This window comes from Ylistrum balloti, unplaced genomic scaffold (genome assembly GCF_031769215.1).
Source record: "Ylistrum balloti isolate Yb309-2 unplaced genomic scaffold, AGI_CSIRO_Ybal_v1 Utg369802, whole genome shotgun sequence".
In the NCBI taxonomy this organism is placed as follows: Eukaryota; Metazoa; Mollusca; class Bivalvia; order Pectinida; family Pectinidae; genus Ylistrum; species Ylistrum balloti.
In genome coordinates, this window is record NW_026781979.1 from 256200 (window position 1) to 310831 (window position 54632).

General features: G+C 34.1%; 1 protein-coding gene across 2 annotated transcripts; it reads left to right on the forward strand.

Annotated features, from left to right (window-relative positions):
- Window positions 1-12898: 12898 nt before the first annotated feature.
- LOC132544536 (ras-GEF domain-containing family member 1B-like) lies at window positions 12899-39057 on the forward strand. Of its 2 annotated transcripts, XM_060208146.1 has the most exons (18): window positions 12899-13189; window positions 14522-14578; window positions 23578-23676; window positions 26322-26411; window positions 30293-30370; window positions 30627-30715; window positions 31340-31481; window positions 32802-32888; window positions 33221-33355; window positions 33766-33861; window positions 34071-34173; window positions 34350-34390; window positions 34609-34647; window positions 34872-34967; window positions 35228-35295; window positions 35489-35640; window positions 35955-36027; window positions 36407-39057. In XM_060208146.1, the coding sequence occupies exons 1-18, from the start codon at window positions 13160-13162 to the stop codon at window positions 36423-36425; spliced, it is 1494 nt and encodes a 497-aa protein (XP_060064129.1). In that variant the 5' UTR covers window positions 12899-13159; the 3' UTR covers window positions 36426-39057. The 2 variants fall into 2 exon arrangements, with proteins under 2 accessions (XP_060064129.1, XP_060064130.1); XM_060208147.1 differs by lacking the exons at window positions 12899-13189; window positions 14522-14578; window positions 23578-23676 and adding an exon at window positions 25609-25684.
- The last annotated feature ends 15575 nt before the right edge of the window (window positions 39058-54632 follow it).

A 54632-nucleotide genomic window follows, 5' to 3' on the forward strand; every position in this document is an offset into this window, starting at 1 on the left:
ACATCGAAACCGAACAGTACTATGTGACCAGGACCCTTGTCAAAGTGGTGATCGTTTGCAATTTTGCGGCTGAAGGATTAAACACTTTGTCAATAACAGTTACATAGGGTCTTTGCTGGCTGAATGGACATCTATGGTATCAATGGACCCGAAAAACCTATGACTAGCCACAAACCTATCATTAAAAAAGGTATGCTTCTGTGGTTGAGGGGGAGGGTATGTTTGTTGAAGCTGAAAAATCCATATCAATTTTTACAGTAGTAAAGGATTGAGATATCTTTTTATATTGTTAGGAAGCCTGTTCTTCCTGTGTCAACAAAACATTAAAACAAGAAAATTCTATTATATTGCTCTAGTCAATAAGAATTAAAAGATGATACTTCCTCCAGTTTATCTCAAAATTACCCTAAACAAGATTGCCCTATCCCTCCAACTGATTGGTGAATGATTAGTGGAAGTACAGGCAAAAACAAGGTACTAACTTGAAATTAACAAAAAAAGGACTCTCTTGCCTCTGAAGAATCTGATTTATAGCAGGATCACAACCCTGTTTGACATGTCTTCTGAATGTCACTTGTTCTTATCCATTAGCTATAAAAATATTAACAATTTTCATCTCTTGAGATTTTAATGAACTTTTTCCTAATCATTAATCTCTCCTTATATCAATTGTGATGATGTTGACATTTACGGACACCAGCATATGATACTGTTGACCTCCAGATGTCATTCCCCATAGGCCAGTAGTAACATTATGTACATGGTTCTGTGATAAACATTGGTGGTTAGATAATACTTAATGAAAAAAATGTTGGTTTTATATATAAACTTTATCCTTGATAAATATACATAACTATTATACAAAGCTTGTGAAATAGACAGTGTTCTTAATGAGTAAACTTCTATGTGCTGTAAATACAAATACTAAATTTTTTATGATTATCGTCGGACATGATGTAATTATAATATGTTCTTTGGTCTGACATAAAGCTATTTAATATTCAGCACTGCTGACAACTTCAGAAATAAAAATTGAAATTGCATGTTGAAAAGTTTATACCCTACAATGGATTCATGCCTTTACTTGATGGAACTGCAAGTAACATGACATTCACAAACAGTAACTAACAATACAAGTGAACCAAGCCTTATTTTAAATTGGATATAGATAAATGCATGTTTGAGTGACATTTCACATTAAAATGCCAATTTTATGTTAATTGTAGGCAAAAATAGGTTTCCTTTTACATGTTTCAGTATAAATATCTTAAAATCTATTTTCATCCATCAGATCGATTGAGAACACACTGTTTTATGCAAAACATGGACACGAGTTGTTGTGGTAAATAGGACTAAAGCAATGCAATCGTTACAGACTTTTTGTACGTGTATTGTTCTTTATCTCGGTCTACAATCCTGAATGAATTACCTATTAGATGACATATTCAGGATGGCTACAGCATATTTGAAAACCATAAGAAACATAAATGGTCCCTGCATCTTGTTTAGATCTGTTCATAGAACTATTGTTGTCCTTTTTGTGCTGTTGGTGGTTCAGCAGTTTTGGCAGCTGCCTGTAAAATTAAATGTGCACTCGATGTACACATGTTTTCTGATCGATTGGACGTATCTGTTACTGTGTTTTGACAATTTGACTGTAAATTTGCAAAAACAGATGATGGAACAATTCTACTCCATAATCTGTAAAGGGTTGCTAAGGACATTTTGTTTTTCTGTCTCCGTTAACACGTCTGTGGCTTTGTATAACAGGTATTCTTTCTATGTAATCAAATTCTGATCTTGTCCCTCTCCTTACCCCTCCTACACCGTCATGCACCCAAATCCACTCACAGCTTCTTCCATCCATTGTCAGCTTTCCTGTTCTATTGGTTGTCATTGTTTTCTAGCTTCTCCCTAGCTTTTTGATTGTCATTGTTTTCTAGCTTCTCCCTAGCTTTATGGTTGATTGGCTGTTCCTCCTCCCCTTCTGCCCTCTGTGTTGTTTATAACAAGCCCTATCGGTGTCTCCTGTCCCCTACACTCCCACCATTCTGTTACGTCAAGGAGAGATGTTTATCTTGTTTACTCCAATTTCATGCAACAAATACACTGCAGTTTTGTAAATTGTGCAATGAAATTGTGTTTTTTATTTGTAGGATTGAATTTAAAAATTCCACTGTTGTCAAATTTAATCCAATGCTTGATTTAAATCATATATTTCAAAATGTCAAGAATAAAGCAGGACTTTGTGCTTGTGCATTATCAGACTTGTGCATATTGTGACAGGGTAATACTCGACAAACAAGTGAGATTCTGATTCCTTTACGTGTCAGAATGGTGTAAGAGAAAGTGTTACGTGTTAGAATGGTGTAAGAGAAAGTGTTACGTGTCTGATGCTATCAATCTTATTAGCACAAAAAGCCTTCTGTGGTAGGTAGAAAAATCTCAAGGTCACTTGATTGCTGTGAGTTTTAATAGTTTTTTTCAATGAATAAATATTTTGTCCTTGATTTTGGTTCAGAAATGTCACCTGTTCTACAGGTACATAATACCTGAGTCACTTAACGAGATGTTGAGTAAACAATACTGACTTTAACTTTACTGACATTACCCACCTACACATTGACGAATCTTCCGATGCACACCATATATTTTCATGATCAGAGTTAAACAAAATACTGTTCAGTTTTATTCATTTGATATTTTCATTCACTTAAACATATTCTTTTTACAATTGCATTGATTTCTTCATGCAGACACGCAGATTTGAAATGTTCTCACAATTAAATCTACATTTAATTTTCTCGTTTCACACCATTGCTATAAATGTGCATCAATAAACGGTTCAGGTTGAATTTTTACAGATATTAGATTTTTGTCTTGTTTTATTAGTCTCTGATACAGTGGTAAATGCTTCACCTCAGTAATTTTATATCTGTCTCTCCCATCAGTCTGGATCTTTAGGTCATGGTACATGAACACTGAAACATCCAACAGTGTGTTTATATGACAAAAATTTTATTTCTATGGGGACAAATTCCTGTGTTGTATAGCGGGTGACTTACCAACGCTGGTCTTTTTCATGTTTAAGATAATGATCTGTGAGGAATCCCATATTCTGGGTACCTGGGGTGTACCTGGGGTATAATGAGGTCACTATTGTGAGTCCCTTTAAGAGTAGGAGGGACATTCTCACAATACCTTACTTAAATATCTAACCACATACCACAGGGTTAACAGTTAGGCTTGCACAAGGATTTTAAAAAGTCCTCCAAAACTCATCTTGAACTTTTTAAAGGTATGTGGTTTTATTACAAATTTTAAAAATTATTACAAGTAAGATTCTCATGGCATCATCATATTTCTATGGGTCACTTTATTACATACCAATCTGAATCGGGTTCTAGTGTAAATCTTGGCAATACAAGATCGATATTTATCCTTGAGAATTAAATGATGTTAATTTTCTATTTCTTAACATAAATGTCCTTGCAATATTGAATTGTATTGAAGTACAGCTTGATTGAAGGTTTTAAGCGATGACAAAATACAAAATAACAGTTTAAAAGTTCAAACTTTCCTAATGCTTAATGATCCACACTCATTGAAGAGTTCCTTATCATAAACTTCATTTCATCTTCCAAAGAACTTTGTTGATCAGTAGCAATAATCCGTTAATCCAAATTTTATTGCTAATTTGTTAAAGTCGTAAATCATGCAAAAATGGAAAGTTCAGGGACAATTTTGAAATAGGCTATACCCCAATGGATGCTTTCATGAATAGATTTTGAATGATACACAGGTAAGGGCCTGTCACAAGAGAGTGAATACCTGGAATGTCTCCATGGTGACGTATCAGTGTGCATGTCTTCTCTAGTTCGTGGAAGTTCCCACACGACAATCTATACACAAAGTTTTGATAAATTCAACTGTGATTTTTTTCTGTCATTATATTGATGGAAGAGGAGATCCACGGAAATGATAATTCATTTTTATCAGTGTTGAAATCCTTTGAGGAAAAAGTGTGAACAGTATGTAACTTTTTATCGATTTCGGGAAATGCTATCTGTGCTTTTCCCAAGGGACATATGACACGTGCAGTACATGTGTATGTATGCAGCATTTGTTGGATACCCGTCAGCAGAAAACCTGTAGTATTAATGTTTAAGCAGATTCTATTTTGAAGTGCTGTTTGCAGGTGTGTACCAATCATTAATTGTTTTGTTGCGTCATGTTGCCTGGCAGTTAGTCATTCACTACAGCCCTAACATTGATTTTCTCCCATATGTCACAAGTCTTTTGTAAAAAAATCATATTTGCATGTAAGAGTACAAGTAAATATCGGTACGAGTACAGGTAAAAATCTTCAAAACTACAGGTACGAGTACAGGTAAAAATCTTCAAAACTACAGGTACGAGTACAGGTAAAAATCTTCAAAACTACAGGTAAAAATCATCAAGGGTGCCTACATCAGGATGGAAGTTACAACTGATCCGAGGTAAAAGGCCAGGATATAATGTATATAATTTATATCTAATGAATGTGAAAATTGTTGTAAGGATTTGAAACATTGAATCTGTAAGTATTGAGAATCTCATGCTGAAAAGCTCTGTTTGAGGAGATATATTGGTGTACTTGGGTGTATTACAGGAAAGGAATAGATTATTGTGCTAGTAACGAAATTTGTTGCCTCAGGCTTTACAATATTGGCTAGAACGTAAATAGATGATAAATTATTGATGATGTTATGTAGAAATAGATTTTTGCAATCTAAGTGATCAATATTGAGACAGGAATAAGTATATATGAATTATAGATATATTTTGTATTTATATAGAAACTGATACTATTTCTGGTCTCAAGACTGTGAGTGGGGTTTTTCCCTGTAAATTGTATTCATATCAAATGAGTTATTACAGCAATTTGCTATTCTTCAGGCGTAACTCCAAAAGAACCTTGATTTGAAAAATCAGGAGAATTTACTTAGTACAGTGATTTTTTTTCTGAATACCTTATCAATGTTATAACCATCTATTAGTGTTTTGTCTTGGGTGTCAATAAATCCTTTTAAAAATATTTAAATGACAAAAGGTGTGTTTTGAAGTATGTGAAAAATTCTGGTGTTTTGGCCTTCAGGCCCTTAATTATGTAAAGATATGCAAATATCTGAGGTCTGTGGTGATATGAAAGAGAGCACACCACCTATTAGTCTGGAGGCGATGTAAAGTTTGCATTTTAACCATTCGTTTAGTGGATCTGCCACCAACGTTAATGTTTAAATAATTTTCACCTAATAATGTTAGAAAAAAATTTTTTTGCTAGGATGTTTTTTCCCCCTGAGAACTTTTTATACCATTAGAAATATGTTAATTGAAAAAAAAAGACATGTTATAGCATATTGATAGTGGGATTTAAAAACTTCATCATAAATTATATATTCAAAGGCAGGGAATTTTAAGCAAATTTACTCTTTAAAGCAAGTATGCAACCATGCAAATTATCTAAATTCACTTCAAAATATTAAATTTCATGGATGTGATTGTCTTTTTTGATATGTTGAAGTAATATAAATGACAACAATTTTTAACATTACAGAAAGATTTAATTCATATTTCCATGGAGATGATGGAAGTAAAATTCGCATAATAAATGTTCTGTAAATGTTGAGATATTCAAGTAGATTTGAACTCCTACAAAACTTCTTCAACAAGGTTTTGACCACCTTGTTATAGAAACTATAAATTCCAAAATTCCTTTGCCCATGTCATTGTTAGGTTGCACAGAATTAGAATTTTCCCATGGAATCTGTCTCTTTGGTTGAAACTGTCCAGGCTGTTGACTCGGTCACTCAGAATTCTGTTTACTTACAATGATACTCTATATTCAAGTGACCTTAGTCACCTCTTTGTTGACCCTCAGGTAGGACAGGTATTGTTGATCTATCGCTGGTAATTGCCACACAAATGCGATATTATTGAGAAGTAGGCACCGTCCGGGTTATGTATGAGTGTAGCGTCAATAAGATCATCAGTCAAAACTGATTGGAATCTAAGCTATCTTTGATCTATGTCTGATTAAATTTGTTTTACAACGATTTATTCAACCTCTCATGATGTAGCTATGTTTACTTTTCTCCAATTATGAATGGCCAAATTGTTTGGCACACTAAACACGCCAAAAGACTTTTACAACACTGTTCACTCACGTTATTGACTTCAAAATTGAAGCTTTATTGCAATGTCGAAAATTGGATGGAAGTCATTTATTTACCTTTGATACTTGTAAAAGGACTACAATTTATCAGGTAGCCATACCATGAGATCATGATCTATTGAAAGTGAAATGACACGGCATGGTTGGTAGTCGTGATACATGTTATCTGATGCAGTTTGAAAATAAATGTACCTTTTCTTTTTAAAGTTACAACTTGAAATAAAATACTGAAGAAAAAAAATCTAGTGCATAACATTTTGGCTAATACATGGCATTAATAGCTGTGTTTTTTTGAGGCAACTTTCAATGTGGAAGATTTTCCCTTAAACTTAATAGTGCTAAGGCTTAGGGGTATGATTTACAGTTCTGAGTAGTGACTGGCTGTAACCCAGGTGTTCAGTAGATCTACATTTCAATTTGCTGTGTTAGCAATGAAAAGCAGGAGATTGGTTTTGGTCTTTGTGAACAGCAGGCATGTCTTACTACAAAGAAAGCTAAGATGAGACTGCCTCTGTTACAAACATGCTACTGATATGAGTATTTGCTTACCTAACATCTATTCTTTTCGGTACCTGTATAGCATTCTTGAAGATCCAATAAATCTTCTGTATGACTGAGTGTTTTGTAAAGTTCCAGGTGGATATCTTTTCAGTATGGAATAAGCCACTTTACAGTAAATTACTTGAATGCCATCCGTCTAAACTACCTATAATTTTATACAATTTGTGAATAGGTTTTCATTGTACTTATTGTCTTGTTACATGTAGCAATGTTATAGTCAAGTAATCTTACATGTTCCTTGGTACATTACCGTATTTTTAAAAAAATCTTTTTGTAGATATTATCATTTGAATTTTTAAAGACCGACCTTTTAGATTTTTTTAAAATGAAAAACTAGAGTATATGTCCAATCAACATTTTTTGCTTAATTAGCTCTTGGTTATCATGAATTTCTAATATCATGCAAAGTCTATCAGTAATAATGTTCTCTTAAAATATTCAGGTTGTCCATACAACAATATAACAGTGAGCTCCATTTCACAACCACTAGTTCCCCCTGTTACCTTTAAATTAAAGATTTTGCTGTCAGGATGAAGCAAGTTAATTGTTTTTATTTCTTTTACAGTCTTCCAGAAGCCAACCAGCCATTGGTCTGAAACAAACCCCAAAGTCGCGGGTAAGTTGATCAACCTGTATATCAGTCATCAAGTTTGTAAGTCTTGACAAGTATCCATGTTATAATAGTCTAAACATTTCTTTGGGTTTTTATTTCTATAATGTAAATTATCATCCCCTGAAATCTGTTTCACAAAAATGATCCTCCTTCAGTGTTTTGTCACATACTCTAAACTTTATCAAATTAGTATGGAATGATGAGTTTTCACAGACAAAAACAGTTTAGTATTGTGCCAATGTTGGACAATTCCTGATGGTTGCTTAGGAAATGTGTTGGGATGTCATGACTACCAATGGTTGTTCTAGATCAATGTTGTCTGGGTGTTTGTTGTGGCTTAGAATGGACAATGTACTTATGGTAGTTTTCTAGGAGGTTTGACACATCATACTAAAAGTTCAGATTTGCATTATTTGTGCTGAGAAAGGCAGAAGGGTAATTTCCATAAAACTGCTGACAGTGTTCACTACTCAAGCTTGTATTTAACCTGAATAATATTAAAGCTTTCCTCGGTGAATAGCAAATTCCTTTCCCAGAGCCACTTTAAACAAACATTCCTGGGCTCTCACACTTCAATATTTAATGTTCTGGATATTTTCTGTTGAATTTAGATTTTAAAAACAAATTTCATTTATGATCTTGTTAAAACATGGGACTGATCAAATATTGTTGGTGTTCAAAGTCACTTGGAAAATTAATGACAACTGAATTTTAAACAAATGTCATTAGAAAATTTGTTTAGAATGTTCATAGAATACTTGTGTTGTTATAGATAGTTGTCTTTGCCTTCTGTACAAATATTGAAATAAAGCATACGGTTGCTTTGCAATGAAGAAATGGGAAGATTTACTGCAATGTTGTTTTAAAATGTGGATGACCAACAGTATAACCTATGTTACCTACTTCACGTAATTACTGAGATATAGAATCTCATATATCTGCATATCATACTGGAATTTCAAGATCGGGAAATTTAGTAGTCAGGTGCATTAGCGCTAGGATGGAAATGAAATGTCACTATTCTTCATGAATTATCTCATAAAAAATGTAGAAATATTTATGAATCTGGAAAAAATATATATATAGTATGACTAATTTATCACAGAATCATTTTCTGTCTTGCTAGCTTCTTTATACAAAATAAATTAGAATAAATTATTAAAATAATGTAGATTTTAAAATCAAAATAAGAAAAAAGTTAGTGACAACATATGTTTGTATTACTACTTGAAACATAATTAATGATCATCTCCTGCCACCTCTTTAACTTAACACTGTTCTGACCTGTATTTGTTTGTTTAGTAATTGTCAACATGCTTGATTTATCTGTATTTACCTGTTCTCACCTGAACTAATAACTTGACACATACAATTTTAATGAACATTTGTAAGAGCTTGTGTGGTACCTGGACACCTACTGTGTGTCTGCTTGGTAGGAGAGATTTGTGTAGGACACATGCTGGTAAGATTCACAGGTAAGAAAATCAACAGAAAGCTTTAACCAACAGGTAGACTGAAGCGTTATCTCAGGTTTTCCTGCTCTGTATACATTGATGGCTGTAGTAGAGAGAAATCTCCAACATACACATAGATTACACGAATGAAGTTGGATTTACTCAATTAGCCAGGTAAGATGTAGGAGAAGCACTTTGACTTGATTATCTGGATGAAGTTGGATTTACTCAGTTAACCAGGTAAGATGTTAGAGAAGTGGTTTGACATTTCCAATTAGCTGGGTTAAATACATATTAGCCAGGTAAACCCATTGCTCTATGTCATCTTGTAAAGATGTGTTTGGTCATTGTGGTACCTGCAGCTATCTTGTCTTACCTGTGCCCTAAATACCTGTATATGTTCCATGCAGAAGGGTCAGCTGCCCTCAGTACATATAACAAGGCTCTAGACTGTTATAAAGTCTGTCATGTCTATTTGAGCAGTGAGACTGCACAGATCATGTCACAAAAAATATGTATGTATCAAGTGTTGAGTGAGACTTTGTAGGCCAAGCATAAACTGGGATTCTTTGTGGATTTATAAATTAGGATGCTGCATCCACACTTCAAAATCAAAAGACTGGTATGTAAACCATCGATATGCTAATTATAGACTCAGCATGTACAAGAATTATGTTGATCACCTGCTCAGTATGGAAATTAAAATGTATTCCAACTTGTTTGTATCATTTATTAGTAAATTGATGCATATTTACAATTGGAAATGGGGGCATAATTACAGGTTAAGGGTTTGATCAAATCCAATTGTATTTCAATTAAATTTGTTAAATGGAATGAAAATTAGAAATTTTTGAATTAGTTTACCTAAACATCTAAGGAATAGATAAATGATTTTAAATGTCTAATGATTGAAATTATATCAAAGGAGTTTGTTGAGATATTTAAATGATACTGATTTTTTTTGTGTGTTCTTTTTTCTTGAAACTATAATGGTAGAGTTCATATTTATGTATCAACATGTAAATTAATTTGTATATGTTTATCAGGTAATATATTATTCATGTGTATATCAAGGAGGTCAAAGCACAACAGGTGTATGTTCTATTTTAAAGTAAATGATGAAAGACATTTATTTTTGGATACAGTTTCCTGTTACTGTGGTTTAATTCATGAAAAAAATGCCTCCATAGGATGTTGTCGGTGGTATCATGAATGAAGTTATAAACCTTTCCACTGACATTCCAGATTATCCGATAAGAAATATAAAAATAAATATTTCTCTACTTCACTGTACTATACTAGTGCTATAAAACAACCTGTTGTATAAACGTGATACGTTTTTCTATAATCTGTTCATTGCTCTCTTAGAGACCTAGATGCTATCTTAAGGTATTTTGTAGTTAATTTTGGCAACCAACAGAACTGATTCTTTCCAGTTTTTATCCACAGTTCCAACAATTAAAAAGAAGTGGGCCTCTTCCTAAACTATCATAAACACCTGATAAATACACAAATTGGAGATACACTATTTAAAGAGGTAGAGATTTTGTATGGGGAAGCTTGGCACCACTTCCAGCGGAGATGTCAAGCCAACTGTTGTGTAGTGTATCTATCAACCTCCTCAGCCCTCTGATTTTCTGATAACCACGCAGTAGTACAGACTTAAACAGGCAAATTTTGTGCAAATTGAATTGCATACCAAAATTCCAGAGAGAAGCTTCTCTTGTATCTGTTTTCAATATTATACTAAATAGCTTGAATTGCATTTTACAAATTTAATTACCAAGATTCCACAGAGAGTGGCACAGCTGAGTTAATTTTAGATCAATTCTCATAAGAGTTGATTTGTCAAGCCTGATTTCTTGTTGCGTTTGAGAACTTTTTCGTGTTGATTACCAAGGTTGAAGTTTTGATCTTATTTTGTTTGTGAGTGGTATTCAATGAATTAAGATGACAGGGTACCACTACAACGAGGGTCAGGCAATGATTGGTCAACACAGTGTAGACTAAAAGAATTAGCCAAGTTGATAAATATAATCGATCAAAGTCATATTTCAGTTCTGTGTAATGTTTGTCATTTTTTTCTATGGTTGCATGGCCCAAAGCAAAATCAAATTTATGATTTCCTATAAAGTAAAAGAAATAGAAATGAAATTAATTTTGATTAAGTCTTTCCTCTGAAATTATGCCTGATTTAAAGAAAAAACGATCAGTGTCTTTAATCCATATACATTTTTACTAAGATGATTAAAATAGGAAATCAATCTGTTTAAACTTGAATTACAAACATGACAAATGATGCATATGGCTCTTTACCAAGCCTATATTTCAATGTCAGCTTCTCCTACACCCAACTCTTCTACTGTTAAAACAATAACCATTGTTAGTGCTGTGCAGAGATACCATGTAGTATTAGTACCATGTGAAGAGCCAAGGCAGAAAAATTGATTTTTTTTCTTCTTTTGTGATTCCTCTGCATTGATATTCACAAACTTATGGTATCGGAAATCATACAGAGACTATCATGTGTTTATAGTGACAGTTGTGTTAGGCCAAGAGAAAGTTTATCATGTGTTTATAGTGACAGTTGTGTTAGGCCAAGAGAAAGTTTATCATGTGTTTATAGTGACAGTTGTGTTAGGCCAAGAGAAAGTTTATCATGTGTTTATAGTGACAGTTGTGTTAGGCCAAGTGAAACTATCACATGTGTTTATAGTGACACAGTTGTGTTAGGCCAAGAGAAAGTTTATCATGTGTTTATAGTGACAGTTGTGTTAGGCCAAGAGAAAGTTTATCATGTGTTTATAGTGACACAGTTGTGTAAGGCCAAGAGAAAGTTTATCATGTGTTTATAGTGACAGTTGTGTTAGGCCAAGAGAAAGTTCATCATGTGTTTATAGTGACAGTTGTGTTAGGCCAAGAGAAAGTTTATCATGTGTTTATAGTGACAGTTGTGTTAGGCCAATAGAAAATTTATCATGTGTTTATAGTGACAGTTTTGCTAGGTCAAGAGAAAGTTCATCATGTGTTTATAGTGACAGTTGTGTTAGGCCAAGTGAAACTATCACATGTGTTATTTATTAGTGAAAGTTGGTTAAGGTTAAGTGAAAATACATGAATTCTGTGTTAGTAGTGATTGTTCAGTTATTGTTTTGTTTCTCGCAAGTTCTATTTAAATCTGTAAGGAATTTAATTGGCATAAGCTGATATTGAACTGATTTCATTCTCCTGAAAATGGAAAACTTTTCTTCAACTTCTGTAATTTAATAGCTATTTTCATTTTCAAAAAGAAAAAAACTAGCATACAAAAAGATAAACAAATGAGGTGAGCAAGTAAAGATTTTTGTGAAAAGGTTGTCTGTAAGTAAACAAGGATGCAGTCATAGTACTAGGTGTTTGTTAGATTTCAGAAGGGTAGGGTTTTGATATTAGGGGTACCTGACCAGGTGTTCTGTGAATGGTGATTCATTACATGGTGAATCATATGTTGAGTTGACAAAAGCTAAAAATAGGCTTTAGTGAAAAGTGCATTGCATAAGGCCACGTCCTGTATATTATCATCACTTTATCTTCTGTAGATATTATGTCCATTTAATCTGATAAATCATTAACGTCTCAGTCTCAGACCTGACAGGTAATAAATTATGGGTATATCATAGTATAGTGTAGACCATCAGACAGTCAAATTGTATAATTCAGCCCTTGTCTGTCTTAAATGATGACCCGTTTATTATACAGAATTTTATTGAGCTGACCAGATGATGACCCGACAGTTTTAATGTGATGGGTCAAATGTTTTGGCTTAAAAGACAAATTATAGGAAAAAAATTCCTATTTGTAAATACAGGACCTGTGTGATATATGGGTCAGAATTTTTTACCCCAGTAGAAGGTTACCATGCCCTGTGACTTACAGTGCAGACCCCTCATCACCAGTCTTCAACAACCAGTTCTTTATCTGCTTGTCCCCCTCCCACAGTCATTGGACTTTCCCTCACCACTGTAAGAGCCAGGAAAACTCCCCCACATCCTGCTACCAGATGGAAGTTCCCAGCAGCAGTGTTGATTTTGAACTTACAGCTACAGCAGAAACTGTTCTAGTAGTATTCAACTATACATGTATATCTCGAACACTTGAGGAAATTTGGAAATGCCTCCATTAGCCATGGATAACTTTGGTTAAGTGTTGAGGATAATTCCTGGATATTAGTTGTCCTTTAATCATACTGTGATGGATGCTATTGCCTAATAGTACTCTGTAGAGTGAAGTGGCTGGTGTATTGATTTGTGTATTGTGTGCTAGCTGTAATCATTACTAATGATAACTCAAGTCTTGTCAGTCTTTAAGGTAAGTGTCCTGTTGATGGGTCACTATAGTAACACTCAATATACTCCTTGTAAACAAAACTGATGTAACCATTGTACACCAGTACCTTGACGATACACAATTTTGTAACCTTTTAATTGTACATTACTAATGGAGTTCTATTATATTTTACAGTTTTTCAGAACTAACCTAGTAGACGATCAGTTGTCATTAAATGCATATTAATTAATGATTGTGATTGATGTCATGATGAAATATACTATATTGCCTGGTTTGGTAAATGAATCACTTAACACTACCTATAAACCTGAACTGAATACATTAAAGTTTACAGTAAACTGTGAACATGTACATTGTTATATATATATATCAATGAGCATTGAACAGGAGATCAGTTATTTAAAGACTGTTGATGAACATACACACTTCACAGTAAAAATATTTTTGAATTGAAAACAACAATTATTTTAACTTCTTTAAGTTTTGTTTTGATTGACTATCAATATTTTGACAAGAGATGAAATGTAGGTTGTCCATTGTGACACTGGTTTGACACAAAACCTGTTTGCTATATAGTATATACCTTTAACATAACTGCCACAACTCCAGACCTCATTACAGATAGCAATCTTATTGTAGAGAATTTATCCTCTGGTCATTATGCCCTGGTCACTTAAAAAATCTTAATCTCTAATCATGTTGACATTTTGAAGATTGTACACTGTACCTTCTATAAAAACAGATTAAAGATAGCCATATTTAACCCTCAGGTTATTTAGATTCATTTTGCAGGGTATCAAAATGGTGTTGACATACTGAAGATTTCTCTCAAAGCCCTATACAAATAATCAGATATACTTGATGATAATAATTGTATTATATATAGAGTTTAGCCAGTGGTCAACTCTAGGCATTATATCTATATACCAACACACAAGTGCTGTTCAGCCTAGTAAGGGCCACTAAAGTCATGGTTTACATATCACAAACCTCTGATTGACAAGTGCACACTTGAGGTGTGTAGCTGGCCTGCAAGTATACACTGGACCTTATCTGGTCAGTATTATTGGCTATTAATTGCAGAATAAAGATAAAATGTGTCAATACAGTCATTGACAGACAGGACAGAATGCTATGTGGATGTTTATTAGGGTCAGTGTAAAGGTTGCCTTTTGTTTGACAGTCTATTGGAGTGTATGGACTGTGAGATTTTAGTGTCTTCATGTGTCACATTGCCAATTTAGTTCACATACTTGTGTGTGTTCAATCATTTCCTTGGATTTACATGTCTAACTACACACCGTGTTATTAAAAAGTCCTGGCAATTTATCTGACATATGTTTGATTTTTCAGCCAACAATATTTGGAACAATTGCGAAAGAGAAAACGGCCCAGGAAGACTCTAGGGTGGTAAGTATTACTGATATCATAAGTCTACCATCAAGTTTCGTAATACGTAGTTGGCTCAAAACATACTTATTGTCTCCACAATGTGATTAAATTTCATTGTTCTTGTCTGTTCGCACATTAACAAAATCATATCTGGTTCTCTCTTTGCACTGTATGATGTACTTATCAGAAAATATGAACAAAATTTTAACACATAAAATGTGTTCCAAATTTCAAACATTCACAGGCTATTAGCTTCGTATATTCTGTGTAGGTGAAAGACAGTTTCACATCATCTTGGAATTTTATCACGAGATTCCAAAGGAAAAATCAGAGGAAGCTAAGGAGAATTTTGATTGATGTCATAATATTCTGACGGAGGTTGAGAGAGGCTGTAGATGTGGTTGGCAGTATCCAATCCCAGTGTTCTATATTCTCACTTGTACTGCATGCCCTGAAATTACTGAAAATTGGCTAGTCACTCTCATTTGCATTGAGCAAAACAGTTAATCTGATCTGATAGGTTGATTACAATACATTAGTGTGGCTCCAGAATTCACATGAAAATAAGAACTTTCAGACTAGAATTTGTTCTTCGATGAATTCCACACTTACAGTGGATTTCAAAGTCATGAAAAAATAAGAACTTTCAGACTGGATTTGGTCCTGGAATGAATTCAGTACATCTAGTGAACTTCAACCTACTTGTAGGTCTGTATATAGGTGAACTAAACACTCTACCTTATCATACTAAATGGATAAGATTAAACATACAATAATTTGTTATTACAATAATGATTTAATGTCTCATGCCAATAGTAATGTCTTATTAGAAATACCATGCATAGTTGCTATGGTAATTGATTGCAATATCAAACACTGAAGTAAGATACACTGGGCCTTATTAGCCGGGTTAAGATTCATTAAACATTCAATAATTAATCACAGTGTCTGCTGCAATCTCTTGTTTTCACTAGAAATGGAAACAAGGTGATGATGGTGATATGCCTTGTAGGGGTTGTAACCATGACAACAAAAGGCATAGTCATGGTGGCTGTTAATATGTCGCTGATCTTCTGAATAAGGGTGCCCAGGAGGGTAATCAAGGGGAGATAATTTGAGATTTAGTCCATTGCAATCAGGTTTTACCAGATGGACAGTGTTGAGAGGTAATTACTAGAGTGGGTGTTTAGGTGCATATCATCATTAGCTCTGGTTGCAGGTTCAGACATTACCACACTAATGATTAGAAGCATTTTACAGCACAAGAGATTTTCATGAAAAGTATGTGTGCATGCATATCTGAAATCTGAGCTGAAGAATTGAATTTTCCAATGTTTTAGTTGAATTTAATGTTAGGATGTGGTTGGAAATTTTTATGACATGCGTTTTAGGTTACAGAAGATTGAGGCCTGTTTGTACTTTACACCTACATTTTGATATTGATTGTTATAGACTCCTGAAAATAATGCTCAAGGCTTGTCTGAGGATTTCTAAGAGAAATCAGATGATGATCTGTGCGACTATATGTTCGGCCCTTTGCTTGTTACTTTGTACAATAATCTGTCTGTGTTAGCTTAAATTTTTTGTCCAAAATAGTGGGTAACACATATCTGGTTCTCTGTTGACTACAACATCACTGTTGTGATCAAACAGTAACAGTTGTATTATCAGCTTTTCAAATTAATGTATCAACAAGTTTTAAATAGTTTTTAATCCAGTGGAATTACGTTCATGATATTATAATTAATGGGACCCAGAAAGAATGCCTGTTTTAAACTCATTTAAAACATTGTTGAGTTCTAGAGTAGAATTTATCTCTACAATTCACATTACTGACATTTCTTGTTTTTATGTAACATTTCTGTACAAATTTCAGAAAATTTCTGTGTGGTTCTTGGATTTTTGTCATACAAGTTAACTCCTTAGGCACTAAAACCAGGGAATTGTCTCACATTGATGTGGCCTAGATTGTGCTGGGGAGTTAGGGGGTAATTATAGGGACTTTGGATCTCATTAGAAACACATATATAACACCAAGGACACATGCAGCTCCCTTAACTGTTGCCATGTGTCCAGGTCTGTTTCCAAAGTCCTGCCTATTGACAGAGCTCCTAATCAAATTACATTTTCTGATAGAATGAAGAACAGCATAGCACTAATTATATCTCCAGTCTTTTAAGATAGATCTCAACAGATATACCCCAAGTAATCTAATTTTTTCCTCATTGATGTAAGTCTCTATCTCCAATTCTGGTAAATTCTTCCAGTTTGGTATTTCATTTGTAAGCATCAGAGAAAGCAGTTAAGGTAATTTGGTTAAAAAACAGTGTACATTTGTTAGGGTTGTGTGGTAAGTTACTGTAATAGAAGATTGAAGTGATAGACTAGTAGTTTCACAATCAATTCTGTTTCTATTTGTTAAATTACACTGCTGCTAAGCAAATTAAGATGGGGGAAGGAACTTTTGGCCTAAAATCCTTTAGAATTATGTTCATGATCAAGATGAAAGTTGAGCGAGAAATTAAGTTGCAAACTGAAAGTTGAGTGGGTAATGTAACATACCAGTGTATGTAGGTTAAACAATTAAGATTAGACAATTAGATAATATACCAGTGTATATAAAGTAAGTATCTGTTTCTTATATATTTATTGGTTGTCAACATTTCCATTTTAATGATGTAACAAGCCACATGCATGGTTTCTCAGATTTTGTAAGGAAGTTTTAAAAACCAGCATTCTAAGCATCCCCTGATTATCCAAACAATGATTTGTATGGATTTAGTGGCAGTTTTTCAGGCTACAGGATCATTTCCATTAATTAATTAAAAATTCCCAAAAAAATTTAATTAAGAAAAAATGTTTAATGTTTGTAAGCAATGGTATGATCGCATTCTGCCAGATACCAGACAGAGGAAATTTTTAATTTTGTGAAATACTGTTCAAAGTTGTGGTGAATGCTTTATATAAACTGGAGATATTCAACATGAAACAACATGAATAAGGCATTCATTGTTCCTTAGGGATGAAGCTTTGACTGTAGATAATGCTTGCCAATCCGTTATTTCCTGAAATGTTCCAGCAGATTTTGAATCATTAGTAGTTTGGCATATTTGCTGTTATGAAGCTTTCAGCAACCCCCTATAATCTTTATCACAACTTCTGCTGTCTTCAAACCATTTTGATCAGTTGGTGAATGGAAGTGAATCTGATGGAATAAGTTTTGAAATATTGCATTAATATAAATGAACTATCATTGATCAATGTTGAATTATTTTTAATCCTGAAGGTTTCTCTCGTCAACTTAAACTGTAAGCATCGCTGACATCAGTTTATTTATGTCCCAGAATTGGGAAATCTCATGGCCCTGTTCAATCTCTACAGCTGTTAACATCATTATGGTAGGTTTGAATTATGAAAGGTGACAGCTGCCTCTTCATTTTGCAAAATTTATGAGATTTAGAAGCTGTCCATCATGCCATTAAAATACATCAAAATATCTGGCAATGTAGTTACACACACAGGATATATCACTTTACTTATTTATTGTTTCATAGTTATAAATATTAAGATTCGTTTTTAGAAAGTGCTTCTGTTAACCTACAGTTTTTCACTTTAGTTATGCATTGTTTTATAGTTTATTGTGATATTCAGAAATCCAACATTTCCTTTTTGAAATATTAAGATTCTGATTAAGGGAATGTTTCCGGTAACTTGCAATTATTTAACCGCAGACCTTATATAGCAACCTTATAACTGTGAAATGTGTCTACTCCTACAAGTCTGTTCATTTCCTCTCCATATATGTTCACTGTTTATTCAAACCTTTATAGGAAATAACCTCTTGTTTTGAAACAGGATATTCTCACTCGACGTTAAATTGTCTTTTGCTTGCACTTGAATAACAGCTAACTATTCACGCCCATGTTCCTGTTATATTTATAAGTACATGTGATATTGTTTGAGCGGTGAATTCTAAGATTTGAATTTTTTCAAATGTGGTTGATCTAGGTAAATAAGTATTATTTAACATTGCATTGGCTTTCTTCCATTCAAAACTAAAGACAAGCAGGGCCTTTTAGTCTGGTAATTGCTGATATTTGATAGAATTAATGTAAAACATTTTGAGGAAAAAAACTGTATTGGAACCCAGATGTGCATTATTTGGTGGAAGGTTTTAGGATTTAGTTGGCATTTTTGGTAGCTGACAGATTGATGATTATTGGTAGGAGGCACAGCCCTCTGATAAAACAGGTAGCTACTGTACACTTGAGGTCTACCTGTTACTGAAGATGTGTATCAGACTGAACAGGTCTGGCTGGTGCCATCTCTCTGTATGCCATATCTCATATATCTCCTGTATCATCCTCTGTCTAGTCTACAACAGAACCCCCCTGCGCTCCTCCCCTCAATCTTTCTGTCTAGTGTCTACAGAGTTTTTCAAAATATATCCCAACTCCCTGGCCCCTCATCCACACCCCTGCCCTCATTCCAGGCCTCTTAAACACACCACTTCGCCTAAAACTATAACAGCACCTCTGACATTTCCCTCCTCCCTGCATATATAGGGTACAAAACATTGTATGAAGCTCAAAAACATGGTTCACCTGTGGAGAGGATAGTGGGATGTTGTTATGATATATATCCAAATATATCTTTGGCCTAAATAGCTGTAGAGAAACGTATCCTGTATGTCTCTCCATCCTTAGATGTTGTTAATTCCTGGTATACCTTCATTCATCAGAACCGATTCCAGTGATTCCTGTGGTGAAACAGGTGGGAGTGGTCCTTACATACCCTCCTCTATCATTGGCCAGAATGTTTCTCAAAGTCTTTACTGGTATGTCAGGATGTGGGAGAGGCAGGTACCGAGTAGGTATATTTGGTCAAAGAGAAAGGCATAACTTTGTGTATGAATGGAAAAATACTATGTGGGTTTTCCCCCAAATCACTTTATTAATTGTTTTTCCCTATTCCACTCATTCACTAATTGACCGTTTAGTGACCCAGTGTACATGTAGGCGTTGGATACTCTGTATATATACCTATCTTGGTCTTCTGTTGGGAAGATGATGATAATTTCCCATCCCTTCCCCATCATACCAAATGTGTCCCCTCCCCCAGTTATCTATAATAAGTAATGATGACTTGGTACAAATATACAGGATTCAGAATGTTGACCTGTGATTTGATTGTAAGGATGGCTTTCTCTAGCAGGGTTGTTAAAGTTCCACTGGTGAGTAATTAAACAACATATTGGTAGCTGTCCCATTTCTTCATAGTTACCTTTCTCTCTGTACAATAACTAAATAAGAACACCTTCAGTGAATTTTTCGGCATTATTTGTCCTTATTTGGCTTAAAAGTTATTGTCCTTGTTTGTCAAAAAGAAAAACTGTCCACATTGATCAAGTAGATGTCCTGATTTGTCAGTAAATTTTTATTGTAAAAGGTATTGATGAATTTTCCTTTCACCTATTTCTTACTGAATGTCCTTGGCCCTGTTACGGATCTGACAACATAAACTAAAGTCTCCACATGGCTCCTCATAAACATATGGCTAGAACACTAATAGATAATCGTGACCATTAGTAAACATGGCTTCCGCTGCTGGAGGTGAATATTTTCCATGTATATATAAAGTGGACAAGATTTTTGCCCCAGAAACACACACTGCTTCTGCGTATCATGATAGTGGCCAAATAATTCCACTTGGTATTTTACATACGCTCTCTATTTCTGGTTATTGGTTCTATAATTATATTGTTGTGAAGGATGAAAGTGATGAGGGTAATGTATTGGTATAAACCAGAGACCTAATTGGTCTTATACAATAACATGATTGATAGTGACATGGGATGCAAGTACTGATAGTGACATGTACTGATAGTGACATGGGATACAAGTACTGATGGTGACATGGGATATAAGTACTGATAGTGACATGTACTGATGGTGACATGGGATACAAGTACTGATGGTGACATGGGATACAAGTACTGATGGTGACATGGGCTACAAGTACTGATGGTGACATGTACTGATAGTAACATGGGCTACAAGTACTGATGGTGACATGTACTGATGGTGACATGGGATACAAGTACTGATGGTGACATGGGATACAAGTACTGATGGTGACATGGGATACAAGTACTGATGGTGACAATTACTAATAGTAATATAGTATCCATGTATCGATAGGGTTAAAATAAAACTGATTAGCTGCTGCTGAGGTAATCTTCAACTCACTCTTTGTTTGACGTCATAATAATGATAAAAACATCTTTAAGAGTAGACATGTATCAGATATAAGCTAGTCTGTTCGGTGGTTATGATGCAGTAGGGTACTTTTGAAATGGGGCTTTAGTGTGGACGTTGTTTGAGGTTCCTAGTTACATCCTGTTATGATGGTATGTACTTGAAATGGATCCTTAATCTCTGTAGAATTCCTGGTAAACAATGTAGTAATAGGAGCCTCATTTGGATATATATGACCTTTAACCTTTTTGTACAAGAGGTTTAAGGTCTTATATATACAGCATATCAGATATCTATTGATGTGGTCTTGCCTTGTGCCAAACATCATTGTGTACATCAAGTACCATTTGACATAATTTCCGTATATTAATTGAACATTTTGTTACTTGTTTCTTATTTGTGTTCAAGCCAGTATAAAGGTCGCTCACATCTGTGACATGAAACATGTCAAATTTGAAAACTTTTCAAAAGTATTTAGCAACATGTCGAATGCAGTCATTTAGGTAAAGAGAGATATAGATTTCTATACAAAGCAAAGAATTTTAGGTGGAAGTATTTTTCTGTTGCCCTCACATGTTGAAAACCAGCAATCCTGATACAGTTTTTATTACTCTCAGTGGAGGTGGCATACAGTATATGGAGTTGGTTTTATGGCCACTCACACAGGCACTCACTTATGGAGATAGTAGTCAGGTAGCTCAGGAACAAAATTTAGCATCAGACAATATATTTGTATCATCAGTTACGATATACTGGTAATGAGTTTTAAGTAACAAAAATTGTTGTACATATCTGATTTCCATGGAGGGTATTATGTTCATGTGTATTTCTGATAAGAGTGTTAATGTACAGACTATTTCTTGATGTGCTTAATTGGGACCACCATTGTAACTGTATATTTTGCAGTATCGAGAAATTCAATATTTCAAGTATGATTAGACAGAAAAGACATGGTAGCAGTCCTTTCCAGCTATATAAAACTGCATTTTTTTAGGGAATTAACTTTATAAATTTTGCAGAGTGTTGGGAAATTCAATATTTAAAGTATAATTAGACTGTAGACACTGTAGCAGGCCTTTCCAGCTGTGTAAGACTATATTTTTTAGGGAATTTTGTGGGTTTACCAGGTAAGTTAGGTATTGTCACAGAGATAATATCTAACACAGTGCACAAATTAAAAAATTTGAAATAAAATAAACAGGAAGAAAATGATGTAATGGAAGAAATTATCGAAGTTTTCAGCTTAAAAGGGGATTTAGATAAAGGGGATTTCTTTTTCCTTGGGAAGTATATTTATTGAAAGAGAAAGAATTTTACCTTTTCTATAGTGTTAGATAATTGTAGTGTATATGAAATCACTTTCCATTGTGTAAAAATTTGTCTGTACTGTAAGTATACCAAATAGATCCTTCTCTTATATAACTACAAGTACTGTATAAGGAAAATGTTACTGAATGAACTGTCCCTGAAGATTTGGCATGGAAGGACTTTTTCAAGTTTGTTGATTTTTCACAGATTTTGCCATAAATCATTTCAGTTGTGATAGTTTATACCAGAAAAATAATAGTAATTCTGATATTAAATGGAAAGCTAACACTAGTAAAAATTTAAAAAGTCAAGGGCTTTTATTTTTAAAGCAGTCAAAAAACTAGTATTTCATTATGAATTACAAGAGTGTACAGTACTTTGTGCAATGAAATTTTCTACATGGTGTTTCTAAACATAGAATTTCCTCACTAAACTATTTATAGTGTATTCATTAAGCTGGGAAATAGTATTATTTTCCAAAAATATAACCAGTGCATGACTGTTGTGTAATTTGGTCAAGGTTAACATTGCTCATCAGGATTTTCCACGGAAATGACACACGTCATCAAACACGTGTTGCTATATTAATAGGTACAAGTACTTTACAGCTATTTAACTTCAGTGACACATCATAAAAAGAGAACTTGTTTCTTTTTCCTGGTAAAATACTTATATTTATTTTTAAATCTTGACGAATTTCACATTGAAGTAGTCTTCCAGTTTTAAAATTTTGAGAATTCTTTATATATACTGCTGTTTTGAGTGTCGTACATGTAAACTGTATCTTTGTCGGTACATCTGTTCACTGTGATCATTTTAGGTATCATACAATATTAGTTATCTTTATTATTCTTATTTTGAATTCATAATTTTAGTTTACATATTAGATTTCTATAGTTAATTTAGATACAGGATATATTGAATAAAAATTCTGTTTAATATTGATTATGTTAATTGTGTCATTGTAGGTACATAACCCTTTTTATGCTATTGGGTAATTTTATACACAACCAAATGAATATGCACTCATAGGGCTATGAATGCAGTTGAATCAGCATCTGCCTCATGTAAAAATTAGATGATGCTAAGCTCTTCCAGAAATGACACTGATATTATTGCTTCTCATGATCGTACAAACAGAAAAGATCATATAGTTCAGTTGGTAGGGTTATACATAGAAGGTTCATTAAGATAAATGTATAACTATGAACTGTTTTAAAAATGTTAACATCTGTTACACTTAATTAAATGTATTGCTATTTAGACTATTTATTTTAAACTGACCACGTGTATTTGTAATTTACCTTTTGGTTTGTTTAATGTTATTTCCTTTTGGATCGCTGTGTGTTTTACCGTTTGATGGCCCAAATGACCTTTGATGTGTTGACGGGCCGTTAAGAATGTAATAATAATAATTATGTATTTGTAAGACCTATTTTTATTTACTTGTAGAAAAGTGTGGGGCCACAGATGATCAGCCTGTCGCAGATGTTTGACCATCACCTGGCTGGCTACAGTGCTAAAGTAGATGGTCACTTTTCTGAGAACGAGGTCAGTGTTGAATGTCATTATCCCCCCTGTCCCCCTTTTCTACTACAACCACCTGTACCAACCTTAAATATACTAAACGCTGAAAGAAAACTTTCTTTGTTATGCTGCACTTGTTACAAGTGTATGTAAACCAGTTGGATAATTTGGCTCAAGCAGTTGGTCATTTCTAGATACATTGTATAGTACATAGAAAATTAGGGTTTTCTATTGGTTACAGTTGTTAAAAACAGCCAATCAAAGTCTTCCAGGTTGAACAAGTAACCAACTTCACTTCAGAAATATTGCACTTTAGGTGATGAATATGCAATTTTCTAGTTTATAAGTGCTGAACAATACTGGTTGTGTATTCTAAAAGTAAGAAAAAAATTTTCGTTAAATATTATTTTTTTTTTGCATTTAACAAAAAATTTACAGCATATTCATAGTCTCTGTATGAATTATACCATTATATGAATAAATTTGAGTATGTTTCCTTCATATTTATTAAAGATAAAATAAATGAATGGTGCCTGTTTGTTCTTAAGTGGTTTTCTTGAATGACAAGAAGAAATCTGTGTACAGACAGTGTAGCATTGTGGCTGGTTAATGAATACAAGTGTTAACCACACACGCGAATGTGGTACGTCATTCCCGAAGATAATATGTAGTGTGAGGTTGATAGCACTATCAACTGTGATAAAACACTAAAATGCCTTCATTGTCAAGACCTGTACATGAAACCTCAGATATTTATTCTCTTTCCTCTTGTCTAGTCGTGAAACCTCAGGTATTCTCTGCTGTCCGAAATTTTTGTCCTTTTCTTTCTGCTTTGGACAAGTTAGATGACTGATAATGTACTTTGTTTGTGGTTATCATATATTTCTAGACACAAATATGCATTTGTATAATTATGGATACAGTTGTTGGCAGAATGTCAAGGTCGTTGTCAGAGAAACTTTTCTGCAACTTTTGCGTACTGGGCAATGAATATGATTGCGTAGATTTTTTATTGATATCAGCATGATGTAAGAAGTATGCCCATAATCCCTCCACTGTCAGTATATCACATGATATTAGGTGTACTTGCGTCACAGACAGAATAGCATCGATAAGAGAGGGAATGTTTTTGAGATAACGTAAAGTGGTTGAGGGTTTCACCATCACACAATGGTTCACTGACACAGGAAAAATTCTCCAAAGTATAATCCAGCATTCTCTGAAATCCCTTGGGTTGTGTTGGAATTTACATTGATGAAGAAGTTGAAGATTTATTATTTTAGATGCCAGTTGTCTAAGTCAAGTTCCTAGGTCATCAACCTTTGACCATGAAAAGGTCATAGGTTTAGATTTATTCCTTAGTAAGCAGTAAATGACTTTGATGACGACATCTGTCTGTTGAGAAGGAAATGCTCTAATCGAATCTCATATATAAACAGATTTATGTATAACTTAGATAAAGATATTACATGAATAACGAAATACCAAACATGACATATATAGTATGACAATGACTAGAATTGAATGTTTGAGGAACAATTGTGGAATTTACGCATATTCATTAAGGAAAATATGGGCATGTTTTTACAATTAAAGATAATGATTTTTTTTTGTAATTAAAGATATTTTGAATAACATGTATTTTACAAGCCATGTGAGAGGTAATGTTACTGAATTCCCCATTAATCGACTGATTATTAATAACAAAGATGGATGAGGTCATGAGTTTGATATTGATTTTGTTTGCTTGGTTGCTAATTATGAAAGCAAAAGCGCTGTGGCCTTGTGGAAACTCCAAGTTGTAGGTCGTGACTCACTACCATCTTGCTGTGCCTGTTGTGTAAGTGCGCAGCCAAGTGAGTGAGCCTACGCATGATTCAACTCTCAACCAGTGTGCAGTTTCTAGTTATTTCCATTCTGATAGTTGTAATGATGAGAAGGAATATGCTTTACTTCTGAAGATATGTTTTTTTTGTGACATATAAAAAACGTATTATACTGATAAGAGATTAATACCATTGTTTACGGAAAGGTATGTTGACTTGTTTTTGTTTTGGTATTTGAGTGAAATTTAATAGACATTGTTCCTTTTTATTCTGTTTGTACATTTTTTTTATTGTGTTAATGGATTGTTTACATGAAAAAGATCTAACTTGTTTATTCCGTTTTGTCTCAAACTTAAAATGCATAGTGTATTTGCATGATGAAAGTCTATTGAAATAATCACTGGTGTTTTTGACATGTGTCAGAGGTTGTTTTTTATGATATTGACCAGACATTTATACAAACTGATTCATTAAATTGTTTTCCTAGTTACTCAATGCAATTGGTAAGTAACAGGATACTATTGTAAATGTGTATTACACTATATAGAATTTCCTGTCACTAATTGGCTGTACAAAAATAAACGAGGACATGAGTCTATATTTATAATTTGTGACTTCCTTGAGTAGCAAAACATACTTGGCCAATCAAAACAAGGCGCTATTTAAATAGAAGTGCTGTTAACGGACATATATTAAAACAGCACTGCTCTATCTGATCGGGTGGTGACAACTGACGTGGTGTTTACCTGGGATACATACAACTAGTGGGATATAAGGTGCATGGCTGTGCTGTTTTAACTCCGTTGATAATCAGTGAAATACTCGTTTTATTCTGGTTTTTAGGCTTTAATATTCCAAGACGGTAATCTAATGGCGGGGTCAATTGAAGCCCTAATCCAGCATCTGGTGCCGACCACAAGCTACCACCCTGATGTGAGTATGAACTCAATTTCTACTTTTCATCTATAATAAATGAGTTATTTTATTACATAATATAAGAATATCGTTGAAAGAAGGAAAGAAAAAGAATGTTGAACTTGTCTGATAATATTTGTACCACTTAGTATTATTTTCTGATTACATGTTTTTTTTAATTAACTCTGGATATTTTGGGGTATTGCTTTATGAAAAATATTTATGCAGTTATTTTCCAATAATACATGTATAGAAGAAATGATACAGAAATAATTTAGAAGGAGAAATATTGAATTATTGAAATATCTGGCAAATGAATAATAGGTTAGAGGCCTGCATGTAAACATGTATCATTGTTTTTATAAGATTCAAAATGTCGAGCTTGATCTTGTTTAGAGGTGATGTATGGCATTCATACCTACCAACTGATAAAACATAGGATGATGGAAAAAGTGTGTAGCAAAATCAACCTAGTAAAACTAGGTTGAATTATTCAGATTCTTTAAAAGATAGCATTCCAAGTGAAAAATATTAAGGAAAAAAGAATTATCCCGATAAAGACAATAGAATTCTGCCTCTGTGTACCCAGCCATCTGTTAATTTGACAGGCATGTCTAGTATGGTATTAGGTTCGGGCTGATGTTGATTTCTGATTTACCAGTTAATTAAGATGTAGACTGCATTTGGCCAAGCCTATGTAATAGTTTGTTGATTTTAAGACATATATACAAGCTGTCAATTAAATATTTCATTATGTATGAGTTCCACATAAAACTGACATTTCTGAGGTAATGATGAATCTAATTTGAAAGACATCCTTTCATAGCAGCCAGCGTAGATGTGTTTATAAATAACATAAAATTGTTTGTGCCCACGCTTCTTTAGATTTATGGTGAATATAATTCTATTACATTTGGTAATGTATTTTTGGTTTTTAGATTTTAAAGGGAAAATACTTTGGTTTACATCATAGATAATTAACTTGTTTACACATTGGCTAGAAAGACCGCGAAATCAAAACATGTCAAGCTGATTAATGGAAGCTAGAGGGTCAGTTTCAATAGGTCTGGTATCCTGTAATGTCTACCTCCCTCAAGTACTGTGACTCCAGCACTAATTATATGTAGCAGAAGTACAGGCTTGGTTGATTGTACTAGTTACACACCTCATTTAAACCAATTAGTTGACCCTATGGAAGTGTAAACATATCAATTTCAACATTTAATTTGTCTGTCCATTTTAATTAAAAATACCTTGGATCTTATAACACGATTCATGTTTCTTAAAGAAAACATCTTGTAAATATAAAGATACCTTTATACCAGAATTCTCTGTACAGCAAGAGGTTTTAAAACAGTTTTATCTTGCAGTTCATCTATTTTACCTGATAGAATCATAAACAGTATCTTATCATTGGTGTATTTATCTTTTTCTGAAAACTCGGGCCTTTTATATCATACAGCTAATATGTGTGGTTCTGTTCATTTGTGTAACCAAACCACATGAAGGTATTTTAGATCTCAGAGATTTGGAGATGCAAGGGGATGTAGTATTGTTGTTCTGATAAAGATAAAATGAGATACAGATGTTTGCTATATATGATCAAAGTTGAATTGTGTGCTGCACCTAAGAATTTGGTAATGATTTCCTGTGCGGTGGTTTCTTGTTCACTACTGTTATATCAGTTTTTAAAATTTACAACAAGATTAATACATCTACTATTACAGTTGCATAGATTTCTAATTCATTTTTAGTCTTTTGACAAATAAAAAGATTTTATATAGACCATTTTAAAGATTTAATAGCATTTAGGATAAGCATTGTAGAAAATCCTGTTACTGGAATTAGTATTGTGCAATAATGGTACAGTCATCCTAACTATCATACCATATAGTAAATATCCCGAAGTGATGGTAGATCATGATACTGGAATCCCTTTGCCTGTAAATTTTCCTCCCCCACAAGTCATTACTGACCAATTCACTGGGATAGGAGTATAAACAGAGCTGGAATCTGGAGCAGAATGTTTATATGTTTTGTAAACAAGTACAACCTGTCAGAACTCTTCTGGAGATATATCAAAAGACTAGACTCGAAATCTTTATTAGGCATGGCAAGCTTAACGAAGCATTCACAGTATGTTTTACATTTACTTTCTGGTTAAAAGATATGTTATACATTTTTGTAACATTAAAGAAACGCTGTTATGTCCAAGACATGTTTAGTTTTTGAAGATCAGTTATGATTTCCCACCTATCCCTTTGACAATGATTTATGTAGCGTATCGTTAAGTTGTTCAGCCATATGAAATAAAGATGGGTACAGCAGCTCAGTATTAGAAACAGGAAACTACCAACCCCCTGGCAGGCAGTCAAAAATCTTTTTTTGTTTTGGGCTGTTTTTCTGATTTTAATGTCATGCTTTATTTCCCCTAATATACAAGGTAAACATGAAGGTCATTATTTGGCACATGAAATGGACAAAGTGGTTCTATAAGCAGCAGCCTGCTAAACAATTGCGAACCAGTAATAACTATTAGCCTGGCAAGTAATACAATAATATATAAGCTCTAAGGTTTTCTTTGTATTCATTTATCTTTTCTCTGAAGACAATTCACAAAAAGCTATAAATAGGTTTTAAGTTGAGATATTTTGGCATTTTTCCAAGAAAAACTGAGATTAAATAACAATACATTCCTGATAGCCATTGTTACCATGGATACTATAATCTATATTGTGTACCACTATAGATTTTCATCTTTACTCTTATAACAAACAATGGTCTGTGTCTTTGATGTTTAATTAATTATGACTCTATTTTCTGATAACATTTTAACTTCAAATATAAGACATTGTCTTACCATCAATTACTGAACATTAAAGGACATAACTTTTAAATATTTATGTTTTTGTATGATTTTTACATGTTTAGCGGTCATTCCTCTATAATTGAACTATTGAAGATTGAAGTATCTTTTAAATCCAACAGTTAATCTCTTGGTGTACATCAATTTTCTGCACCTTGGGAACATGTCGCAACAAAGTTGAATTCACATTGCTCATGGTAAAAGTCAACAATAGTTCAGAAACCTTCAAATGTGCAATCTCTTTGATAACAATAAATTGAATGTCACCTAGAACAATGGTAGGGATGTCTGCTGGGCATACATCACAGGTCACTGTTGGTAGGTTTCCATTTCTGAATTCAATCAAAGGCCTACTGCAAGTCCTTAGTTTTTTTTATGACATGTTCCAAAATTGCAGACAATATAAGCATATAAAGAACAAAACCGTAAAGTTTAAAAGATGCTTTAAAGTATAGAGAGATTAAGCTTGATTAGGATCATTTGTGTGCCTGCCAATACAGAAGAGGCCTCAGGATATGTGAAAAGTAATGTAATAGTCTTCAGTATAAGGGGTATGCACATTATGTATACCAGGTAGTATTAACCTTTTTCTATTTGATGGGGACCGATGATGTTTGCCTTGAAGATGAGGGTTTCCTTGGACATGAGGGATCCTTAGGGATTCTCTAAAAACAAAGACTTTCCAGGAGATATGTATTTGGATGCTATCGAATAGTCTTTGTCTGATCCTTTGATGTATAAGGTCTTTAGTAATGGTATTTCTCCTTGCCTTGTCATGATCAGTACATGTGCATGCTGGACTAAATTATAGAGCTTCTGGTTTCATTGGAACCATAATGTGCCTCAGCAAGCCTCATGCAACCAATTATTTGACAGTATAAAATAATGTATTAATTCAGTTTAATTTTTTTTACAAATCAGGCAGGGTGGAGGCCTGAGTTTGCACAATGTTCCAACACATGCCAGCCTGAAACTGATATGACATCTTGGTATCCTGCTGTTGCCTACAGTTCTGTTTTGTTTCTTTTTCCAGAGAACTTATGTTTTTGCATTCCTGTTGAGTTCCCGCCTGTACATACGTCCACACAGCCTGCTAGGCGAAGTCTGTCAGGTACAAAACTTATCTCTTACATCTCATGTGTTCTGAGTGTTACTGATGGTAAAAACATTTATTGAAAATTCTACAGAAAAGCAAAACATTGAGATAATGACAAAATTTTGTTGTAGCTGTATTTGTGTTGTTGATTTGTTAGCTTGCATGAGTATCGTATGTGTAGTTAGCATAGCATTTATAAAATATACAAAATATCATTTCAAGTTTTTGCATGAAAATGGAGCATACTGTAATGAGTGTGTCTGTCTTCCAGGTATGCAGTCTCCAACAAAACCTCTCCGAGGCAAATACAAACAGAGAACACTTAGGAAAGTTTGGTCCTAACATCGTCCAGTTATTGAGGTAATTACTTACGACATAGAGGGGTTTGAAAATTCTAATTGGCCCTACTTAGGTCTCTTACTGAGAAAATGTCAAAGATAGACATTTCATTGCATTAGTGCTGTTTACAAATAGTCGAAGATGGGTCGAGGCGAAATATTTTGGCACAAAGGCAGTGTTGAAGTGTTGTCATTCCTATCACCTCTGTTAAAAAACTGACATACCGAGGTGATGGTACTAATATTTTGTTGTTGGAGTCTCTAGAAATAAACACAGAAATGCAAGTGATTGGCAAAAACAGTCTTCGTTGATATGTTGGTTGAAGGCTCATTATTAAATGAGGATAACAGACCATCTGTTTCTGCCATCTAAGTGTACCTAGCTGTAAGTCAGGAATTCACCTGTTGATTAAATTACATTTGGCAGGTAGACACAGTAGTTTAATGATCTTCACTGTTGTTCACTGGAAGATAATCACGTTACTGATAGATCTGGGGAAGGACTGAACTCCAGCCAAACTCTACCAAAGCATATAGCATGCCTGGTATTTCTTTTTAGAATTCTATCATTCCCCATTGTACATTAAGATGCAGGTGTAATGCAATTGGCAGGAATATTTCACATTCTTTGCATTTCCTTTAACAGTGAGTGGGCTGAAATGTTTCCATATGATTTCCGAGATGACAGAATGATGAACCAGCTGAAAGAAATCACACAACGAATCGTAGCCATTTACCCAGAGTTGAGCAGTGATGTCACAAACATCAAACACAATCTTATTAATAGGGTATGTATACAATATTTACAATCTCTGGTATGCATACAATATTTCCAGTCTTGGTATGTCTCTTTGGCACAAATGCATGTGGTCATGTACACATTTATCAATAATTTTGAGGTCATTCCCCAGCATTTCAACAAAGTGACCTTTGACCTTGACATTAGGCGATACGTGATTGACCTTCGACATTGACCTGATGATTACTGGATCACCACCCACACTTGAATATTGTCTATCTGAGGCAAATACAGTGTGTCACTACCTCACTAAAGCCATGTGCTGTAGAACTGATAAGACCGGCATTGTAGGTTCAGGATAGAATATGCAACATTTTATTGATGAGAGAGAAATACAGATTACTTATTGAAAAAAATTATTAGAACATCTCAAACAGAGTAGCTGAGTGATAGAACATCTCAAATAGCGTAGCTGAGTGATAAATCTATATAATTTAATAGGGAACTAAGCAATGAACAGCACAATTACATTGAAGAGGAAACATGGCGGGGAGAAGGGGAGAGAGGAAGAAGGGGAATATTTGTAAGAGGGAGTGGTCTTGTACTAAAGTTCAAAGAGGTCATGGAAGGCAGGGCATTGTGGGGGTGGGCTGTCAGATAGCAGAGATAAGTTGGGTATGGACAGTCTCAGGTGACGGAACTGTCACAAATGATCGTGCAAGTCTGTATGATGGGTTCGAGATAAGTATTTTGCACCTTTTATCTATACTCTGAAATAAAGACACATTAATCTTATGAAAAAGGAGTTTCCCATAATTTCCTTACACAATTGAATGTGCAGGATGGGAGGGAGAGACATAAAATGAAAGATAAATTTGTTAGGAACGACTGGGTTGAAATTTGAGTCTAAATACTGACATTATCAAACAAACTTCCTGAACTTTGAAAAAAATCATGTTGCTGCCAGTTATTTTTAAACCATATATATTTTTAGGAACTTGATACTGTCAGTTTAGGTAATATATGTTTATGTTAGTTATAGATTCCTTCAGTGTTCTGATTCTGTACTCTCTAAACTCTGGTCATAGATGGGCAAATGGAAAGGGAATTGGTGCTAAGAAATCTAGTTTCATAATTAAAATGCCAATGATTTGATGGATCTTGTTAAAAGCTAGATATCTCTGTGGTGCCCATGTGTTACTAGTTGTATACGTATCTAGAAATGGTTTCCTATACAGCCAGATGTATCATTACAGATTGTTGGCAGTTAAACTAAACAAATTCTCCATAAGCTGTTTTAACTTCTCATCAGATGATGCTGCGACCTCTTCAGTAGACAATAAATCTCATGCTTCCACTCTCTTTACAGTTGGCAGGATTACAGAAGTACGAGGAAGAACTGTCAAAATGGAGTGATCAAGCTCTGGAAAAATCCAAATCTCAAGAGGTGCCCACGGTAATTAAAACCAATGGATTTTCTCTAGTAGACTGAGTGTTTCGGTGCAGTTTAACAAGTTCACATTTAAAAGAAGAAATTCAGAATTTGTTATTTATATTACAATAATTATATTTTATCACAAGATGTTGATAAAATTTGTTTGTAGTTTCTTAACTTTAAATAATTTAGTTTCATCTTCTATTTGGTGCTAGTATTCTGTAGCACTAATATTGAATGGTTGTGGATTAATGATGGGGATGACTTTATTAAAATCCTTGCCAATAAGAATTACTAAGAAATTTCACAACAGAAAGTACCAAGTTTTCAAACATGTTATATTTTTGTTACAGACGGACATCACAGAGGTGTGTGGCAATCCATTAGAATTTGCTCAACAGCTTACACACATAGAATTAGAGAGATTACGGTACATTGGACCAGAAGAATTTGTTCAAGCGTTTTCCAAAGAATCTCACAGCTCAGAGGTAATTACTAGAAAACTTCTAGCTTATTGTTACATCATAAACAAAATAAATGGCAAAGAATTTTACAGCTCAGTGGTAATTACTAGAAACTTGGGTTTTATCATTATATAGTAATAGAAATAATTGGCAAAGAATCTCACAGCTCAGAGGTAACTACTAGAAACTTGTGTTTTATCAGAGAAGTATGTTAGTGTTCTTTTTACCGTGATTAATTCAGGATTTAAATGTTAACTTTCCAACTAATTTAAAATATAAAGACTTCCATTATCTTCATAATTATTTAAATGTATTGTCTTATGTTTCAAAAATACTCTTTGAAAATATTTTAGAAAAGTTACTGGGTAGCTATCATTTTTAAAAAGGAATTGTTCATGTCATGAGTAATAAATTTCCATTGTTTCTCTTCACAGACAACAATAAGAGATGTGAAACGAACATCTAACCTAGAAGCCTACGTCCAGTGGTTCAACAGACTCAGCTACTTTGTGGCTACAGAAATTTGCTCAGTAAGTATGTTGTTTAAGTAAAGGGAGGTAATTCATGGTTTCTTTGTACTGAAATGCATCTTATTTTGAAACTGGATTCATAATTAACATATAAAAGCAAATATAGAGTTACCTTACCTTTAAATAGGAGTCTTTCTTTGTCCAGCATTAAAAAAAAATCAATTTAGACAGAGACAAATATATAATAATTGGAATTTTTCTTTTTACAGCATTTAAAAAAGAAGAACCGAGTGAAAATGATAGAATATTTCACAGATGTTGCCAAGGAATGTATAAACATAGGCAACTTCAACTCATTAATGGCAATTATTGGTAAGTACTACTGTAGTCCTTTAGATATACTGTAAATTTTAGTTTAATATTTTATCAAGAATGAAGATAATAAAAGATAAAAATGATTAAAATCACTTCTACTTTCTGAGGTCTACAGACAAGATCCTATTTGTTGTTTGTGTTTCATGTACTTATCTATGATTTTCTTGTTACAGCGGGTATGAACATGAGCCCTGTTGCAAGACTGAAGAAAACGGTAAGTTTCTAAAAAAGGCCAAATAATAATGGGCTTTTTATGCTCTTTTAATCCTAAAATAAGAAGTTTTAATACGTTGAAAAGATTTTCTTGAAAGTAACTTCAGTTAAAACATTGTCTTTTCTTTGTAATCATCTATAAGTATATTCCACAGTAATTATGATACAGTATTTAAGTTTCTAATTATAATTAATGATTTTCTCTTATATCTCTTGCAGTGGGCGAAAGTCAACACGACAAAGTTTGAAATTCTAGAGGTGAGTGATCAATGAAATTAAATGATTTTTGAGTATTGAAAGTTCAAAATTAAGCTGTCAGTTTCTAATAAATGTAAAAATATCAAAATCCTGAATATATAATATTGGTTGACCTTCCTGCTGTTTAAAATCCTGAATATGATTTTTAACTTTTTGAACATGATTGTTCAAGCCTTAATTGTCTGCTATAATTGACTAATATTGTTTTGTTTTTCTACCTTCAGCACCAGATGGACCCCTCAAACAACTTTGGTAGTTACAGATCGTGTTTGAAGGCGGCCATGTGGCGGTCAGATAGTGCTGCGACAGACAGAGAAAAGGTAGATCAATTCTTCACATCTCGATCAACCATCCTAATGTATCATTAAATTTAACTTCAGACTTAATTAAAAACATTTCCTTAACAGCTTTAGAAATATAAATCAGATCCATTAGATTGCCTTACTTAATTGATCTTGTGGAATTGTGGCATATAAGTGATCTTAAAAGTACAGTAGTTTAGTCTTCAAAGGAAAATTTCAATGTTTTCAAAGTTATTATATTGCATCTCTTATATAAAGTATTGTTGTCTTTTTTCCAGATTGTCATTCCTTTCTTCAGTTTATTTGTGAAAGACATATATTTCCTCAATGAGGGATGCAATAGCAAGTAAGTAGAAATGCACATTTAGTTCTTAATTACATCAAAATTGATTTACCAAGTATATAAAAATAAATTAACCAATTAATTGACATGACCAATATTCCTAATATTTTCTCAATTTATGGTTTTATCAGGTTTTGAAGTTACAAAATATCCCTCTGATTGGTGTGGTTTCTAACTAGATTTTATTAATCCGTAGGTTAGCAAATGGGAATATCAACTTTGAGAAATTCTGGCAGCTGGCAAAGCATATCTCTGACTTCATTAGCTGGCAACAGGTTGAGTGTCCATTCCAGAGATCTGCTGATGTCCTCAGCTACATTCTGACCACAACAGTTTTCTCAGAATCAAGTAAGTTTTGTTCATCATTCAATATGAAATGTGATCTGTGACTGATCAAATATGACTAGTTGACATACCAAACACTAACTGACAGATTAAAAAAAAAATAATGTTCAGCTTGTGTATTGTCTTAAAACAGTAATATTTACTCTCACAACTGTTTTTGATTAATTTTTATTAATCTTTGGCTTTACAGAATTCTGAATCATTATTTAAAGGTGCAAATATCATGTATATCTTTTGTGCAGTCCTTTAAAAATGATGGATTTCATTTTAGCTCATGATTGTCTCAAAAATTAAAAGAAAGATCTTAATTTTTTCAGCTCTCTCCCTGGCATCCTACGAGTGTGAAGCCCCAGAAACAAGTTTTGACAAGGAACGTCATAAAAAGCTGAAGTATGTATAATTCAACTTTTCAACCTAATATATTTTTACAATTTCACCATTTAAATGTTTCAATGTCACAGATTCATAAATTTTAACAATAAAGTATGCCTCTAAGTAAACTTTATATATATCACTTGTGCATCCATGTATATCTTGGAAGTTATATTCTACAATTATCAGTTTTCTTAACAACTTTATACTGATTCCCATTTCGTTTCACATTCTTTATTAAAATATTTCACACAGTTAGAGGTTTACAATGAACATCTGATATATTTGTAATATTATGTTTTGAAAGTTTTAATTGATATTTAACATTTTGACAACTGAGAAAATGTTGGCATTTAAATTGTGTTTTTTTCTAATCAGATAATATTTGTCCTTACAGAGCACAGGTTGGATTATGACTAGTACAGAACCCTGTCCTTCATAGGAAGTCCAAACGCAGGAAATAAACTAAGGACAGTTGTGAAAAAGTGCAAGGACACAAAAAATGACACACTTCAGTCTTTCGACTAAGAGATAATGTACTAGTTTCCAGAGTTGTGTTCAGAAAACTCATTACTTATATGGAGGATTTGTCTCTGTGAGACAAGCATCTTGCTGGTCAAGATTTGAATGGACATTCCAGGGTGATGCTTCAAATGTGTTGTGCTTTGTCTTCTAGACATGGTCCTGTGTCTCAGTTACAGTTCCTGAAAAACCAAAAGTGCTACTTATCTTGTATATTGTGGAACAAACTGATCAAACTGGTCACTGACCATGAGGATTGACAAGCAGGATTAAAATGTTGAGTGTGTGTATGTGTGTGAATTGTTATATTTATATGAATGGTGGACACAGTGAGACAGGCAAATAAAACTTTATATTTCATTATTTATGATAAAGAAACACATTAATTGACACTAGACATTATAAATATTGAAAGGATTTTCATAATTCAGTCAGATGCCAAGTGATTAGGTGAAAGATATTAAAGCTTATCACTTATGTGCATACAAAATCATTTTAGAGATTATGAAATGCTGTGAAAGTTATCAGTAAAGTCATGTTTCTACAGTCCTTAAATATTTATATGTGAACTTCACACTGTGCAGACCAGTAGTCGGCATTGAACATAATTAACAAATTAACAATTAACAAATGTATTGGCTGAGTCTAAAAAAAATGTAATTTATGAAGTCATTTTGAAAATAAAAAGAATCGAACAATTATTTATATTGTTAAAACTATTTGAATTTTTGCATAATCTGATCTTTATATTTAAACTTGGACCATTTGATAAAACAGCTATTGATGTAAAATTTCATATTTAAATATTTTGATATATAGGGATTAATTAAATACTCAAGGCCATGGTGTGAGGAGAATGAAACTGGTGCTGAAAAGATCATATCTCATGTATTTATCATCCAGATCTCTCATTTTGATTATATTTCCTGTTGTCAGTTGTTGTTCAAGTGTTTGTTACTCTTCCTGTAATGTATAATTGTCTCCCTTTAGGGTAGTTCTCTAACATCTTACCAAGACTACAACCTGCAGTTATTTTGGCAGCATGGTCAATATGTTTTTTGTCTTGTTTGGTTTACCTTTGAAGAAAACACTTGGTATATTGTTTTAGTATGATAAACAATAGTTACCTGAACATTTGTATGTTGATGTAGATATGTACATCAGTAGTGTACCTTTGAAGATATAAGGACACAAACATAATCTTTTGAATACTATCAGATCTGCAAATTTTACTGCTTGATGTGTGATTGATGTTGTAGAGAAATAAATTATATACTTTGCTCTTGAACGACAAAAGAGATTTTTTCTCATAACTTAATATTTCTTTGGCTTTTGTAAAATGCATCCTAACATCCCTGAAAACTTACATAGGAATGCTCCATGAATATGGACTTGTCTAAGTTTTTGGTTTGGGGATGATAAGATGTGACAGTTGGTTTGTAAAATCTGTGTTGTCTGTATGACCAGTAACAGTTATTGTCTCTATAATTCTTATGTCTTATCTATTTATAACATTCAATTTTGTTAACTCTTTGTCATTCTTTTTTTCCTTAAAAAACTGCATTCTTTATCTTAATTACCAGTATATGTATGATACGTGTACGAGACTCCAGTCTATCACAGGATGATTGAGCGACATACTACAATGTAGTTAATTAAAGGTAGATTTATATTTTAGACAAGATCAATTAATTACTAAAATTAAATTGTTATTGATTCTTTTAAATGTTGATTTAAAAATGGCAAACTTAAGATCAGTCCTTCCATGTGGATGTAATCTGAGATTATATATGTTTTCCTTTGTATTAATGACCTGTCCACATTTGTTAATGTTATTATATATTTATCATTTACACTGTTCAAAGTTACTGATGTGTGAAATAAACATATGGAAAATGAAAGTAACAAGTCGGTTATAAAGAAAATGAAACTAATAAGTTAGTTATATAGAAAATGAAAGTAACAAGGTTTGGTTATAAATATTGAAAATGAAAAGGAAAGGAGTTGGTTAAAATATCACAAGTGAAAGTATAGATGGTTATAGACAAAAGTAGTCGGATGGTTATAATTATGAAGACAGGCAAAGAGTTTTATAACAGAATGATAATTTTCATGCAAAATATTTGCGAAAAATCAGAATTAGATTAAAATGAATCTAATATTTATGAAATGTTTTGCAGATATTTTGGGTACATGGCTTTGCTTATATACTAGATATTCTACACACTTTTTGACTTTGCACAGTGTAATGCTATTTAAGCCATTAATTCATCAGACTTTCATCATCCACATTCAGTTCATTCATCTTCTGTTGAATACACAATTGTCATCATCATTTTCTTCATTTGTTATTCATCTTTCATCTTCATTTCAAATCAACTTATTAAAATAAATGACCATACTTATTGTTAAGAATCATTTAAGTTAATATTGAATATGTTTTAATGTTATATACTTAACATTGAAAACTGTGTCAAATTCTTGTTACCCTTTGTTAAAACAACAATGTAAAAATATGAATTTATTGATGTGTAGATATCAAGGTATTCATAATTTTAGACATGTTGAATCTCTCAATGAATAAAAATGTGAAAGCAATTTTAGGCATTTCTTGTTATTTTATGTTTTTTGAAGAGCAAAGTCCCTTTGGAATCAAGTCAATGGTCCACACAAGGGAATGAGGTTATTGAAACAATACTCATACACTTAACTTTGTGTTTCTCAGGAAGCTAAGAAACACACTTTTTCCTTAGGCAAGAGGCTTTAATACGATTGCTCAGAAAGGCGTGTGGTGGACTTCCCGCAATACGTTCTGTGAGATAACCACTAGCTACTTTATAGGAGACCTCAGCTCAAAATGACCCTTGAAGTTGACAAGTATGAATTTATTACAAGTAAATGGAATTATGCCTATATAAGGAAGATAACGAATAAAACAAAACGAATAAACATATGGAAGTGCTGTTTTCGGGTAATAAGGGGAATTACAACGACTTATACGTGGAGTGTTATTGGGACGAGTTCAGTGTTGTATTAATCAGTTGTGTGACCTCTTCACTTAGAATCTTGGCTTACAAAGGGAGAATGGAGTTGAGAAATAACTTCCATATTCATATACGTCTGAAGCGTAGTCAAGTCGATCTGACGACAGGTTGTCTCTCAAAGATCACTGATCATGTGATGAACGTGACAAGGAAGTGACGAAATGTCACGCATGATATTCCATGTGGTACAAGAACGAAACTTAGTCTCAGTTTCGATATATCAAGAGAGACAGAGATATTATGTAGTAAGTTTTCAGTTAAATTTCGTTTGCTATGTTGAAATGAGTCTATATGTTAACCGAATGGTGATCTGACATACAGACTTGTCCTTCTAGACTAACACATTCTCGATCATCAGTTTCTTAGAAATACTAGGAAGAAGCATGTTCATTTGTTCTGCAACATTGTAACAAAAAAAGCATACCTACTCAAATCAGTAATTTCCTACATGGTCAACGAATTAGGTCACGCAGAAATCGAATTAACTGCATGTGTTGACATCAGTCCGAAGTTGGTGTCTAGTCAAACTTTTTGGAAGAGTTATCTTTCTTGCCTCAGTTGGTTGTCAACGACCTCGCCAAAGTGAAGTTCAGTTTTGTGTGGTGGAGATCGCTAACATTTAACATGGAAACTAAGGGACATATGAGAACGATGTCAACGGATTACGATGCCAGTGACGGGCGGTTTTATAGTACCGTCACACTGAAATATCATGACCTGGACACGGTTGTATGAAAAACCCCGCTCGATGATATCAAGCTGACAAAGGACTAATCAGTCCGTGTGCGTTATTCAATACTGAGCAACCAGGACACCAAGTACCGTTTAAATGACTTTGTTAGCTAAAAGCGTCAATGCTATGGAATTTGAGAGGTACTTTTTTATTTTCAATTGTCTCCCATGTTGGATATAGTCATTTTTAAATCTTCTATAAGCAAGGTAAGAAAGCAACATATTGTTTACTTTTGATAAGAATACTTATAACGTAAATTGAAATAACAACTTTTGTCAATGTTCAGGGTTTGATAACGGTAATTTTTTCTGTTGTTTCAGGATTAGGATTGTAAAAGAAATGCTGTTAAAATTTGTTTTTGAGAATTGTTTTTTCTTTACTTTTTTATCTGATAAAGCTTCATCGTTCATTGTTTCAATATTGAAGAAAAAAATAAGAGACAGCGAGAGCGTACTCAAATGTCCCGCAACCTATATAAAAACATATTTATATAATATAAAGATGCAACAAATATTTGGAAATCAACCTTAAATCCTTCCCATTTGTGACGAGATTTTCTTTTTCTTTCTTTTTTAGATTGAAAGAGACAATTATCAAAGTTTGTAATAGATTTTCCATATTCATTTACTAGAAAAAAATAATGTTTACAGACGTAGGCTCTGGTAATGCTCGACAGAACTAAGCCGAAGCCGGACAGACCAATGCATGTTGGTTATATCACTGAAATAGTAAGTTAAAAAGTTCCGATCTTTGACAATGTATATAGTTATTGAGAAATGCTACTCAGTTATAACATGTTTAAATTCATTCATTTCGTAATTTTTGCTCGGGCTACAAACGTTTAATGGATGAAGCCATGATCACCGATAGGTTGTGGACGTACCCCTGTATAGTCTATAGTGTCGATGTCTTGTTTGTGCAGCACTGTCTACCTTAAACATGTAAAATACGGTTTGGTTTAAATTTAATTATGGATAACTCAATTTCTCTTGTGAAACCCCAATGGTGACAAATATTCGCAAGGGTGATGTATCTAGATCGGTCTAGGCCGCGATATTGCTAGGACGAAACTAAATTTAATCACGGCTTTCCGAGAAATAAACGGTACCACGCTAAATACTGGCTACAGTGGACACCAGTTACTAGTTACATGATTGTCAACTGTGTGAAGTTTCATAAGATTTAATATTCTGACAGAACTTGGTCGATTTCAAATCCGTTAGACTACTTGACAGAATTGCCCCACTGCTTCCTTCACACACATAATGTATCTGGTTTATCTCGTTTAAAACACAGAACACCCCAACAAAAACAAAATGTATATTTGTCTTTAAAATGAGTAAGAACGCAACCAGTATATCATCCTAATGGCACACCAAGAAAAGGGCGGGAAAAAGTTAATTGGATTACAACAGGGACAGAGTAGCGATTACAAACGTACGGGAGTATTATACATTTGTAGCAAACTTTAATCCAATAGAGTGTGTTGGATATCTTTGTTTCTACAGCGCAAACCTCTGTGTACATACATCATGCACCGCTGTTTATCTAATTACCTCTTGTAACGTGTAATGCAATTATGTGATGGTACACCTTTCCGTCATCTGCTCGTGTTGAGATCCAAGTTTAAATATGTAGGTACCGTTGGAACAAAGATAATGTGATGAATGGGAAATTATACTCAATAGAAAGACGTCACTTTCTGCGTTATGTTTTCTATTCTCAAGAATAACATATTACACGCCCGTGCATGTCATTTTGGATTGTATAAATTGTTATGGCATTTTTGGTAGTTTTTCCATGGATTTAGAAATTATTAATTAAATGCGGGTCTGTAGTTTAAGCGTGAAAACTGCACTGGATGAACACGAATTTCTAGAAACCAAGAATAACGACGATGACAACGGTAACGGTGGAACCCCGTATGTAACAAGCGTCTCGGATACTCAGGAGAAACGGAAGCGAAGTTGATGTTAACAAAATCAATTTTATTTTATGTAATGATAATGACACACGATGATAATATTGTCACGGATTCTTTGGCAAGCGATAGGAAATTGTTTCCACTGTCTGAGACCTAACCAGCAGTCGCCAAAGCCAAATTAGTTGATTGATGTCTCTAGTTAAGTCAGTATTATGGCAGAACTTCGTACTCATATCATCAAACCATCTGCTTCATATCTCATGACTTTATGAAAACATCTGTAAGTTCAAACAGGACATGGAAGCGGAGTTAAAGATGAAGCATTTCGTTCCGAAAAGTTAAAGGTTTTAATTCATGTGGTGTTTTCTAAGGGAATGGGTTTTAGTGTTTGGCTTCATTAAGTTCAATAATTACACAGGAGGCTCAATCCGCCTGACACATTGATTACAGTACCTAGCCGATAACAGATGCTTCAGAGTCAAACAAATCCAAGCTAGATGTTCATCGGCTGTATGGAGTGGGGATTTGTATCAGGGTTTTAATGTCATATCTCAAAAGCTCCTCTGTGATATTACTCGTTACGTTAAAATCCAAATGCTATCGCTGATCTTGTGATTGTTTTCATAAGCTAGATTCATTTCTCCTTTGCGGCAATCTTCATCATACTGGTAGTTACACAAGCTTGTCAAACATAAGAATATTTGGCAGTGCACACTGGCGTATCTGAAGTACGCAATGTACTCATAAAGTACGAAAGTAAGTTTTCAATTTTTAACTGAAAGACAAAGAATGCATGCTCCTTAATTTTGTATCTTTACATTCATGTGAAGTCACATGGCGCCAGATGTTGTATGTGCATTTAATCATTAGTATTTGAAGCAACTGAAGTGGAATGTATGCTATTTAATAAATGTTGAATATTTTTTTTATTATTTGTTCAGGGTTCATTTTTAAAATTTAAGACAGATATTTTATCTACTTTGTAAAATCGTATTTTTACTTGGTTATTACAACGGAATCTATTTGTACACGTTCTGACGCACATGCAATGTGTGTGTGTAATCAACTGCTTTCTGCACGTGCTGTAACATCTAAACATGTGGGTGCAATGAAAACAAAGATTCATCAAAAAGCCAAGTTTTTTTACTTCTCAAAGGTTTTCGTAATCAATGACATCGGCATAATATAAGTTTTAATGGGCACAATAAGTTTGAGGACCGCACAGGGATTCCACAGAAATTCTTAGATGTTCGCAATGTTATTGTTGTACACACTACTACACCAAGAGGACGTTTCTTTTTGACTATTGGAGACTAGATTGTGAAATAATTCAACAATTCAAGTCTGCCGGTTGGATCAAAGTGCTCCAACAACTCCGCAACGTCGTGAAGTCGAGTTTAGGGGCGAAAAAAACACTGTTACTTACATATTCTTCTTTTGGAAGAAAACATACCTAGTAATCTTACAAACTTTTGGATTAACAGTCAGCAATAAGGATACGAACGTTCCCTTAAATTAGACTCTTAAATCTAGCATAAACCTATATAAAATGGTCAAATGAATGCCTTTATCCAAACTTGGAACTTCCATGTTTACAACCATTGAAAAATGTTTTCTATAACATATGGTTACTTCATACTGTACACTACCATATCTCACTCCAAATCAAAGGAACGCTTTAATTCTCTTGGTTTAAGAATTTCTGCTTTTCAAAGATAAAGACAAGGGAATGATTATATATCTGTTTTTGAAAGCATTTTCGTTGAGATTGGTAGAAAGATCCTACCAATAGGTACTAACTGTGAAACCTTTTAGGACTGTGTAACAGGTTTTGTAACCAACGAAGGCTTTATAGCAACAGAAAACAACGACTACTCGAAAGCGTTAGAATTCTCATTTAAATACGAAGAAATTAATTCACTTTGTTCATTGGATATGCCTATAATACTTGGAATCAAGAACACGAACCGCTTATAGCCTTGCTTCTTTTCGATGCCACCAGCAGGTTTTCCCTGTTGTGAATTTTCCATTTCACGATAGTCAACTTCCGGCTTCCTCAATCTACGGTACTATCGCACTTGCTTTGATAGTACAAGATTTGTTCTGAATTTAACGAAAATTTGTGATAGACGTCGACATCAGCCAATTGGTTTCGTTGTTATTAACTACGGTTCTTATTTGGAGATGACCTTACTTTGATTTAACTTAATATACAGAACAGGTTTCGTCGATGAAGAAGAAGACGCTCACCCTTCTAGAACAGATGGTCATATTCACCTCGTGCTTTTTCACATGTCCCAATATAAGTCTCATCTGTCGTTTAATTAATATTCAGTTTCAACAAAGATTTTTTTGACGAGTCGGCCTTACTTTGTTTTTATGTTTTTTTCCTACCCTAGAAGTACAGACCTGGGGTTTCTCAGCTTTTGACTCTGAGATGTCGATTTTGAATATGAATTACGAATTGATGCGATGTTGACTATTTGATTTTGAAATGGAAACTGAAATATATTATTCCGGACTAAGTTTTTTTTATCAAACATGCAACATTAAGTAATGCCAATATAGCTAAATCTATTTTCGACATAACACGTATACCTGATTTTGTACTGTGCCTATACCGCCTGACAATATACTACTACGAGTGTTTCTCAACTTTTGTGCAGTCTTCTAGAAATTCGGCGATGGTAAATATTTGTACACGCAATATCTTGTAAATTCAATCCTGATTTTGATTAAAATTTGCTTTATATTAATTGCCAAAATTCTATAATTTCATGGCAGATAAATCTTGTCATGCAGGTTCCACATTGATGCAGAATTTGGCATTTCTAAAATTTGCGCTCTGCACTCTGGTCTTGGAGAGCCTAAGTTGTGTGGGGATAGACAAAGTGTGATTGGAATACATTTTAATTAATTTTATTTTTGTAAACGCTAACAGATGATGATACACCTTCATGCATAGTCCAGAATCCGAATGTGTGATGCTAGATAAATTCAGTGGATTATGATCAATATCGATTGGTTTGAACTGACTTCAACCTGGGTAATTTATTTTAATCATTTCAATTCAATATGAAATTTTATAGCAAAGCCATGTATTTCACGATTCCTTCTAAATTTGTGTTTGTAAAGATCAATTTTGAAAAGTCTTCTCTTGATTCGCCTCTAACATTCACTGTCATTACTCACCTATTGCATCCTAATCAAAGAGACGCTTGTCGTTACCGGATCAAAGATGGCCGCCACGTGACGTGCTGTAGCTTCAATTATAGCATGTCACATCGAGATTTCACAAGTCGCTTTATAACACTTTTTAAGCACATCAAATAAACACAGAACAAAATAAAATTGATTACAAGGGTTTGCATAAAACATTCATTTTTTTCTCAGCACGATCAAGATACAATTTCTGAATTAAAAAAAAAGTGCTGACGCAAACTAATAGGGTAAATCCCCAAAGAAAACAGTATCATACGCACCGTGATTCAAGCTACTAAACAAATACGCCCGCTATCTCATTACTTGGACCCTGACACTCAAACGTTCAGACAGCTTTCGTTCAGATGGGTACGGGGGTCTCGGGATTTCTATGACTTCTTGTTAGGATTTGTTTAATGCACATTTTACATAACCGAATTCTGCAGGTTCCCTAACCACATTGCGTACGACCATCACAGGCAATCAGGGAAGTTGGCATTCATTCACACTATAAATGTCAACGACAGCCTTCTCTGTTGTTTTTTAATTAAATCTTAACTGCAGTAATGATGTCCTAGAAAACATGAACCCAGTCATTACACTGTTGGACGCTGTGGCGTTCATTTCAAGGGTTTCGCCCGCATTCTGCTATATAACATTGAAAAAGAAACAGAAAATCCTCAATATTCTCACTCAGACAAATGGTTAACATATAAAGTCATTTCCAATGCTTTTTAATGCCACTCCATCGGCTCTTACGCACTTTCATTTTATTTGGTTTCTAGAAACCAACTATTCTTTGCGTAAATTGCCAACAAAATCCAAAATGTCGTTAAACGTCGAATTGTCAGCTGAAGCATGGTGTCAATAAAAGGAGCTATTTCGGAGGAAATATATGATGCAATTTACTACCAGAAGAGGTTGATAAGGAATGAATCGATGGCGGAATTTTGCGCTCCATACCTACCAGTAATAGCAGAAACAGATAAGAACATGCAACAAGTGTCTACTTGACGAAATTGAACAGAAACTGTGTGGGAACTTGCTGGTGTTTTTATCAGTAGTCGACCTTTAACAAATGGCTCCATTCTATGTTTAGTATCATTGTGTTTGATTTCAACTAAGAATCACATCTAATGAAACAAAATGACCAGAGTTCAGTTTGCATCAGGAGAAGCTTCTAATTATGTTCAAATATCAATTTCGTCATCGTACTATTTCAACCGTATGTTCTCTCTATTAATCTTAAATTATTCTTAATGTAATGCACCATATGACAGGTCTTCCGTCAAACATGTTTCTGAAGAACAAATATGGGAAGCAAAGTTCCATACATCTATATATAATCCTTTATCACTATGGGAAGTAAATTTCCATATATCTATATATCATCCTTTATCACTATGGGAAGTAAAGTTCCACATACCTATATATAATCCTTTATCACTATGTGAAGTAATGTTCCATACATATATATATATATAATCCTTTATTACTATGGGAAGTAAAGTTCCACAAATCTATATATAATCCTTTATCACTATGGGAAATAAAGTTCCACACATCTATATATAATCCTTTATCACTATGGGAAGTAAAACTCCTTATATCTATATATATTCCTATATCACTGTTGGAAATAAAGTTCCACACATCTATATATAATCTTTTATCACTATGGGAAGTAAAGTTCCATACATCTATATATAATCCTTTATCACTATGGGAAATAAAGTTCCATACATCTATATATAATCCTTTGTCACTATGGGAAGTAAAGTTCCATACATATATATATGATTCCCCATCACTATGGGAAGTAAAGTTCCATACATCTATATATAATCCTTTATCACTATGGGAAGTAAAGTTCCATACATCTATATATAATCCTTTATCACTATGGGAAGTAAAGTTCCATACATCTATATATAATCCTTTATCACTATGGGAAGTAAAGTTCCATACATCTATATATAATCCTTTATCACTATGGGAAGTAAAGTTCCATATATATATATATATATATATATATATATATATATATATATATATATATATATGATTCCCCATCACTATGGGAAGTAAAGTTCCATACATCTATATATAATCCTTTATCACTATGGGAAATAAAGTTCCACACATCTATATATAATCCTTTATCACTATGGGAAGTAAAGTTCCATACATATATATATGATTCCCCATCACTATGGGAAGTAAAGTTCCATACATCTATATATAATCCTTTGTCACTATGGGAAGTAAAGTTCCATACATATATATACAATCCTTTATCAGTCATATATGGTGACTTTGGAGAAAGTAAAGTTATACATCTATATGAAGACGTGGGTGTGTAGTACATATATATAGGATACCTCACAGTGTTTGTTGGGCGTTGATGTTTTGTTTGATTTTTTTGCATTGTAACTGGTAACCCACATGGTCACATCTATATTACACTGGACATTGGCCGGTACTATATACATCAACAGAAAGGATGAAGTCATATATATATAATCCTTGCATCACTATACGGATGCTTAGACGTCTATATGTCTCTGGTTGGTCAATAAGGCCGACACTGTCATTATCAGGTTCCATACACACATATATATATATATATAATCCTTCAGTCAGGTACACACTATATATATATATATTTTGTCACTAGATGACTATATATAATCCTTTAACTTTGTAAGGTAAAGTTCCATGCATCTATATATAATCCTTTATCACTATGGGAAGTAAAGTTCCATACATCTATATATAATCCTTTATCACTATGGGAAGTAAAGTTCCATACATCTATATACAATCCTTTATCAGTCAGTGATGGTGACTTTGGAGAAAGGGGGGCTTATTACAATTGAAGACGTGGGTGTGTAGTATAGAAGGATACCTCAGAGTGTTTGTTGGGCGTTGATGTTTTGTTTGATTTTTTTGCATTGTAACTGGTAACCCACATGGTCACATTACACTGGACATTGGCCGGTACTAACATCAAGCAGAAAGGATGAAGTCATGGTCAGTACATACTTGCATCACTAGTACGGATGCTTAGACGTCTCTGTCTCTGGTTGGTCAATAAGGCCGACACTGTCATTATCAGGTGACTTAGACCGACTCAGTCAGGTGACTTTAATCGATTTTGTAAGATGACTTAGATCAACTTTGTAAGGTGACTTCGACCGACTCTGTCAGGTGACTTAGACCGACTTTGTCAAGTAACTTGGACCGACTCTGTCATGTTACTTACAAGAACTGTGTCTCTGGGTGGTGGCTTACAAGAACTGTGTCTCTGGGTGGTGGCTGACACGAAATCTGTCTGTGTATGGTTAATGAGACTCTGTCTCTTGGTGTTGACTTACACGATCTCTATCCCTGGATGGTGCCTTTAACTCACTCGATCTTTCAGAGGTGACCGATACCAACTCTGTCTCTGGGTCGTAATTTATACCAACTCTGTCTCTGGGTAATGATTTTCACTGTCATATCTTCCACGGCTGTGGAGATTCCCGAAATAAGCCCAATGCGATGGCTACAATCAATGCGAGCTTTGACTGCAAAGCATTTCATTAATTAATTCAAGGTCACATGGAAAGCTCGATAACGAAATTTCAATGGAAACCTCATTATATTGCTCCAATTTATTTTATTTCTGACAGTCTATGTCCAATACACGGGTAAGATAAAACTGAAATGTTTTTCGCAGAGATTTTTGTTAACTGAAACTAACACTCCGTACTACTGGCGTTTCTTCATCTAATAAAATTAGAAAATTGATTAAACCGCTAGTTTTCATTACACATTCATCATTAAAACTGCTGTATAAAGATTGAAGACAATTTCGTTTTGTGTTTTTATGAGTACTGCATTTTTTAACTTTGTGTGCAACGTACACTCATCTACAAGGTGCTTCACTGATAACAAATAGCACACATGATGAGTTAGCACCAATGGCTTTAGTCTCGTTTTAGATACATGTGTAAACATATCCTAAATTTACATATTGTTATCCGCAAATTTCGTTCAATTGAAATTTGCAGAAGTCTGAGGGAGAGAAAAAAGAGGTTTGTAAGAATTTTGATACTAATAGATTACAAAACGATAGCGTTCATTTGTTTGTTACGCGTTTGATTTGTTCTGTTTGTTTGGTTTTATTTGTTTATCTGTTTTAATAAAATGAATATTTATCAATAAAAGACATCGAAGAAAAAATGTGAAGCGAATGGCAATAAATTGTGTTAAGTTTATAGGAAAAAGGTTTAGTTTTATCTAGCAAGTGTTTTCTATCATCAATAGGTCTGAGGTTGCAATATCACAATCTCTTTAAATTTATTATCCAAAACATCATCAACTATGTATCTAGGATGGTTTGGACGCGACTTACGTTGTCAACCTGTAAAACTTTCTTCATTTTGGATTTCACATTTTGCGATTTCTTTAACGAGTTAACATACGGAGTGTTAATATTAAGCGTTGTTACACATTAAGAGGCGGTTTAGACTGGTATGAAATTCATGGATCGTGTATCACAAATATCTGCGTAATTTAATCGATATAAAAGTCAACGTCATCGATTGCGTAAAAAAGTATTTGATCGACTCAAATGATGTAATTCTGCACGAAGCAGTCTAGCGTGGCGCTGTGTGACAGAAAACAGATGGATCAGCGATATTCTAGAACAAGATTTATAAGTTTCGAATTGATATTGAACAATCATTTAATACCAATAATGGCTATTTTCACAAAAGTACTCTGTTACTATGGCAACCATAAGAGCTAATGTAGTGTATAGTTCCGACAGATCTTCTGTCTATTCCGTCATATGGATCGTGTGTATACGTAACACCGACACCTGTCGCCATTTATATCCAAAATGAAATTGAGCTGTCTAGGTTTTCCAATGTTTAGCCTTCGGGTCTCAACCGATAGTTCTGATATCTGAGTTATTATTCATGAAAACCTCTAAATAGTAGATATTTCATCTCCAAGCTTTTCTCATCACACAGTGTCACTGTGATCAATTACATCAATGAGGTAAACAAAGACATGACGAGTGACCGGGCCCGAGACGGTCAAAATACAGCATCACAAAATACTTTATTTACTCAAACAGAAGGAATGAGTGAATTAGTGGAGTGAATTGGTAATCTATCATGGCGCAAAAATGGCTGGAAAAGAGGACATTGACCTTGCTGCCACCAAAAATACTATTACAAGATGACATTGACCTTGCTGCCACCAAAAATACTATTACAAGAGGACATTGACCTTGCTGCCACCAAAAATACTATGACAAGATGACATTGACCTTGCTGCCACCCAAAATACTATCACAAGATGACATTGACCTTGCTGCCACCAAAATACTATTACAAGATGACATTGACCTTGCTGCCACCCAAAATACTATTACAAGAGGACATTGACCTTGCTGCCACCAAAAATACTATGACAAGATTCGGTAGACTAGAATTACCAGAAACGAGGGAAAGCCATCCAAACATGTAACACAAGCTTTTTGTTGTTGTTGTTGTTGCTAGTTAATATAAGGCCTGAAATGTTAGGAATAAAATTAATTTGATGTTAAGTAAATTATTTGTGCATCGGCTGTCGCAGTAATAAAACCACACACCCTGTATTCCAAAGTTCCATGAAATTTCAGAATAGATGAAAGCATGCAAGCCACCTCATATTAAACTAGGAGTTTAAAGGGAACCGCCTCATCGGAATTTTTTATTAACATTGGCAGGCATAAATCGGGGCGGACCTGCAGATGTTAGCCCAATATAGACATACAGACTCATCATCAATCGGGGCGGACCTGCAGATGTTAGCCCAATATAGACATACAGACTCATCATCAATCGGGGCGGACCTGCAGATGTTAGCCCAATATAGACATACAGACTCATCATCAATCGGGGCGGACCTGCAGATGTTAGCCCAATATAGACATACAGACTCATCATCAATCGGGGCGGACCTGCAGATGTTAGCCCAATACAGACAAATAGGGATTCGTCAGAAAACGAAATCAGGTCAGCAGGATAGATGGAAGCAACTGTATGACATACCACTCCTACTGTTTAACGACGCATTTGTTATGTATATGCTCAAAGGCTGGGAAGACATATTTTCCATCGTTTATAGGAAGCAGGGAGTTTAGAACCATTCATTTATAGAGCATATACTTGCCAAATAGCAAACTGATACTTCCAGGGTTTGCAATAAGAGAATAATTTTTGTAGTGTGAACTATTGCACGTTGATCAGGAAGCTCGTCTTAAAGGGCCTATAAACGTCATTGTTTAACGAGAATATCCTTGGCATGTGATTTATTTTTCTCTTTTTTATTTGGAAGAAATGTCAAAACCTGGAATTAAAATTTCGAAAACGGTGACAGCAAATTATTTTGAGATTTAGCTGCAGGAATTCTCTTTCCTCTGTCAAGAGAAACTCGGATTTGAAGGCTAATTATTCTTTTTATCATTTCTCTTGTGCAAAACGTTATCAGGTTCATTTTGATAATGCATATTTATTCATGCATAATTCACATATCTAACCTTAATAATCCTTTCTTCCTTATCATCTTCCTTTTAAAGCATATTTCTATTGTCCGATTCCTAAGTTTCAAGTTCGTGAATCGTTCGTGTATATTTAAATGAGTCGTAGTCGGAAGTTGTGCACAGCTGGCGAAGGAAATGAAATTGACATGTGCAAAAGGGTCGTGTGCAAATTTACCATTTTTTATGGCATGGAGTGAACGGAATAAGTGATTTTGTCAGGCTCCACATGCATTATGTGCACATATCTCTTTTATCTGTCTGAAATTCTATATTTCCAAATGTTAAGTTAATACCGAAATATTTACAGGGCCGGGTCCCAGATGTACACCAATGAAAAACACTCTCTTTATGTGGAGTAATTCTAGTGAGATTTTGATAAGTCTAATTGACATTTCAGGTCTCATTTATCATATCCTAATGAAGGATGGAACGAATAGCGCCACCTGGTGACGGATATAACTAGGTCTGACTTACTGATTGATTGCGCATCTATTCAGCTTTTGACGTGAAGTTACATCACGTGTCTGCATATTTCGTATTTTCACTAACATAGCAACGTATCATTTTGTATGGTAACATATTCTGCAGATCATTAGCAGAATATTTTTTGTTGAATCCAATTGCTTCATCCTAGTCATCAGCACTCGTTTTGTAAAGAATTAATTTTCTGTCAAATTTTAACACTTATTTTTAAAAAGATCCTTATCATTATAAACTGGTCAATTAAATGATCTCTCCAAGCCAGACTTTCTCCCGACCTTCTCTCCATTACTGAAGTTTACGAGAGACCGCATTAGCTTCCATATTGATTAACCTGCATGTGAAGTACATTTGTGTTTAATTATCGTCAGATGGTATTCATAGTTTATAGTTCTTGTTGAAAGTTACTAATTGACTTTCACATCATCTAAAAATGCAACTGTGACACATTTTCATCCCATTAGGGACCCGTCACATATTAATGATGAACACATTGGTTAATACGCTGGTGTGCGTAGCATAAGTCTTGTATAAGCATCAATCTCAATACGTTCCATATACGCGTGTGTAAGTTGTAGATAAGTTATGCAAACGTGTGTATGTTACACAGTCGAAATATGTCGAGATAATGTCCACTTTACCTAAAGCTTATCTGTAATGAATGAATAATGAAATCTAATCGTCTTACCAGCGTTTGTAACATATGAACGAAGATGATCCAACTTATACATAACATACGACGGCATTTCTTCCGATGATCAGGAAACGGTGTATGGCCGTCATTACAGAGTTATACCATAGGCTAGTCATACAACTGCTGTCACCTCCAGATCCATAGTCTCACTCAATTCCTTCTTTCTTCGCACCACCTCCCCTTGTCTCTTTTGGAACGCAGCTGATACAATGTCAAATCAACGAGGTCATTCTGATGTTGGGAACAGGCAGTATGTATTCTCGTGTCAGTCTTTTTTGGATTCTCCCCCTCTCGGGAAACACTGATCACTGAAAGGTTCCTCATGTGATACAGGCAAAGCATATTTCATGTTTTACATATTATTTATTTATTTTTGCATTTTGAGGAATTAGACAACTGTTTAATTACCATATATCGGTGTAAGTAATAGTTCATGTGTGGCAGGACTCTTAAGAACTGAAGTAGAATATTACTTTTCTATATTGGTGTTCAGATAAACGTATGGACCCCAATGAAATGAACAAGCTTCCTGAGAAGTTCAGTATCTGTTGACTTTGTTTACTATCGTAGTCATAAAGTCATATAATGTTATTCCTAAATTCCGTGGATCTCCCGGAGCTTTGACCTTCCGGGTTCATTGTTTTGACATTGCCAACAGCTGTTACCTGAAGGTCAGCCAAACACAGTATAGTATCGGGAGACCACACAGACTGGGGATGTAGGTTGGAAACACAGTAAGGCATTCCAACACAAACCGGCGGCTAAATACAACATCCACTGTAGGCATTATGTTACTGTAGGTTACTATAACAGTGCATATAACTGTCCTTCTTCTAGTTTATCAACATTTTTCCTGTTTATATATCAGTATCACAAGTGACGTTGAATACCAACCTAGGACACGATGTACATTTTGTTGGTCTTGAAGTCTCGCGAGAACACATCAGTGGGCTCATCATCTTCTCAGAAGTCCTGAAAATGTTTGTATACATTTTACCGAAGAACCTGCCTATGATAAGTCTATGGTTCAGGTCTGTATATTCATAGTGTATATAGTTCATGAGACGCCAATATCAAGCTGATTTTGATGCGTGTTTAAATGCCCCCATGTAATTTTCTATAACGAATAATAAAGAGACACATGTTAGAACAATACATTACTGTATGCTTACACATTAAGCATTTCCCATTATTATGGGACTTTATGTTTCAATTCTGAATTATTGTTTTAAACCTAAAAAAAAAACCTTTCAAACTTGCAACTCTGGAGATGATACCCAAAATCCAAACTGACGTAAGAGGGATACTATGAATAGAGTATGGCGTGTCTGCCTTGTGATGCTTTCATAAAGAAGGTGGTAAGTTGTCAAAAAGCGTGTTTGTGAAGGTTGCAATGTTTTAGTGATTCATTACCTGACTTGTATATGAGTTTGGGTCGAGGTGGG

Excerpts from the sequence above, each read along its gene's own strand:
- LOC132544536 (XM_060208146.1), top strand. The coding sequence starts at position 13,160 with ATGATAACTCAAGTCTTGTCAGTCTTTAAG. Across the intron at positions 26,412-30,292 it reads CCACAAGCTACCACCCTGAT|AGAACTTATGTTTTTGCATT; the intron begins GTGAGTATGAAC and ends TTCTTTTTCCAG. Across the intron at positions 34,391-34,608 it reads TTGCAAGACTGAAGAAAACG|TGGGCGAAAGTCAACACGAC; the intron begins GTAAGTTTCTAA and ends TATCTCTTGCAG.